Here is a 72,089-nt window from a genome sequence, read left to right as displayed (position 1 = left end):
ATTTAGTATTTTATTTTAAATTGGTTTTTATTTCATTTGTTTTCATTTGAGTTCGTGGAACTTTACCTCGGTTTCGTTATGATAAATTAATATATTTAGCTTGAAAGTGTTTTTTACCCTTTTCTTTAAATTATTTATTATTTTTTATTGGTGTTAAATTATTTTTAATATATTATATATTGTTAATTGATTTTAGTAAAGTTAATAGGAAATTTTTGTTCCTATATTATGTTTTCAAAACATATGCTTTTTCAAGCTCATTAACTAATTAATTAAGTTATCTCATCATTTGTTAATTAGTGGATTAATAATGTAATATAAAAAGTAAATTACTGTTAAAATTTGTCCAACTAGTACATAAGGGTCTTCTACAGGTCGTGCTCCGATTCATGTTAATAGAATTACAGTAACTACTATAATTCAAAATAAAATTTTATTTACAGGATAAAATTGGATCCCTCGGAAGTTTCTTAAATGATAAAATGGTAAAATTGCTAGGATTGCAATTGATAAAACTAATGCAATAACTCCTCCTAATTTATTGGGAATAGAACGTAAAATTGCATATGCAAATAGAAAATATCATTCGGGTTGAATGTGAACTGGTGTTACTAGAGGATTAGCAGGAATGAAATTATCAGGGTCTCCTAATAAATAAGGGTTAATTAAAGTTAATAATAGAAGTGCTATAATTATAATAATAAATCCTACAATATCCTTGTATGTAAAATATGGATGGAATGGAATTTTATCAATATTAGAATTTAATCCGATTGGATTATTAGATCCTGTTTGATGTAAAAATAATAAATGAATTAATGTTATTGCTAATACAATAAATGGTAAAATAAAATGAAATGTAAAGAATCGTGTAAGAGTGGCATTATCAACTGCAAATCCTCTTCAAACTCATTGAACTATATCAATTCCTAAGTAAGGAATTGCAGATAATAGATTTGTAATAACTGTGGCTCCTCAGAATGATATTTGTCCTCATGGTAAAACGTAACCTATGAATGCTGTTGCTATAACTAAAAATAGAATTAGGACTCCTACTAGTCATGTAGGTGTAAATAAATATGAACCATAATAAATTCCTCGACCAATATGTAGATAAATACAAATGAAGAAAAATGATGCACCATTAGCATGTAAAGTTCGTAATAATCAGCCATAATTTACATCTCGGCAGATATGATTAACACTATTGAAAGCTAAATTAATGTCTGCTGTGTAATGTATAGCTAAGAAAAGTCCTGTTAGAATTTGAATAATTAAACATAATCCTAATAGTGATCCGAAGTTTCATCATGCTGAAATATTAATTGGAGCTGGAAGATCTACTAGAGCATTATTTGCAATTTTGAATAATGGATGTTGGGTTCGTAAAGGTTTGTTCATTAGTTTAATTTATTAATCGGAGGGGTCCGTAGAATAATTTAGTAATTTTTACTAATGCAATTAATGTAATTAATAAGTAATTTATTAATAAAATAGTAATTAAATTTGTTGGATAGTTATATAATTTATGAAGATTTAGAGAATTTTCTTCTGTAAATATATTTAAATTAATTATAGTTTGTATTTCGTTATTTTGAATGAAGAATGAAATATATGATTTATCTACAAATCATCTTGTACTTATTAATAAAATGAAAATTAATATAAATGAATAGGTTGTTTTCATTGAAAGTGAAAATATTTCATTTGATGCTAGGGATGTAACGTAAATGAATAATACTAGTACTCCTCCTAGGAAAATTAAAAATAATACATATGAGAATCAGAATCTTTTAGCTATTAATCCAGTTAGAAGACAAATTTGTAATGTTTGAATTAATAATATTAATCCTATTGCTAATGGATGGTTTATTTGAATAAAAATAAGACTAGAAATCAATGTTGTTGAGTATAAAGTTAATATAATTGTATAATATCAGGAGGTAGTTTATTTAAAATATTAATTTTGGGGATTAATGATAAAGTTATTTCTTTTCTCTTGAAGTTTTAAAAGATTAATTCTTATTTTTGATTTACAAGACCAATGTTTTTGTTAAACTATTAAAACTAATGTTAATATTATTATATTGGGGATTACCTTGTTTTTTAATTTTAATAGGAGTATTTGTTTTTGTTTTTAATCGTAAACATTTATTGTCTATGCTTTTAAGATTAGAATATATTGTTTTAAGTTTATTTTTTCAATTATTTATTTATTTAAATTTAATAGATTTTAGAAGATATTTTAGTATAATATTTTTAACTTTTAGTGTTTGTGAAGGGGCTTTGGGTCTTTCAATTTTAGTATCTATAATTCGAACTCATGGAAATGATTATTTTCAATCATTTAATGTATTACAATGTTAAAGTTAATTTTTATAATAATTTTTATTATACCTTTTTGTTTTATTATAAATTCATTTTGAACGGTTCAAAATTTACTATTTTTGGTAAGTTTTATTCTTATTTTAATGAATTATTGTACAAATTATTTTGTAAATATTTCTTATTTTTTGGGATTTGATATTATTTCATATGGATTAATTTTATTAAGTTTTTGAATTTGTACACTTATAATTACTTCTAGTGAATCTATTAATAAGTATAGTAATTATGAAAATTTTTTTTAATTAATCTGTTAATTTTATTATTATGTTTAGTTTTAACTTTTGGTAGAATAAATTTATTTATGTTTTATTTATTTTTTGAAAGAAGATTGATTCCTACTTTATTTTTAATTTTGGGTTGAGGGTATCAACCTGAACGTTTACAAGCTGGTATTTATCTTTTATTTTATACTTTATTAGTTTCTTTACCTATATTAGTAGGAATCTTTTATTTATATAATACTTTAATAACATTGAATTATTATCTTTTGATAAATTATGTTAATTGTTATGATTTATTATATTTATCTTTAATTTTAGCTTTTTTAGTTAAGATACCTATATTTTTGGTTCATTTATGACTACCAAAAGCTCATGTAGAAGCTCCTGTTTCTGGTTTAATAATTTTAGCTGGAGTTATATTAAAGTTAGGTGGATATGGATTATTACGAGTTTTTTCTTTTTTACAAGTAAGTGGTATTAAATATAATTATATTTGAATTAGAATTAGATTAATTGGGGGTGTTTTAATTAGTTTAGTTTGTTTACGTCAAACTGATTTAAAAGCTTTAATTGCTTATTCTTCTGTTGCTCATATAGGAATTGTTTTAGGAGGTCTTATAACTTTAAGATATTTAGGGTTTTGTGGTTCTTATACATTAATAATTGCTCATGGACTTTGTTCTTCAGGACTTTTTTGTTTAGTTAATATTACATATGAACGGTTAGGTAGTCGAAGTTTATTGATTAATAAGGGTTTATTAAATTTTATACCTTCTATAACATTATGATGATTTTTGTTAAGAGCTTGTAATATAGCTGCACCTCCTTCTTTAAATTTATTAGGTGAAATTTGTTTATTAAATAGAATTGTTAGTTGATCTTGATTAACAATAATTTCTTTATCTTTATTATCTTTTTTTAGAGCTGCTTATACCCTATATTTATATGCTTATAGTCAGCATGGTAAATTATTTTCTGGAGTTTATTCGTTTAGAGGTGGTAAAATTCGGGAATATTATTTATTATTTTTACATTGATTTCCTTTAAATTTATTAATTTTAAAGAGTGATATTTGTATAATTTGACTTTAATTTTATTTAAATAGTTTATTTAAAATATTGATTTGTGGTGTCAATGATATGATTTTTGATCATTTTAAATCGTGAGAAAGTATTTATCTATTTGTAGAATTAGATTTTTGGTTTTAATTTTATTTAGAATTAATTTTTTTTATTTAGATTATTAATGTTAATTAAGGATTTTTGTATATTTATTGAATGAGAAGTAGTTAGATTTAATTCTTGCAGAATTGTTATAACTTTTTTATTTGATTGAATGAGTTTATTATTTATATCTTTTGTTTTACTAATTTCTTCTTTAGTTATTTATTACAGAAAGGAATATATGGGTGGAGATGTAAATATTAATCGTTTTATTATATTAGTTCTTATATTTGTTTTGTCTATAATATTATTAATTATTAGTCCTAATTTAATTAGAATTTTATTAGGATGAGATGGATTGGGATTAGTTTCTTATTGTTTAGTAATTTATTTTCAAAATGTAAAATCTTATAATGCTGGTATATTAACTGCTTTATCTAATCGAATTGGTGATGTTGCCTTTTTATTAGCTATTGCTTGAATATTAAATTATGGAAGTTGAAATGATATTTTTTATTTGGAAACAATAAAAAATAGAATTGAAATAGAAATTATTGGTGGATTAATTATATTAGCTGCTATAACTAAAAGAGCACAAATTCCTTTTTCATCTTGATTACCTGCTGCAATAGCAGCTCCTACTCCTGTTTCTGCATTAGTTCATTCTTCTACTCTTGTTACTGCTGGAATTTATTTATTAATTCGGTTTAATATTTTATTATGCAATTCTTGAATAGGTCAAGTTTTACTTTTATTATCTGGTTTGACTATATTTATAGCTGGATTAGGAGCTAATTTTGAATATGACTTAAAAAAAATTATTGCTTTATCTACTTTAAGTCAGTTGGGTTTAATAATAAGAATTTTATCAATAGGATTTTATAAATTGGCTTTTTTTCATTTATTGAGTCATGCTTTATTTAAAGCATTATTGTTTATATGTGCTGGGGCTATTATTCATAATATAAATAATTCACAAGATATTCGGTTGATAGGTGGATTAGGAATTTATATACCTTTAACTTCTGGTTGTTTTAATGTCGCTAATTTAGCTTTATGTGGTATGCCTTTTTTAGCTGGATTTTATTCTAAGGATTTGATTTTAGAAATTGTGTCTTTAAGTTATATTAATATATTTTCTTTTTTTCTTTATTTTTTTCTACTGGATTAACTGTATGTTATTCTTTTCGGTTGGTTTATTATTCTATAACTGGTGAATTAAATTGTGGTTCTTTGAATATATTAAGAGATGAGGGATGAATTATGCTGCGTGGTATAAGAGGACTATTAATTATAAGTATTATTGGTGGTAGTATACTTAGGTGATTAATTTTTCCTACTCCTTATATAATTTGTTTACCAATTTATTTGAAATTATTAACTTTATTTGTTTGTATTAGTGGGGGGTTATTAGGATATTTAATTTCAAATGTATCTTTATTTTATTTTAATAAATCTTTAAATAATTATTTAGTAAGATATTTTTCTGGTTCGATGTGATTTATACCTTACATTTCTACTTATGGTGTAATTAATCCTCCTTTAGTTTTAGGAAGAGTTGTTTATAAATCTTTTGATCAAGGATGATCTGAATTTATAGGAGGACAGAATTTGTATAATAAGTTGGTAGAATATTCTCAATTAATATAATTTATTTTTTACATAATAATAATTTAAAAATTTATCTTTTGTTATTTGTTTTATGAATTACTTTCCTTTTTAGATTTTTTTTTCTTATTTTATTCAAGTAGCTCAAATTGTAGAGTATAACACTGAAGATGTTAGGGTAATTATTTAATTCTTGAATGAAGTGAATAATTTTTAGTAAATTATATATTTATTAAAGGAAAATAACTTATTTGAAATGAAATAGGTTGTTTTCATTGAATTTTTAATTTATTTGATAAGTAATGGTTATTATAAATAATTTTATTATAGATTTATTTATCAAATAAATTTAAGTAATAAAATTTAGTAATTTATAAAAAAAATATTTTTAATTTTACAATGAAAATGTAATGTTTTTGTTAAACTATATAAATAGAAGTATAAATGGAATTTAACCATTAAAAGATAAAAGTTAGCAGCTTTTTCTTGAACATCTTACTTCCTTAATTGGAAATTAAATTTCAGTTCTATCATTAACAGTGATATGCCTCTTTTTGGCTTCAATTAAATTAATAATTAAGAATTTACTAAATAAATAGATTAAATTAAATTTTTAATTTTAGAATAAGGGTAGTAAATTACCTAAAATTAGGTCGAAACTAATTGCAATAAATCGCTTCATATTCGTTTTTATTTATTAAATTAATAATTAAGAATTTACTAAATAAATAGATTAATAAGATAGATTGAAAATTCAATACTTTTTGAATGCAAATCAAATGTTATAATTAACTACAATCCTATTTTATTTATATTATTGATAATGTTAATTAGATCAATTTAATATACCTTGATTTCATTCGTGATATAAACCAATAATTAAGATTATAATAAAAATAATTGATGTAGTTGTTCATATTATAATGTTTGATAAGTTAATAATTAAGATTATTGGTAAAATTAAAGCAATTTCTACATCAAAAATTAAAAAAATAATTGTAATTAGGAAGAATCGTATAGAGAATGGGAGACGTGATGATGATTTTGGGTCGAATCCACATTCAAATGGGGAACATTTTTCTCGATCTGCTATGCTTTTTTTTGATAAAATAGAAGCTAAAATTATTACAATACTTGTAATTGTTATTAGAGTTAGAGCTATAATAATAATTGAGAAAATTATCTATACTACTAATTAGTAGACTTTATGATTGGAAGTCAAATATACTTTATATATTATATAGATATTGTAAAAATATTAGTTATATTATTTTATTATCCTCCTCATCAATAAATTGAAATATATAAAAATAATCAAACAATATCAACGAAATGTCAGTATCAAGCGGCTGCTTCAAAACCGAAATGATGTGTTTTTGAAAAATGATTATTTAAATGTCGGATTAAACAGATTAATAAGAAAGTTGTTCCAATTAATACATGGATTCCATGAAATCCTGTAGCTATAAAAAATGTGGATCCGTAAACTGAGTCAGCGATTGTGAATGGTGCTTCAATGTATTCATATGCTTGTAAAATAGTAAACTATACTCCTAATAACACTGTGAAGAATAATCCTTGTGTACCTTGGGAATGATTACCTTCTATTAAACTATGATGAGCTCATGTTACAGTTACTCCTGAGGCTAATAAGATAGCTGTATTTAATAAAGGAATTTGAAATGGGTTGAAAGGTTTAATTCCGGTTGGTGGTCATGAAGCTCCTAATTCAATTGTTGGAGATAATCTTCTATGAAAAAAAGCTCAGAAAAATGATACAAAAAATAAAACTTCTGATAAAATAAATAAGATTATTCCTCATCGTAGACCTAATGTTACAGGTAGGGTATGTAATCCTTGGAAAGTTCCTTCACGAGAAACGTCTCGTCATCATTGATAGACAGTTAAAATAGTAATAATATTACCTAATAAGAATAATGAAATATCATATTGATGGAATCATTTAACTAAACCTGAAACTGATGTTATTGCTCCAATAGCTCCTGTTAAAGGTCATGGGCTATAATCTACTAAATGAAATGGATGATTAGCGTGTGTTGACATTATTTATAATTAATTTACTTCTCTAGAGTATAAAGTACTTAATACTGCGAATACATAGGATTGAATAATTGCTACAGCTGATTCAAGTACTAATAAAGCAATTTGAGCAATAATTAATAGCGAAATAATAGCATATGAAAGTGATGGACCTGTATTTCCTAGAAGAGTTAATAGTAAGTGACCTGCAATTATATTAGCTGCTAATCGTACTGCTAGAGTTCCTAGTCGAATTAAATTTCTAATTGTTTCAATACATACTATGAATGGTATTAAAATTGCTGGTGTTCCTTGAGGAACTAAATGAGCAAATATATGTTGGGTATGATTAATTCAGCCATAAATTATGAAACATAATCATAAAGGTAAAGCTAATGTTAAAGTTAACGTTAAATGGCTTGTGCTTGTGAAAATATAAGGGAATAATCCTATAAAATTATTGAATAAAATTAGTGAAAATAAAGAAACGAAAATAAAAGTTGATCCTGAATGTCCTGTAGCTCCTAATAAAGTTTTAAATTCTTTGTGTAAAGTTAATAAAATTGAATTCCAGAAAATATGGTATCGTGAAGGTATTAATCAATATGTTGAAGGGATTACTATTAATCCTAAAAGAGTTCTTATTCAATTAAGAGATAAATTAAAAATACTTGAGGTGGGATCAAAAACTGAGAATAGATTTGTTATCATTTTCAATTAAGAGATTGAGTTGAAGATTTTTTAGTTGAATCAGATTTAGGGGATTGAGGAATTACAGAATAGTAATTTATTATTCTAAAAAGTATAAATGTAATAGAAAAAATAATAAATAAACTTAATCAACCAATTGGGGCTATTTGTGGAATTAAAAAATATTAATAAGCTTAATAATTTTAGTTTGACAAACTAATGTTATATGTATTTAACTAATTTTTTTTTTATTATAAAATATAATTTATAAATCATTAGAAGTAAGTGCTAATTTACTATAGAATGGTTTAAGAGACCAGTACTTGCTTTCAGTCATCTAATGATGAATTTACTCTATTTGTAATTCATTTAATAAAATGGTTAACAGGAATGCTTTCAATGACAATAGGTATAAAACTATGATTAGCGCCACAAATTTCAGAACATTGACCGTAGAATAATCCCGGTCGATTTATTAAAAAATTAATTTGATTTAATCGTCCAGGAGTTCCATCTACTTTTACTCCAAGAGCGGGTACTGTTCATGAATGAATTACATCTGCAGCTGTTACTAAAATACGAATTTGAGAATTTATTGGTAAAATAACACGATTATCTACATCTAGTAATCGGAATCTATCTGCTGTTAATTCATTTGTTGGGATTATATATGAATCAAATTCTACATTTATAAAATCTGAATATTCATAACTTCAGTATCATTGGTGTCCAATAGCTTTTAGAGTTACTGAAGGTTCATTAATTTCGTCAATTAAATATAAAAGTCGTAAAGAAGGAAAAGCAATAAATAATAGAATAATAGCTGGCAGAATTGTTCAAATTACTTCAATAGTTTGCCCATGTAGAAGATTTCGATTTGTGTAGGAATTAAAAAATAATATAAATATTAAATAACCTACTAAAGTTGTGATTATTACTAAAATTATAAGGGTATGATCGTGAAAAAATGATAATTGTTCTATTAAGGGAGAGGCTCTATCTTGAAGGCCAAGGGCTGCTCATGTTGTCATTATATATTATATATACATATATATTAATAATTAAGAATTTACTAAATAAATAGATTAGTATTTTATATTTATGATTCTAATAAAAGTGAAATACTTTATATATGGAGCTTAAATCCATTGCACTAATCTGCCATATTAGAAATTAGTTAAAAGTGGTAATTCAGAATAACTATGTTCAGCAGGAGGGGTATTCTGAAGTCATTCAATTGATGAACTTAGTTGTATAGGGTAAATAACTTGTCGTTGGGAAATTATACTTTCTCAAATAATGAATAAGAAAAATAAAATACCTAATAATGAAATAGAAGATCCAATAGTTGAGATAATATTTCATGTTGTATATGCATCTGGATAATCTGAATATCGTCGAGGTATACCTGCTAGTCCTAAGAAATGTTGAGGAAAGAATGTTAAATTTACTCCAATAAATATAATAATAAATTGACTTTTTAGTCATCTAGGATTTATATTTAATCCAGTAAGTAAAGGATATCAGTGAATAAATCCAGCTATAATTGCGAATACTGCTCCTATAGATAATACATAGTGGAAGTGTGCTACTACATAATAAGTATCATGTAAAATAATATCTACAGAAAAATTAGCAAGTATTACTCCAGTTAATCCTCCTACTGTAAATAAGAAAGCAAATCCTAGAGCTCATAATATTGCTGGGGAATAATTTAATTGAGTTCCATGTAGTGTAGCTAATCAACTGAAAATTTTAATTCCTGTTGGTACTGCAATAATTATAGTAGCTGATGTAAAATATGCTCGTGTGTCTACGTCTATTCCAACAGTAAATATGTGTCCAATTATAATAGTCCAATTGCTATTATTGCATAAATTATCCCTAAAGAACCAAATGTTTCCTTTTTACCTGATTCTTGACTAATAATATGAGAAATTATTCCAAATCCAGGTAAAATTAGAATATAAACTTCTGGGTGGCCAAAAAATCAAAATAAATGTTGATATAAAATTGGATCTCCTCCTCCAGCAGGGTCAAAAAAAGATGTATTTAAGTTTCGGTCAGTTAATAATATAGTAATTGCACCAGCTAGTACTGGTAAAGATAAAAGTAATAATAGTGCTGTTAATACTACAGCTCATACAAATAAAGGTATTCGATCAAATGTTATACCAGTAGATCGTATATTAATTACTGTTGTAATAAAATTTACTGCTCCTAGGATTGATGAAATTCCAGCTAAATGTAATGAAAAAATAGCTAAATTTACTGAAGCTCCTCCATGAGCGATTAGAGATGATAATGGAGGATAAACAGTTCATCCTGTACCAGCCCCGTTTTCTACTATACTACTTACTAGTAATAGTGTAAGAGAAGGAGGTAATAATCAGAATCTTATATTATTTATTCGTGAGAATGCTATATCAGGTGCTCCTAATATTAAAGGTACTAATCAATTTCCAAATCCTCCAATTATAATAGGTATTACTATAAAAAAAATTATTACAAATGCGTGAGCTGTTACAATTACATTGTAAATTTGATCATCTCCAATTAAGGCTCCTGGATGTCCTAATTCAGTTCGAATTAGAATTCTAAGAGATGTTCCTACTATTCCAGCTCATGCTCCAAAAATAAAATATAATGTTCCAATATCTTTATGATTTGTTGAGAATAGCCATTGTTGCGATTAAGACAATTTAAATATTCTTTATTATTAAATAAGTATTAAATGATTAAATGGCTGAAGATTAGGCGATAGATTGTAAATCTATTTATAAGAATAAATTCTTTTTAATCAAAAATTCAGTGATTAAACTAAATTTTTTTATCACAAAATTTATTTGTAATTAAATTTTATAAATCAAGAAGAATTTACTAAATAAATAGATTAAACTAAATTTTAATTTCACAGATTTATAGTCAATAATGACATTAGACTGCAATTCTAAAGGAGTATAAATATAGTTTTACTAAGGCTTAAAAGATTTAACTTATATTTATAGCTTTGAAGGTTATTAGTTTATTTAACTTAAAGCCTTTGTTTTATAATAAATTAAAATTTTTATAAGATATAAAATTTTTGATTTAGTTTAAGCTAACTTACTATAAAGTTATAAAGATCATAGATACTAAAATTAATCTAAATGTGGAAATATATTAAATGATAAAATTATTATGCATTTAAATGAAATTTTGTTAATTTGCATATAGTTTGTTCAATTATTTTCATTATAGTTTAATATAAAAGCAGCAAAACACAAACGTAAATAAAAAAATAATGTAATTAAAGTTATTACTGTTATAATTGTTATAAGAGTATATTGATCATTTAAAACTAATAATTGAATAACCAATCATTTTGGTAGAAATCCAATAAATGGTGGAAGACCACCTAAGGATAATAAATTTAGAAATAACATAAATTTTAAAATTTTTGAGTTAAAAAATGAATTAAATAATTGATTAATATGATATATTTTGAAATTATTAAAGATAAATGTTAGACTAAAGGATAAAAATGTATAAAAACAGAAATAAATTATTCACATTGATTCACTAACTTGTATTGCAGCTAGTATTCATCCTAGATGATTAATTGATGAAAATGCTATTAATTTTCGTAAAGATGTTTGGTTTAATCCTCCTATTGATCCAATAATTGTTGATAGAATAATAATTGAAAAAATAAAAATATTTTGTTGAATTGTGATATATGAAATTAATATAATTGGGGCAATTTTTTGTCATGTTATTAATACTAAAACATTTATTCATGATAATCCCTCTATAACGTTAGGGAATCAAAAATGGAAAGGGGCTGCCCCACTTTTTAATAAAAGAGAAGAATAAATAATTATATCATTATATATTGAATTTGATTGTAATATAGGGAAATTATTAAGGTATATTATAATAATAGCAAATAATAAAACAGCAGATGCAATTGCTTGAGTTAAAAAATACTTAAGAGAGGCTTCTGTTGATATTAAATTATTATCTCTTATTAGGGGGATAAAAGATAATAAATTAATTTCTAAACCTATTCAAGCTCTTAATCAAGAATTAGATGATACTGTAATTAATGTTCCTATTATTAAAATAAAAAAAATATAATTTTGGCAGAATTATTGAAAATTAAAAAGAAAAGGATTAAAACCTTTATAAATGGGGTATGAACCCAGTAGCTTAATTAGCTTATCTTTTTACTAAATAAATAGATTAAACTATTTGTGATTTATTTTATTATTAGTTTTATTAATAATTATTTTATATTTTGGTGCATGATGCACAAAAGTTTTTGATACTTTTAGAAATAGTTTAATTCTATTAAATATAATGAATGTAAAGTTATTACATAATTTACCCTATCAAGGTAACCCTTTTTGTCAGGTAATTCATTAAAGGAAAATAACTTATTTGAAATGAAATAGGTTGTTTTCATTGAATTTTTTTTTTTTTTTTTTTTTTTTAATAGTTGATTTATTAAAAACGGGGTAAATATAATTAAATTAGTTTATTTTATTATATTAATTAAATATAGTAAATTAATTATTATAATATTTTATTTATCTAGATAATTAAAAATTCCAATATAGACATCTCCGAGAGGTAAAAGTACAACTCATAGATAAATATATAGATGAATATAAAAAATTTAATTTTTATTATTAATTTATACAAATGTCTAACGTTAGATCAAAGTATGTGCCTATAAATGTAATATACAATTCTGTATTTTCTAATTTAAAGGGGTTTTTTAACAAAATTAATAGGCATCTATTAATTAATTAAATATTTATATATATATAGATATTTATTGATCTAACTTAGTATACGTCTTATTATTATAAAATATATTATTTAAGAAAAAAAAATTTTTTTAAATTAAAAAATAAGAGGATTATTTATCAATAAATATTAAAATTTAATAAATATGAAAATGAAAAAAAAAAAAATTTAGTTTAATCTATTTATTTAGTAAATTCTTAATTATTAATTTAGTTATATTTTGTTATTTAAACTAAATTTTTTATGCTAAATAATTTAAATTAAATATAATTATTTTATAGTTATTAGTTCTATTATTTTATTTATATTATTTAAGTTTTATTAATTTATTATATTTTAATGAACTTATTTGAAATGAAATAGGTTGTTTTCATTGAATTTTTTTTGTAAATTTGATTAGGAATCTTTTTACTTTTAAGGAAAAAATATTAAAATGTTTTATTAAATTTTAAATTTAATTATAGATATTTTATACACAAATAATTGTTATTAAGAATTTACTAAATAAATAGATTAAACTAAATTTTTTAATTAATTTTAGTTATTATTAAGTTAATTAATTAATAATTTATATTTATTGTGTTGATTTTATATAAGCAGTTAAATTCAATGAAAACATTTGAAATGAAATAGGTTGTTTTCATTGAATTTTTTTTAATGAGAAACGGTAAATTTGATTAGGGGTCTTTTTACTTTTAAGGAGGAAGTACTAATTAAGTTTTATTTTATAAAAAAACTAATTTTATTTTTTTTTTACTTAATTTTTGTTAATAATTAAGAATTTACTAAATAAATTTTGTAGTTAAATTTATTTAATATTTATTGAAATAAATAACTAATTTATGTTACTAAATAAATAGATTAAACTAAATTTTTTATAATATTTTTAATTTATTTAATTATTAAAGTTTTATTTTGGCTTATGTTTTTGTTATTGATTTATTTTATATGTAAATTTTTGTGTGAAATTTTATTTATTTTAATAATAATTACTTTTTTTATTCTCAGTAATTAATTTTATAAATCAAAGAAATTTGGAATTAGTAATTTCATATAGTATTGGCTAAGTTTGTGCCAGCAGCCGCGGTTATACAAATAATACAAATAAAATATTTTTGGTAAAAGTTAAATTTTATATAAATAAAATATTTATAATTTTATTAGGTGAAATTTTAAAATTATTCATTTTTATTAAATTTTAATTGAAGCTTGTAAATTTTATAAATAAACTAGGATTAGATACCCTATTATTTAAAATGTAATTAATAAATACTAAGGTAGTAATAGTTATGTTCTTGAAACTTAAAAAATTTGGCGGTATTTTAGTCTATTCAGAGGAACCTGTCCTGTAATTGATAATCCACGATGTACCTTACTTAAATTTGTTTTTCAGTTTATATACCGTCGTTATTAGAATATCTTATTAGAGTAATAATTTTCAATAATTTTAATTAAAATTTATATCAGATCAAGGTGTAGCTTATATTTAAGTAGAGATGGGTTACAATAAATTTATTTAAATGGATTTAAATTTGAAATTTTTTTTTGAAAGTGGATTTCATAGTAAAATTTTAAAGATTAAAGGTTTGATTTTAGCTCTAAAATATGTACATATCGCCCGTCGCTCTAACTATTAAGATAAGATAAGTCGTAACATAGTAGATGTACCGGAAGGTGCCTCTAGAATGACAATTTAAAGCTTATTAAGCAAAGTATTTCATTTACATTGAAAAGATTTTTGTGCAAATCAATATAAATTGAATTTTAATATTTATTTATTAATTTTTTTTATTATTAATATAATTTATTAAAAATAATTATAAAAAATAGTGTTTTAGTAATTTTAATTGAAAAAATAATTTTAATAATAGTTTATTATGTATTGTGAAAGAATATTGAAATAAATTGAAAAATTTTTAATAAAAAAGAAAATTTAGTTTATTGTACCTTGTGTATCAGGGTTGATCTAATAATTAATAATTATTTATTAATCTCGATTTTATAAGAGTTAATAATTTATTAAAGTTAATGTGTCAAAATTATTTTAAATAAATTATTAGAAATGAAATGTTATTCGTTTATAAAGGTATCTAGTTTTTTTAGAAATAAATTTAATTTACAAATTTTTAATTTTTAATTTATTTTTTTTAATTTAAAAATTTATTAATTTGAATATTTTAAGGGATAAGCTTTAAAATAAAATATTAAAAATTATTGAATAATTTATTTAAAATGTATGCATAGAATTAGCAATCATTTATAAGTTTGTTATAAATTATTTTATGATTTATATTATTTAATGTTGTTTTCATTGAATTTATAAAAATTTTTTTATTAATTTCAGATAAAAAGTAATAATGATCGAATTAGTATATTTAATTATTATTGTTAAAATATTTTATATTGAAAAGTTTATATAAAGAACTCGGCAAATTTATTTATACTCGCCTGTTTAACAAAAACATGTCTTTTTGAATTATATTTAAAGTCTGACCTGCCCACTGAATAATTTTAAATGGCCGCAGTATTCTGACTGTGCAAAGGTAGCATAATCATTAGTCTTTTAATTGAAGGCTGGTATGAACGGTTGGACGAAGTATAAGCTGTTTCATATAAATTTATAATAGAATTTTATATTTTAGTTAAAAAGCTAAAATTTTATTAAAAGACGAGAAGACCCTATAAATCTTTATATTTAATATTAACTAAATTTTTTTGATTTATTTTATTTTTTTAATATTAATTATTTTGTTGGGGTGATATTAAAATTTAATGAACTTTTAATTTTTTTTAATCATTAATTTATGAATTATTGATCCATTAGTATTGATTATAAGATTAAGTTACTTTAGGGATAACAGCGTAATTTTTTTTGAGAGTTCATATCGACAAAAAAGTTTGCGACCTCGATGTTGGATTAAGGTATAATTTTGGGTGTAGCCGTTCAAAAATTAAGTCTGTTCAAAATTTTGAAAATCGGCTACGTACAACGAATGCTAATGCGATAACAAAAATTTTGAAAAAAAGAAAATTAAAATCGGTTCATTAGTCTTCGAGAAATCGTTGCCACCGTATCAAAAAAAGTAGTTTCGAGAAAAACGCGTTTGAAATAAAGCATCGTATCGTAAGCCGCTAAGTGCACATATAATCGGGAATAAAGCGAATTTCGCTTTAAAATTTTTTCCACATTTTCTTGTGGTACTACTTGTATTAAATTCGGTGATGAAATGCTACAATCTGCTAAAGAAATTAAAGATATAGGGTGGAAGATGCACGTTTAAATTGCTTAGTAATCTTCATCATTCTTGGTTCTATAAGAAGAAACAGCTCGAATTTGCAAGTCCTTATACATTATAATATGCCGTATTTATTTTAAGAGCTTCCCACTAATTCTCTATCGACAGATTTGACCAAGTTCAAAATTTTTTTCTTAAGTATGCTCTCTCCTCCCTAAATTTCTCTGAGCCTGTCCATCATATAAATCCTATAAAGTTCTAATCAATCTTAAACAGCTAGAAAGTAGAAGATCGACTTTGACACTGTATTTTTTGTTTAATATTATTAAGGGGGAAATTGACTGTTCCTCTCTCCTAGAAATGATTCACTTTCCGGTCCCTACAGGACTTTACGTAATAAATATCCGTTCCATTTGAATAGGTTCAGAACAAATATTAATTTATCTAAACTACGTTTTTCTGCTCAATTAAACTGTGTATTGTAATTTCCCTTTTTGATAACGATATTTTTGTAGTATGTAGTTAGTAAGAAGAATTAATTATTGATTTCAGAATAAATAAAAATAAAAAATACGTAATTTACCTCTGTATAATCCTCTAACGTTTGACACATTCAAGGGGGTATTCAATTAACAGGTGTTTATTTCGCGTGTGAACTTATTATATTTCGGGAAATTTGGGTTAGGTGATAGGAGAGGAACCCTACATTTTGCCCATCTACATTTTGGCCATTTGATGTCAGCATAAGGCAAAATAATGCAACATTAAATAAATAGAATAAATATTGTTGACGCTTGATAACGAATCGGTGGTACACCATATATGTATGTATGTGTTTTAACACTCTCATCAATAAGATGAATGTACCCTTCTGTTAGTGTCCGCATAATAGACGGAAAAGGGTATCCTGTGGCTTAAGTTAATTGCTGTGCATATAAGTTGTTGTTGCTGCTGCATTTAAAACCCATCTGCAGACTCTCATCCCTTTTTTTCTGAAAGAGGACACTGCTGACCAGTTATAACGCTTTGACACGGACACAAAAAGGTTACCATACACACATATGTGAGTATTTTTAGAGTTTTTGGGTACTCTTTGTTTCTGAGCAAACCAGTAGAAGCAAGGCACCTAACAAATGATGTGCGCGCCAATTTTGTAGTAGTGCGTAAATTACGCTCGCATTTTACTCTTAAGCCCGTTGTATTTTATAGAAAACAGCTTACATATTCGTATGTTTGTATGGAAGGAGCACAAAGTGCTTGATTTATGCAATCGCATTTATTATGAACCATCGCCAAAGAACACGGCATAGTCGGAAATGTGGAGGTAATAGGAAAGATACTAGCACCAGTATTTCAGCCTAGAAAATATCGAATTGCATTTATAGCAACTGTTAGAAAGAGTATGCAACTTCTTGACTCTATTTGCTGTTTTGCAAACTTCAGCTTAGCACTGGAAAACACTTCACATTTAAGAATTTTTCAATTTCATTACTTTTTGAGTTAACACTAACATTTTTATCGCAAAAACCTGAAGGATAATTGCATCCTTTGGCAAATACTTATGAATTGCTACACTTTTCGTATAGAAGCACGCCCACCCGATTCGTGTTTTCCTCTTATCGTGCCGCTCGGACAGCTGAAGAGGAACTAAGCGATTAGTGAATTAGGCACACCTTCTCCTCGGAATTTTTTGATGTGTGCCTTCGACATTCAATGATTACATATTTTCCTCAAACTTGTTCCCATTTACCCTTCTGTATGTAGTTCTATTAAGAGTATCAAGCGGGTTTTTGACGGCATGCCTTCAACCTGCCACTTCAGGATAATCGACAAAGTAGAGCAGAAAAAAGTGCTTAGTTGTCAGTAACTGGGACAATGAAAATTTTTATTGAAAATTGTTAGTTTAAAAACTACCAAAAAAAAAAGGAAACTTATCCAAGATAATTGAAGGCGCATGCAGAGTAGGTGTAATTTAATTATAGGTTGCTTAAACAGGTACAGATACAGGCGTGGCAGATATTAGTTTTATGATTTTTTACGAATGCGAAGCAAATATTTTAAGCGACGGTTAACGTGTGTTGCCGTCGAGCTAGTACAAGAAGTGAAAAACATATATTCAAGTATATTCAGATAATTCACGGTCGTCATCAATTCTCGTAATGTTAAATACAAATGTTGACTCAAAATTTGATTCACAAGTTAAATACTAAATACATATAAATAAATTTGATCATCGCTTAATATATGAGTAAATTAAAAAACGTATTAATCAAACTTCATGCAAGTGTGTATTTGCGTATATTCTAGACCTTATACACACATTACACCAGATATTGAAAGCCAACTTTATTTTCATTATGGGAAAGACTAGTGCAAAAAAAATTACTTTAGAAGGAATATAACCGTTGACTTAGACATTTGTGCTGATTTCTTCTATATTTTCATAAAACAATAATATCGTCAAGAAGATGTAATCTGAAATCATAAAAGTACGTACATACTTGTATTCTTACAAGAAAAGAAATTCGAGAAATGTAAAATACGTGCAAGCACAAGTTACACTCGCCACCTATTGAGTACCTATGGATGTATGGCTTTGTAGAACTGTACGGAGTGTCTGTCCATATATGTACATGTGCATATGGATGTGTATTTATGATCATCATGTTTGTTCGTTCTGCAACATAAATTCCAAATTAAACTGGGCATGCACATTAGTAAACGCTGCTGGACATTCCCTTTTGTTTCTCTGAACTGATTGAAAAGCGAAAGGATACAGACGACGTCGACACACTTTATTAAGACTGCAGGATATCAAAGGAGTAAAGCAGCTGCAGTAAATTCCGCAACTGGTTGAAAATTATACAATTTGGCTATATAAATGTTCCAGAGGGCGTGGTGGATCTGTAGGGCACTTGTGTTAGACATTTGTGAATATATGTACATATGTATGAAACTGTATGTGTATAACTATGTACATACATATATTATTGCTCAAACACAAAATTGCTCTTGAATCGTCTACTCATTACAGTAACCCAAAAGATTGGCAGTTCTTCTTATATGTAACAAAGTTGTGCAGTACGTACAGTCAAGTCAACTTCTTAACGAAAGGGTTTTACTACACATCTATCCCAGGAGCGCACACAACGGCTACTTTCTCTGTTCTAGGAAAACTGAATCTAGAGATTTTTATTTTATTTTCGCCTTTCTTCCTGCGAAATCTATTGTAATTTCCATCCCCTTTCGCTTGCTGCATTTTTCAATTTCTATTGACCATTATTACCATTTGGCAGGACATTCAGACAATTGTCAAAGTTGTGTAATTTATTGGTTATTTGTCTGTAGACGATCCTTTCTTTTTCGAGAATCCCACACAAAACACACAATGTATATACATAAAAATACTTATACATATATTGAGTGCAATGCAGTTCCTCCAGTTACCCTTTTTATGCCCTTTATTGCCCTGCTGCAGTTGCTGCTGATCGTAAAATATGTAATAATGATGCTTCGTGCAGATATCAGTATGTGACTTGACTTTTTATCTTTTATACTTGTTCTTTTTCTTTTGGTGCTCGGTGTTTCTTCTTCCACTAATTTCTATGAATTGTTATTGATATTAATCGAACATTTTACAGTTATTACTTGATACTTTTTTAGTTAAATGTCCAATTTTCCAAAAGTTTGTCGATTTAATTATTACTTAAATTAAATTGAAGAGTCAATGATAAAAAAGTTTGCTCTGCCATTTATGATAATAAATAAATACTAATACTATAAATCTGTTGCTTTTCCCGTTTCATGTTTGGCCATATTTCTTCTTTTATTTTTTATCTAAAAATATTTTTGAATTTAACTTAAAAATTAAATTAACCAATATATAGTAAAATGTGCCTTACAATTAATAATATAATATATAATAGTATTATTAAAATATAATATTGTTCAGCACACAGTTTAGATGCGTGCACATTTTGATATAATTTCCCCTTTTTTGTTTATAAAAGAAAATATCATACAAAATTTAAAAAAAATTACCGAACGTTAATTTGAAATTTCAAACAGATGAAAAAATTAACAAAAAGAAAACTGCATCATTAGGAATAAAAAGGTTAGTGGGATTTATTGGGTTCCGAAATGTTCAAATTCCGCGTTCATAGAGGTTGCAATATTAAAATATATCGCATTTATCGAGAATCGCAATTGACAAGGAGTTAGCGTAATTGTTTAGTAACTATGCAGCATTGACTAACCTAACCTGGCATTCAAGCCTGCCAAATGATCGTAGGGGACAGCTATTGGCAGAGCAGATAGACGATTCGACGTTCAGCACTGTAAACGACGACGCACCCACCAGGGTAGTGGGCAATTGCAGCAGCTCGCCTGACATAACAATTGCTAGCGCATGTCTGATAAATAGCATAACGTGGCGAACTATGCTATCGCTTGCATCAGACCACTTGCCCATTATCATCTCGATCGAGAGACCTGCCGACTTTGTTTCCGCGGATCACCGGTCATACGTCAACTTTAACAAAGCTGATTGGACCAGATTCGCGGAATTTACTGAGGACATCTTCGCAGCCCTACTCACTCCCACCGATGTGCGCGCAGGCGAACGCGCACTCCGCAAGGCGATCACAGCCGCCGCGGCTCGCTTCATACCCGCTGGACGGATCCGGGAATTACGTCCCAATTTCCCAGCCGAAGCAGCCGTTATAGCAAACGAGCGTGACCGTCTACTCCAGGCCGATCCCGGGGATCCTCGAATAAAGGATCTCAATTCGGAGATCCGGCAACTGGTCACCCAACATAAGCGGACCAAATGGATAGAGCATCTGAAGTCCTGTAACTTCACCTCTGGTGTGAGCAAGCTCTGGTCCCCCGTAAGGTCCCTGTCGAACCCGACGAAGCACAACGACAAGGTGGATATCACCTTCAACGGTCGTACTTCGTCGGACCCGAAGAGATGCGCGAGCTATTTTAGCCGGCAATTTATACTGCATCCTCCGGTCGACAGATCCAAACGTTGTGCCACCAGACGGTTGCACAAACTGCCCTACAACAGTGCACCGCTTACTTTCACCAGCGACGAGGTTCAGGGGGCCATCAAACTAATGAAACCATCAAAAGCCAATGGCCCCGACGGACTAAACATGCTTATGTTGAAAAAACTGGGTCCATTGGGAGTAGAATATCTCACTAAGGTCTTCAATCTGTCCATGGCCACTCTCATCATTCCTGATAAGTGGAAATTAGGGAGAGTGGTCCCACTACTGAAGCCTAGGAAACCCGCCAACCAAGGGGGGTCTTATCGTCCGATAACTCTCCTTTCCCCAGTAGTGAAGACACTTGAAGCCCTTCTACTCCCACTCCTCACACAACACCTGACCCCAGCCCTACACCAGCATGGTTTCCGTAGAGTGCACAGCACCACCACGGCACTCACCGTCATAAACACCCAGGTAAACCGCGGACTAAACCAAAACGCCCCTGCGAGAGGACTGTCCTAGTAGCGTTGGACTTACAAAAGGCTTTCGATGCAGTCAGCCACGCCACGCTACTAGATAACATTTTACAGTCGACACTCCCGCCAGGGCTGAAGAGGTGGACCGCGAACTACCTGAGTGGTTGTCACTCTTCGGTGATTTTTCGAGACCAAACCTCCAAACAGAGAAAAATAAAGCAAGGAGTACCGCAGGGTGGTGTCCTTTCACCCTTGCTTTTTAATTTCTATATTTCGAAACTCCCCCAGCCACCAGAGGGAGTCTCACTGGTCTCATACACCGACGACTGCACGATAATGGCGTCGGGCAATGACATTGATGGCCTATGCTCTAAGGTAAACGACTACCTTACCACCTTCTTAAGCTCCCGACCCCCGAATGCCGTTATCGGAGTCCAACCACCACCTATCGCAGATGAAGAGCTCCAGCTTCCCCGAGAGTCCCTCGTAATCTTAGCACAATTACGTTCTGGATACTGTAGCAGGTTAAACTCCTACCTATCCAGAATCGACCCCAACATACTAAACATATGTCCAGCATGTGAAGGCACCCCGCACGACACTAACCACCTTTTCACATGCCCCAACAAACCCACTCATCTAACACCCCTATCCCTCTGGACCCAACCCGTCGAAACAGCCAGTTTCCTGGGCCTACCGTTAGATGAGCTAGACAAAGACGACCGGTAATTACACTACACTGACAGGGCGAAGATACTGCTACAACAACAACAACAACCAAAAAAATCCGATACGTCTACATAAACATGGATTAAACGACAAAAATTAAGCGTCCAAAGATGATGGCATGGTCTTATAAGACAATAATAGTGTCAATGATTACCTGCGCCTCTTTGGGATGGTGGCCAAAAGTAGTCCAAATTAAGACTCTGATAACTCTTAACAAGGTATACAGAATAGCCTGTCTGAGCGTAACGGGAGCAACACAAAGTTGCTTCACAACGGCTTTAGGAATGGTCACTGAACTCATTCCACTCCACCTTGTAGCCAAAGGGTCGGCAGCTACTGCAACCCTAAGTATTCCTACTCTATTTCTTCTTAAACAAGGCAATCTTACAGGGGCTGTAAGAATTCTGGGTTCAGTCGTGAACTCTCCGTGCCTGACGGCCTATGGCGAGATGGAAAGAAAAAATAGAATTCTCCAAGAATTTCAAAGTGGTCATCAGTATCGCTGAGCGTGAAGGAATAATGAAAAATCTTTAAAACAGGGCGCGCAGGTGTGATTTACTGATGGTTTCAAAATGGAAGACGGCAGTACCGGAGCTGGAATTATCGGACTACATTTCAAGAAAGCAATTGCAGTGGGAAAAACGACTTCAACTTTTCAGGCGAAGGTCCACGAAAATTTCTCCGTAGAGCCAATATTTACCACTTCGTGGTGCCAATATTAACATTCTCTCTGGCAGTCAAGTAGCTCTAAAATCGCTAGATATCTTTTCATTCCAATCAAGGTTGATGTGGGAATATTTTAAAATGCTCGATACTCTAGCATCAAAAAACTTTGTTGCTCTGATTTAGAATATGGGAATGAAATTGTAGACACTTTAGCGAAAAATGGTGCAAACACTCCCTTCCTAGATCCTGAACGTTTCCGCAGGGTAAATAACAACGAGGCCTAATCAAGTACTGGAGTCCAAACGCGATTGTGACAATCTAAAACACTCATTGAACTGGATCGTACTAAGGTAGAGGCAATCCTAAGCCTCAACACAAGTGGCCAACAACTTTACACTGAACTATTAACGAGACATTGTAAACTGTAATTACCACATGAAAAAAATTGGTGCGGTAGAAAATGTTTCTTGTAGACTCTGTAAAGAGGCAGTTTTGCTTTGCAGTATACGATATACCACATCAGTCACTCTTACTGCAGTTGTAACACTTTATATTCGAACTGCTGAGTCGTAGCATTTCATGTAAGGACTCTCGTATTACTCTTCCAACAGTTTGCTCTTCAACTTCAACCCGATGGAATTTGTGCACTATACAAAATACACTGCTTCGGCAGACGTCCTGTTCGCTGATGTCGTAAAACATAATGTGAAATCTGTTTTCGAATTCACTTGAATTCGGTGACACCAATTTCTTTTTGTTGTAAATGTGAACGAGACTTAATTGCTAATTGCTAATTTCACCACACATTAGACGTGTTTCATATGTATATGTAAACAGCAGCCAACTTAGAGTGTTAGGATAAGTGTTTTATTTCGCTCTCATTTTTCCACTTATAAATCTTAAAACATCAGGTTATGGGCTAACGTTTTTGAGAGTCTAAAAGCGACATTATCCAAAACTTCGAAATTTCGATCTCGTACCACGGATACGATATTGGATATTTGTTGTTTTACGCACATCTCGCATAAAATTTCTTTTCGTCTGTATAGAGCGTGTCATCAGACTAAGCTGCACTAGAACCCTTGATAAAACATGTGAATTTATCGTTTTTGGGTTAATAATGAATTCTCATACAATTTCTTTTGAGAAGCTACGCGGTCGCGAAAATTATAACGCGTGGAAAAGAAATGTTAAATCGTACCTCGTTATCAAGGACTTGCGGTCTTGCACATACGAGGAACTTACGGCGACGTCATCAGCCGTAGAAAAAAGTCGAGACTTAAAATGTCTTTCCGAGATCATCTTGCTGATCGACATATTTTCGTATATCGATGGAAAGGAAACGGCGAAAGATGCATGGGATGCACTTGAAAAAAGTTTAAGTGAAACAGGTCTTAGCCGTAGAGTCGCATTGCTGAAACAATTCACTCACACCGTGCTCTCTGACTTCGTCAGCATGGAGCAGTATGTTCAAGAGTAAAAAGTGCCGGTTTGGCACTGAATGATGAGGTGATAGCCTCAATCATGCTTGCTGGTTTGCAAGCTGAATTTGATACTTTCGTTATGACCATCGAAAATACTCAAAAAACTCTAAAGCTAAATACACACCAGGCAACCGTTGCAGCAACACGGCCATGTTGAAGCAACCGTTGCCTCGTGTGTAGCTGTGTTGCCAATTGATTTTCGTGTTGCTGCAACCGTTGCCTGAAATATCAAATAAATTTGATTTTTGGGATAGGTTGCTGCAACCGTTGCTTCGTGTGTATCATTGTTTACTGCTTTTACTCGTTCAGTTCGTTGAAAACAAGCGAAGAAGAAGGTTCGTGCGGAGTAAAATAAAGTGAAAAAGGAAAAAATGGCAATTGAAAATTATGTTAATTTTATTAACGAATATAAAAATTTGAGAAAGCTGTGGGATATAAGTAGTGAAAAATATAAAAATAAAAATTTTAGAAAAAAAGCATACGAACAATTAAAAATGAATACAATAAAATTGATAAAAATTTCAAGTCCGCAAAAGAGTTTCCTGTTGCAAGATACCGCAAAGTTATTGCCAGTCTAATTTCTGCTGATATTGCCTCTCTCATTGTGGTATCTTGTTTCGTTATTTTGGCCTTTACGAAGTCCAACAATTTTCCATCCCATGTACTTTTTATAGTCCGCTGGTCATTTTCCTTCAGTTCTTTCAGCAGCCTATCGTTCGAAAATTCGATTTTTTTTAAAACCCAATTTTTGGACCAAATTTTCTTTCTCTTCTTTTGTTGCATCTCTTCTTCCTCATTTTCGTACAAAAGTTCGTCAATTATAATAATATAAGAGAAGTAATTTTACGTATTTCGTCGATCATTTAAAAAATTTAATTTAACGTATCTTCCGCTCGTACCTTTCCTGCACCACAGTTATACACAATACTGAGATTGAAGCAACGGTCGCAACGTGTTTCTTAAACAAAGGCAACACGTTGCTGCAACCGTTGCTTCAACGGTTGCCTGGTGTGTATTTAGCTTAACAATTCAGTATGTCAAAACTACGTTGTTGCAAGAATCTAGACTAGATCCAAAGAGAAGTACTTCGAAAAATAAAAAATTTGCGTGTCATTTCTGTAGGCAAATTGGGCATTTTGTGAAGGTCTGTCCAAAGAAGAAAAATAAACCGGTAAACAACAAACCTAGACGTGATAGTGTATTGTTTGCATCGCTTCTCGCGTGTAATGTAAATTCGAAAGACTGGTACGTCGATAGCGGTGCCACGTCCCATATGTCAATGGAGAGCTCGCTTTTCTCAAACAAACGCTCAGTTTTGGAAAAGAATGTTATTGTTGCTAACAATTCCAGTCTTAAGACGGAATGTATTGGTGACCGAGACAGGTTTCTCAATGTTGGCAAAGAGGAACGTCAATCTAAAGCAACAATTACTAATGTCACATGCGTTCCCCAATTGTGTGCTAACCTTTCATCAGTGAGTCAAATGGCAATCAAAAGGAATAAAATCGTCTTTGAAAAGACGAGTTGTGAAATTTATAATGCAAATTCTGAATTGATCGGTACAGCATCTCTTGTCAATGGGTTATATCGATTGAATTGTATACCTGTACACAACGTAGATAGCAGACACAAAGCGATGATTGCGAGTGATAACCATGAGTTATGGCATCGTCGCCCAGGTCATATTTGTGACAGCAATTTGATAAAGGTACAAAAGTCATCGCAAGGTCTAAAGCTATCGTCGAATAAGGGTGAACAATGCATTGTTTGCATGAAAGGTAAACAATCCCGGCTGCCATTCAAATATCTAGGTAAAAGAGCCAAACAACGTCTCGATTTGATACATTCAGATGTTTGTGGCCCATTCGAAGAAAGATCCCACTCTGGTAGGCGTTTTTTTGTTACTTTCGTCGACGATTTCAGCCGCAATGTTACCGTAGTGCCGATTGCTGCGAAATCAGATGTTTTTGATGAATTTAAAAAATATAAGTCGCTCGTGGAGAATCAATGTTCGAGGAAAATTAAGGTGTTTCGAACTGATAACGGCACTGAGTACTCAAGTCGTGAATTCCAAAAGTTCTTAACAGAGCATGGTATTAAACATGAAAAAACAGCTCCGTATACTCCAGAATAAGGTGGTGTCGCCGAAAGAATTAAGAGGAGCATTGTTGAACGTATACGATGCATGTTGATAGATGCACGTTTATGTAAGCAATTTTGGGCTGAGGCTTCTGTCACAGCAGCATATCTGTTAAACAAAATTCCATGCAGAGGCAATGACAAAACTCCTGAAGAGATCTGGACAAACGTGAAACTAGATTTGTCTTACTTAAGAGTATTTGGTTGTCGAGCAGTGGTCCACATACCAAAACAAAAACGACTCAAGCTGGATGAAAAATCAATTGAATGTGTGTTGATGGGTTACAGTAACGAGTCCAAAGCATACCGGCTGTACAATAAAACGACTAAGAAGATCGTAATCAGTCGAGATGTTGTTTTTTTTTTTGAAGACAAAATTGAGATTAATGAAACAAATATCAATGAAATGAAAAATCTTTTGCCATCAACAGTGTTACAAAGTAAGTGTAAAGTCGGTATAGGTTCTGAAGATGCCAATTCCAGAGGGGAAATTCTCACTGAAATTGGCGATCAGTTAACAAGCGAACGTGAACATGCTGATACTTTATCTGACGGACACGCACCGCAAGCGTCAACTGAAGAAGCGGCTACAACCCAATCACCTAGTCTACCTGAAGTGAGTTTATTGGACAGTTCCGGCGTTTACCCTGATGATTTACATGTCTCTTGCTATACTCCCGATGAGAACACTTCTACATTGGAGCGTATTCGTTTGTCTATTCGGCAATAAGGTAGGAATAAACCTAATTAAATTCGGCCGCCGTAGCCGAATGGGTTGGTGCGTGATTACCATTCGGAATTCACAGAGAGGTCGTTGGTTCGAGTCTCGGTGAAAGCAAAATTAATAAAAACATTTTTCTAATAGCGGTCGCCCCTCGGCAGGCAATGGCAAACCTCCGAGTGTATTTCTGCCATGAAAAAGCCGTTCGGAGTCATCTTGAAACTGTAGGTCCCTCCATTTGTGGAACAACATCGAGACGCACACCACAAATAGGAGGAGGAGCTCAGCCAATCACCTAACAGAAGTGTACGCGCCAATTATTATTATTATTATTTTTTTTTAACCTAATTACTTGCCACCTAAGTATAGCTTTATGGCAAGTGAAGAGCAAAAATGTGATCCATTGTCGCACAATGAGGCTATGTTTAGCGCTGAAGCCAGGCATTGGGAAGAAGCAATGAAAACTGAGCTTGATGCATTGAAGGCATGCGGAACATGGGAGTTAGTCAATCTTCCAAGCGGGAAACGGGTCATTGGCTCAAAATGGGTCTTCAAGGTAAAGCGCGATGCAGATGGTAACGTGTGTAAGTACAAGGCACGAGTTGTTGCGAAGGGGTACACGCAAATTGAAGGTATCGACTACAAGGAAACATACGCCCCCGTTGTGCGATACACCTCAATTCGCATACTCATTGCCATGGCTGCAAAGCTTAACCTGCGAATACGACAAATGGACGCGGTAATGGCATTCCTCAATGGTAAACTTGAAGAGGATGTTTACATGAAACAGCCAGAAGGATGTGACGACAGAACGAAGCGCGTTTGTAAATTAAAGCGGTCCTTATATGGACTAAATCAATCCAGTAGAGTCTATGGGTCTATGGTCTGATTCGTAGTGAAATCAATCAATGTGTGTACTTCTTTCCAAGTGAAAAGATAACTTTGATTGTCGCTATTTATGTCGACGACGTACTTATACTAAGCAACGACAGCGTCATGGAAGACAAGCTAAAATCTAATTTGTGCCACAATTTTCGAATGAAGGATTTGGGTGATGCCAACTCAATTCTGGGAATTAGAATAAGACGTAATAACGACCATAGCACTATCTCATTAAATCAAAAGCACTACTTGCTTGATGTATTGAAGCGGTTTAATATGTTAGACTGTAATCCAATCTCGACGCCACTGGACCCGAACCAAAAGTTGACGAAAAGTCAATGTCCAACGGAAACAGCTGATATTGAAGAAATGTCACAGAAGCCATATATGCAAGCAGTTGGTAATTTGCTGTTTGCTGCACAATTGACGAGGCCGGATATAGCATACGCTGTCAACATGTTGAGTCGTTTTGGAACCAACCCAGGCAAAGCGCATTGGGCAGCCGTGAAACGTGTGTTGCGATATGCAAAAGGAACCATTGATAGGAGATTAACTTATCAAAAGGAACATTCAGAGGTCGAAGGCTATTGCGATGCTGATCATGCTGGTAATTTAGACACAACTCAAACCACAACCGGCTATGTTTTCTTGCTTCAGGGTGGTGCAGTATCATGGGCTTCGAAGCTGCAGAAGCGTATTACTTTGTCAACTACTGAATCCGAATTCGTGGCAATGGTTGCTGCCTCCAAAGAAGCCACTTGGCTTAAGGGTCTACAACGTGAAATTTTTCCAGCAACTCCGAAACTAACCATTCTGTACTGCGACAACAAAGGAGCTGAGAATAAGGCCAACAACAATTCATACTCGGACGCTACAAAGCACGTACTCATCAAACTTAAGTATTTGCATCAGAGAATTAAAAATAAAGAATTAAAGTTAGTTCATGTATCTTCCGATGAAATGATCGCAGATGCTTTGACAAAAGGCTTGCCTAAAATCAAATTAGAATATTTTTCAAAGAAATTTGGACTTAATTGATTGCTTACAAACACATCTATAAATAGCAACCGTTTGCACTATATTTTTCATTTTTATACCTTGCCTTGTATTAAAATATGTAATTGAACATAAAAAAAAAATATTGAAGAACTATGTAACTATATACTATATTATAAGAGTATCTCGTTCAGAGGGGATGTTGTAAATGTGAACGAGACTTAATTGCTAATTGCTAATTTCACCACACATTAGACGTGTTTCATATGTATATGTAAACAGCAGCCAACTTAGAGTGTTAGGATAATAAACACGTCCTTCTTCTTTTGGATAGCTTGATGGGTAAACAAGTGTTTTATTTCGCTCTCATTTTTCCACTTATAAATCTTAAAACATCACTTTTGCTTGTTTCGTTCGTTTCTTATTTTATTGGTATGAAGCCTGACGTCAGACTTGTCAAATCGTGGAAAAAATAGGGTAACTGTTTCACCTTCAGTACAAAATTATATATATATATATGTATATATATAATTGGCGCGTACGGCTGATATTTTTATGAGGAGCCATTTGCCATTACCTGCCGAGGGGCGACCGCTATTAGAAAAATGTTTTTCTTATTTTTGGTGTTTCACCGAGATTCGAACCTACCTTCTCTCTGTGAATTCCGAATGGTAGTCACGCACCAACCCATTCGGCTACGGCGGCCGCCGTAGTATTTCTTTGTTTAAAATAAAAATAAAAAATCTTAAAATCGCAATGTTACCAAGTGTATGTTTGTATTCTAGTGTTTATAAGTCGTTCCATAAGCTTGTCCATTGAGTCAAGAAAACATAGAGGATAGTAGAATCCCGGTAGGCCTGGTAGCTTCCCTGGCTTCAAGAGCAGCACAAGTCTTTGTCTATGTTATTCTGATGTGGTTAGAAAGGAGCCATGGGGGAAAAAACTATCACCTAACCCAATTCCTTTCAGGGCACAGGGTATTTCGAAAATATCTCCATAGATTTGACCAAGGCAGTTCCCCAAACTGCCCAATCTGCAGGAGATGTTCATCACGTCTTCTTTCAATGCCCACGCTATGCTCCCAAAATCTTTTTCTCATTCTATGATAGAGCATGTGCTGAAGCAACTTCACTGGAAAACGTGTTAAGTCTATCTGGATGACGTAATCATTATGGGTAACAATTTTAGGGAACATCTGAAAAACTGGGAAGAAGTCCTCTAGCGCATGGCCACTGCGGGATTACGATTGTGGCCAAAGAACAAGCGAAAGCCTATGTTAGCGTATCCGATCGTAGGAAAAAAGATCTTTGTATATACAGACGATAGCGCATATGGAATATAAGGAGTACTGTTATAGATCATCAATGGGCAAAAAAAAGTGGCCACATACCATAGCAGAGTGCTCAAAAAGACGCAATTGAATTACTGCGTGACCAGACGCGAAATGATAGTTGTAGATGAGTGCGTAAAACGTTTCTACAAACACCTGTATTGACAACTATTCCATTTAAGAACTAACCACGAAGCATTGAAGTGGTTACTCCAGTGCAAGGATTCACTGGGTTGAAGGGCTGCAACATTACAAAATCGCGATCGAGCATCGTAAGGGAGGACAAAATGGCTCGGCTACCTTGTTCTATACAGTGTAAGCATTGTTCCAAAGACGAGAGATCCGAAGGAATAGTTGACTTGATGTCCGTGCCCGTGCGATGAGAAAAAGTCATTTGAATGATGCTGACCTGGGAAAGATCATGGAAGCGAAAGACGGTGTAGAGAGACCATCCCAAACTGGATGGCGATAGAAAATCCTATGGCTAAGGCATAAGGTTGCAGTGGAATAACCTCAAAATAATTGATGGAGTTCTGCATCGTGTATGGGAAAGCGAGGATGGAAATCATTCCCGTAATATTATCATAAGCTCCTAAATATAAAATGACAACCTTATTTGAGAAATTCCACAATGGGCCAAGTGGAGGTACCTGGGTATCACTAAAATGGAAAAGATCGAGCAGCGGTTTTACTAGGTAAACTACAGAGAATTTGTTGCCGAATGGATTAGAAATTGCGCGCAGTTTATGGCAGCGAAAGGTCAATTGAGAGAAATCGTGGGTTCACCATTTAAGCAAGTAGCCATGGATGTGGCGGGTTCGTTTCCAACTAGTGAGTCGGGCAACAAATATGTGCTTTTTATTATGGACTACATCGGTAAGTAGCCAGAATCGAAAGCTCTACCAAACAAAGAAGCCAAAATAAACATATTCAGGCCAAGGAAGAAACTTCGTATCCGCAGTATTTAAAGAGATGTGTTGCTTGATGGGAATTAAGAAAGCACGTGCAAACTCCTTGTGCCCACAATCAGATGAAATAGTCTAAAGACTTCACCGCACTCTGAAGTAGAACTTGCGAAAGGTAGTGGAACCAGCAAAATTGGGAAAAACACATCCAAGTGTTCATGTAGACCTATCGCTCAGCTATACATGAAACTATCGGCCAATCACCCGCAACGACTCTCCTTGAAAGCGACTTAAAACTTTCGAGGGATTTAGCTTTCAAAATAAGTTCCGATCAATGGATGAAGGTAGTCGTTGGGAAAAACTGCGGGGTGACATGGATGAATTAAAACATCTTGTGAGGCAACATACCTAACTATTGAGTAATAAGATGAAGAATCGATTTGACTTCTTTATAATCCACAAAGAAACAAAGGGACTTCTTCAAGACGACAAGATTCCTGGGAAGGTCCATACAAGGTAATTAAATGGTTGAATGATGTAGTGTATCGTATACAGCAATGTAAAACTGGACAAGGGTTAGGTGAAATAGTTCACCTGGAGAGATTGGGTCTGTTTGAATCGGGGAATTTTGCGTCTAGTTCGACATTCGCGAAACCGAACGAACGAGATACTAAAACAAAAACATGAATGCTAGGTAACAAGACAGAAGATGCCAGAAAGTACGAGTTGCCACATTTATTAATTAGGACAGTTGTTAAGCACATGTACATATGCAGAAATGCATCCACACAAAGTAATCAGTCTTAAGTTGAGCATGTGAACGTAAATTAAAGTGATAAAGTGACTCAAATAAAACAAGCATGTTGTGCTGCCATTAGTGGCTTTTATTTTGCAATCCAGAGATCAAACTCAAAGGAATTATAAATAGACGTTGTATTTGGAGAAAATCGTGACAATAATATATTAAATACATACTGTAGAAGCGTTGCATTTTTCTTCTTCCATTCTCATATGAAATACGCAACATTTTGGCAGGGAGTATGGCAATATTACCGTAATATCGGAATATAATTAAGGGACATTTTCTTTTTTGAGAAAAACAAACTCTAGGCATCGTCGATTTGCCAGTTATCTGCTCGCTTTGTTCGGGCTCTCCTCGCTTGACAAAAAATTTGCATGTGAAAGCAAATAGTGACTACATGAAGCAAGATGCATAAATAAAGATGTGTTGGCAGCACTGTTAAAGAGCTACCAAATATTACATTTGTTTATAAGGACTTAAAAAGTATTAGTAAGAATGCATTCATATAGGGAAACTATTGTTGTTTAAACCCTGCGAATCCTTTTTTCATGTTGCCCGTCATGTTCACACACGGCAACTACAAAATTGCTCGAATAACTCGATGCTATCTCTTTTCCTCACTTTCCTGTCTTCCACAAGTTACAAAGTGAAATAATAAAAGTTGGCCTATATGAACATGGTCTAATGCAACTTTTCTAATATCATAAAAGATATTCCTTTTGCTTGTTTATTCATAGGCTCTTACGACACAGCGAATTAGGAAGGCGCAATTATGTATGCTATCATTCTTGAGTTGCTTCATCTATTCGCCACTTACTCAATTCGCCTTGCGCTTGGTAACGCTTGGCGAAAAGAAGAGGCCTAAATGTAATTTTATGCAACGCTGCCAAGACTTGCTTACTTATGCCCAAGGTGGATTTAATAAGGTGACAGCATTCACCCAGCTGAATTTTTCGCCGTAGGTATGGCTTACGTCAAAATGATATGCTTTGTTTGTATGTATTGGTATGTTTACATTCGTATGTTTACATTTGCTTGCTGATTTTGACATGATGCTTGCACCAAACGCAACAACAAATACATGTAGGGTTTTACTTATATGTGTTTGCTGTCACCTGTAATAAATTCGCCTTGCTTATGCCAGTTGCTTATCTATTCGCCACATGCTAACGTTTGGCGAAACGGCCATTATGTAGTACTACTTAGCACTTGAAAAGAGCTGCCAAGTCAAACATTTGTTTGGAAGAACTAAATAAATATTAGCAAATTTGGTGGAAACGTTTATTACTTCAACTCCTTACTTGTGATGCCCATGCTTGCTCAACATCCTTTGTGCTCTTGTTGTTCTCAATGTTGGGGTTGACTGTAGATTCAAAACTAACAATTGCAAGGTGTGAACACTACGGGTACATCGAGGGAGAATTCGCAAAGTTTAAGCACCAAAAGTTTCCCTGTATGAACGCGGTCTAATAAAATTCCCACATATCAAGAAAGAGACTGGCAGCATTGGAAATAGTGAGTTGCACCAAGGCGAATTGATTACTAATGGTAAGGCCTTAACAAAACAGTTATTTAATTTTTTGCGATTCTGACAAGTATGGCGTCAGACCCCTTACCAATACAAAACAAACACGACATATTATATAGGTAGGTAGCATGATGGAAAGAATAATGAGGTGGCGCCTATCGTGGTCCCGTTACTTTGCGCTCAGCGAATTTGACAACAAGTTACGTGATTTTAGCTCCAGTATGGCCAGATTACCATTTTCGTAACTCGATTTATCATTTTTTTTTTGTTATTTTTATTATTTTGTGTCTCGGAGTTTTAGTTATTTCTTCATGACATATTTCTAGTTGTTCTAATTAAAATGTCATGTTTATAATTTTGTGAAATATACATTTTTTAATAATTATTTAAATAATTCACTCAGTTTTGTTTAGCTTTACTTTTTTTTAACATCTGGTGGCATTGCCCGCGATTGCAGGTGTTGTTGGTGTTCTTCTGCTTTCGGCATTCAAATCTCTCTCTCGCTACTGCAGTGTTGCCTAGCTTTGGATATAAAAACGCACTAAAATGCCCATTCAAAGAAAATAACCCAACAAATTTTTATTGAATCACTTAACGAACTTTGTATGCGTGACAAATTGTCTTTAAAATGTGCGTTTTCTTAAATAAATGTGTTATGCTTATGTATAATTAATTTATGAGTTTTTTTTTAAGCGAGACTCTTTTGTTAAGGGACGACTTTTTTGCTATATTTGAAGTTATGTAACTAGATAAGGTACTCTTTTTGTAAAAATGTCAGTATGGTTTCTTTAGTATTTTCTGGTATTTTTTTGTTTATTTTTACAATGAATATAACTCTTAATGTCCTATGTCTCACTAAGGGTTGATGACTGGAAGAAACGATTACACCTCTATGGTTTTAATTCGCATTCAATAAATTCAAAGGCTTTTTAAAATGTGCAAAAAGGTTTTCAATCTTAAGAAGAGTTGAGAAAGGGGCATTTAATATTTTTGCATAACCTTAAATGGAGCCAAAAATTAAATTCACACTTTCAAAATATCAAATTTTATAAAAACCAACTAATTTTCATTATCACTAAAATCTTCTCAGAGTGACCTTTTTTAACCTTTTTTGCTTTAATAATATAGTTTGTTTTTTAACCTAAAGTTTCGGTAGCTTTAAATTAAAAAAAAAAGAAACAAACGTGAAACTTCAAAATTTTCGCATTTTCGATATAAAAAAGCACTAAATTTATTGCGAAGAGCAAGTGGTTGGCAATACTGCACAACTCAGCAAACGTGACGTCACGTACGCTCTGATGGGCGCAATCTTCTTTCTATCATTCTTGGGTAGGTAGGTATAGTGGTTGTCGGTTAACACATCTAGGCCTGCTGTAGGCCCATTGTGACACCCTCTCCTCACTCTACATTGTCCTCACTGAACCAACCTGTGGCTTTAATATACATATGTAACAAGACATATTATTTTTATATTGGCTACTTCTGCCAAGTTATTCAGGGAATTTTTTCCTAAAATATTGAACCTTCTTCTATCCAGAGCCATGCACCCGCATAGAAAGTGTTCTATAGTCTCTTAATGTAGTACCCAATCTCGCTAGTTCATCTGCTTTGCAGTTGCCTTCTATGTCTCTATGACCCGGCACCCAGAGCAGGTTTATTACAAAGTACTGTAATAGTTCTGTCAGAACGTCGATACATTATTTTACTGTATACGAGTTAATATTAGGCGATTTTAAAGCTTTCAGGGCCGATTGGCTATCTGAATATATGTATGACATTCATCGCTGCCATGGGCGTAGTCTTTAGTGCCCCGCTTATACAGAGACTAGCACCCCTTTGAATACTTTCTAGGCGTTTTACTGTAGTTCTTTTCTCAAGTGTTGGCCACCAGACTAAGACACCGTATGTCATGATAGGCCGTACCCCTGCTCTATATAGCCAGTGTACTATTTTTGGGGTTAGACCCGATTTTGCCCCCACAATTCTTTTGCATGTGTAGAGTGCTGTGGCTGCTGTTTTTACTCTATCATTAATCGTTTGTTTCCACGAGAGCTTCCTATCTAATACTAGTCCTAGGTAGCCCGCCTCTTCCCCAATTGACAGTGTGATTCCCTCAAGGGTAGAGGGGTTTAGAACAGGTATCCTGTATTTCCTGGTGAACCTGATTAGTTCTGTTTTGTTGGGATTTACCCCAAGACCACTCGATGCAGCCCACCGGATTACATCGTTCAAAGCATTTTGCATTATGTTGCAGAGGGTATCTGGGAATTTCCCTCTTATTAATATTGCTTGCGTAGGCCACCACGTGTATCTTCCTTTCCTCTAGATTCTTCAACACCTGATTCATTACCAGAATCCACAGCAGAGGAGAAAGTACACCGCCCTGAGTGGTGCCCCTCTTGACGGATCTGCGTATCGTGAGGGGCCCAACGTCGAAATTACGAGCATGCTAACTAACTTACGAACTACAAACTAACAAACAAACACTACAAACTAAGGTTTCATATCATGCTTTTTGTGTTGTTAGATATGTATCGACAATTTTTTAAATAGATATTACATTTCCAAAGAAAGCGATAATTTGTTTGTTGTTTCGTTTTAACCAATATGCTTAAGTTTTCTTTAAATTTTTATTACAGCCCTAATTAGCTACTTTGCGTACTTTTTTACTATCTTTATCGATAAGGCGAAAACGTTTTTCCTTTTTTCTGCATCCTTGGCAAATGCAACCCAATATAATGAGGTGTCAAAGCGCCCTTGTCAATTGAATCATTACCAAGCAAGTCATTAAATTTTCACAGATATGTAATCTCTTCTCTTTTTTTTTTTTTGTTTTTTTCTTATATTATTATATTATTTTTTGTTATATTGAAAAACAAATTACGGTTTTGGGAAGACGCCACCTCCTGTATCCAATTCGCCGTGATGATTTCACGTAGCAGCTGATTTCACGATACACAAACGAGAGACGACGGAGCCATCTCTTCGCCGAGAGGAAAAGGTGAAATGTAGCAGCAGCAGCGCAGTTTAATCGAATAATATGAAATAGGAACCAACGTGGAAAATATGTTAAAAACTTTATTTTTGTTTGTGTCTGAGAACTCAGAAAACATTAGTCGTGCATAAAAATCAAATTGAGACTGGACTCAGTGCCACTCAAAAAAGTGGATATTTTGATTAGGAAAAGCAATAGAGCAGCATCGGGCAGCCGGAAAGCAGAAAACTGCATTGTCGGATACGCCGCCGGGGACGGACGAAGGTGACAGTGGCGCGCTTTAGTGCAACCAAAAAAGGAAGGCAAGAGGTGCCTTTGCGTAATTAACTGTAGTTGTGCATGCGATTCCTCGAAAACTTGACGCTGTTGTGAACACGTGATTAAAAATTTGAAAAACAGCATTTGAATATCCTCGGCGTAAAATGTCTAGCTTTCGAAAACGACATGTTCAAAAGCCAATACCGGGTACGCGCACCAGTCCACAAACAGGGCAAGTAATTACGTCTAGTGGCAATCCATCGCTTGATGTTATTCTAGGTATGTTTATAAAACCAACGCTATCAAAGGGCAACAATAGGCCTGATGATGTACTAATTTTTCTTATCATTTAGGTGGTGGTTTGCCCGTTGGTTCAATATGTCTAATTGGTAAGTGTTATTCATGTAATTAAGAGGCAAGCAATAGTAAATCGCAAGATGTCATTTTACCACTACAGAGGAAGATAAATACGTCACATTTTCAAAGGTTTTAGCCAAGTACTTCATCGCCGAAGGTGTACTTTCGGCTCAATCGGTTTTATTGGGTAGCTTAGACGATGATCCACAGGAAATAATGCTGAAATTGCCGAAACCACTCAATGAATTCGAACTGGAGATGGAGAAGGCTACCGAACAAGAAAAAGGAGACCCACTCAAAAATGGTCTACGGATTGCCTGGCGTTACAATGATCTACCACCTGTAAATTCAGAACAAATACCCAAGAAAATAGGCCATCATTTTAATTTGATGGAACACATGGAAAAAAATGTGGTGGACTTTGTTGACAAACTGCTTTGGAATGGAAAGCCGTATGTTAGTTCGGATGAAGGATACGATGAGGATAAACTGGGTAATGTGGAAAATATTTCCTTCGGCAATCAGTCAAATGCGCCGCCAAAGAATGACGGTGACCAAAACATAACCAGCAGCATTAGTTGCAAAGAAATGGACTTGGAGCACGAACAAATTAATATTGCTGCTGGTGTATTGTCCAGCCCTACCGATGAATCTACCAGCAAACAATTTTCAAATAGTGTTCAAATTCATGATCAACAAACGTCCACAAACTCAGAATTGGATAATCAACAAACATCAGCACATACTATACAACCGGAGAGTGTTCAAATTTTCAGCAATTCTAAATATCAGTCTATCCTGAAATTAATACAATCATTCGCTGGAGAAGAAAAATTCGCAACAGGTGCATTGACGTATCGCAGTCTTTGTAGAATTTGTATAACATCACTGGGTTCACCGCTTTGGTTCGATGAAGATTTTTCAAAAAATATTCTAAAATTGTTAACAGTTCTAAGAGGAATAGTTCGCAACTCTATGACTGTATGTTTCATAACTATGCCCATGAATTTAATTGGCAAGTGTGTAAGTATAAAAAAATAGTAATATTTATTATTGAAATGAAAAGTTATTTGTTCTGTTGGGTTCCATAACATTCGCATTCAGGATGGGACGCTTGTGCCGAAAATACGCAATCTGGTGGACTACGCCATAGAATTAGAATCTTTTACAGGATCAGAACGCGAAACCCATAACGCTTTCAAAGAATACAATGGCCTTTTACATGTGCACAAAATTACAGCTGTGAATACTCTTACAGCTTATATGCCGGAGACTTCCGATTTGGCGTTCAAATTACGTCGAAAGAAGTTCGTCATTGAAAAGCTCCATTTGCCTCCAGGTACACTTTAGCTTTCGATAAGTTCGACTCAAATTAAAGATTTCTGTTTTCAGAATTACAAGAAGACGTTCCTGAAAATAAGCCCACTCTTAGTTGTGGTGCGGGCGTTCAACCAAGAACTGCCTCATTGAATTTTTGAGTGCCACTATTTATTGTCTTACGAAAATACTGCTGGGATGCAATTGTAAAAGATTGTTCGCTATTTATATAGTGTAATTACCACGTATTGCAAGATATCCCTTTTCAACGCAATTAACATAATTATATTCGATTTCACCAACAAAAATAATATTTTAATTGATCACAAGATTGACCTGAACAAAATAGACAGAGTTGGTGGACTCCACTCATTAAAAACAAATACCTTTTTTCAGTTGACTAAAGTTTGAACAAAGTTTTATTCAACATTATTGAAATATTTCTTTCATGCTTTATAAATAATGGTTTTCAAAAGTCTTCTTTTAATCATTCAAATTGTGAATGCAAAGGAAGAGAATAAATATAAGTTAAAAATGAAAATTGTAACGGATTTAAGTATAAAGTAATTTAATAAAAAATAAAACAATTTTTTACGATAGTTTATGTAGGGGATTTCAAGGTCGAGTTTGTTGTTATTGTAGAGGTTCATCAAGCCATCCCGGAACGGTGTAAACACCTTGCCAATCTCATATAACGGTAGCTCTAAGAAACATGCTGTTTCGACGGGGTGGATCCAAAGAGAGAGTGGGTTTGAGAGGCGACGGGGTAGCCGTTTAGGGGCGATTCTACTACAACAAAATGGCGCGGGTCTCACGCAGGATCTCTTCGTTTCCCATGCATTGTGGGTTGGACTCTCATAACGGCATTCGGAGGGCGAGAGTTTAAAAAGGTGGTAAGAGATTGCCGATGAACACCGTTTGAAACTTGTCTACAAATTTTTGGGTCCAGTAGGTTTGAATAGTCCTGGATCTCGTCAGTATAATAAAAAAGATTCTTAACTGGAATGGTATCGGTGTGAAGATGTTGCTAAAGAGACGTCAGGGGAATGTTTATGCTGCTACAATGGGTGCTGCATAATTTGTGAAGACTATTATGGCCCCTATTATGAGTTAGATTCGATATTCGTTGGTTGTCGAAGATCGAAAATCGAATGTCAGGCCCTTATTATGAGCAACATTCGATCTTCGACTGTAGTCGAAAGTGCTGATCGAACGAATTTTCATTTGGTATTATGGTGCTCATTCGTTGAAGAATAGGGCTATTGTGAATTTCGATCGCTCGACGCATTTACAATAGATAATTTTTCCCAGCTGATACAGCAAATCAAAATAAAAGAAAACCCGATTGTGTTGAAATTCTTTGCTAACAACATTTTTTAAAGTTAAAAAAAGTATTTTTTGTGAAAATGAGTACAACGGAGTTTTGGTTCGACGATTCATCGGACTATGAAAGATTAGTGAACTAGCTAGAAGTAGAAAACAGTTGAGGGGCGCATCCAACCCCCTAGAAATGGCTTCCACTGAGTAAGTTTAGAATTTTCAAAATGTGTTGACGTACTTAATGGCCCTTATTATGAGCAACATTCGATCTTCGACTATAGTCGAAAGTGCTGATCGAACGAATTTTCATTTGGTATTATGGTGCTCATTCGTTGAAGAATAGGACTATTGTGAATTTCGATCGCTCGACGCATTTACAATAGATAATTTCTTCTCAGCTGATACAGCAAATCAAAATAAAAGAAAACCCGATTGTGTTGAAATTCTTTGCTAACAACAATTTTAAAAGTTAAAAAAAAGTATTTTTTGTGAAAATGAGTACAACGGAGTTGTGGTTCGACGATTCATCGCTCGATGATATTACAGAAATTTCCTTACAGTTTTTTAAAGAACTTTGGATTATCTAAAGAGGCGTTTATGAACCTACTGTCCAGTACAGAAAACCAGTTGCAGCAGTGCACCCGAGCCAAGAGCTCTTCACTATAATCCAAAAAAAAGCAACACAAATTATTAATGTGTGTGCAGCTTTGCACAACATTTGCTTGTTTTATAATGTCCAACTTCCGGATGAAGAGTTATCCGATGAGACCCTCAACGATGATGCTGAAGATATTGAAGTGCAGCCAAATAACGGAGAAGCAGAAAACATAAGAAATGAAATTCTTGGAATATTATAGAAAAATCTAAAAAGTATTAAATAGAAACCTTTACGCCACAGTTTCTGTTTTATTTTTGTTATAAATTTTCTTTATTCAATTATTCGTCATTCGAAAAAAATATGTATTTCAGTTCCTCTACGTATTTAAGCCCATACCTGCCAAGGGAAAATAAAAATGTATTTCTATAAACATCAAAAAACCACCAAAAAAACCATTATTAACCTTAATCCATTTTGCTGCCGTTCTAACTGGTGGTCCCAAGCAATTCAGCTCCGTTGTAAATTCCTCCCATTTTTTTGCTGCTTGTACTTTGGTGGAAATCCATTTTGCGAATTGTGGATTCTCTTCCATTAATGCAACTAGCCTTTCTAATTGCTGTTTGGTACTCACGACTTTCGACCTGCATAAAATTAACAAAATTAGTATATATTTATTATTTGGTTACTATAAAACCATAAATAATCGCAAACAACTTACATTTTAACAAGTTTTCCCACAATACGCTACACAATCGAAAGCAAAATTGCATTCGACTCTAAATTCGGTATACAACGAAAATTTCGACAGCGTTGCACCGCTCATAATACCAAATTGACATTCGATTTTCGATCTTCGACAACCAACGAATATCGAAGATCGAATGTAACTCATAATAGGGGCCAATATTACAGAAATTTCCTTACAGATTTTTAAAGAACTTTAGATTATCTAAAGAGGCGTTTATGAACCTACAGACAACCAGTTGCAACCAGAGAACAATTGGAGTCCTGAAAAATCGGTTTAGATGTTTGTTGCAGGCAAGAGCTCTTCACTATTCTCCAAATAAAGCAACACAAATTATTAATGTGTATGCAGCTTTGCACAACATTTGCTTGTTTTATAATGTTCAACTTCCGGATGAAGAGTTACCCGATGAGACCCTCAACGATGATGCTGAAGATATTGAAGTGGAGTCGAATAACGGAGAAGTAGAAAACATAAGAAATGAAATTCTTAGAATATTATAGAAAAATCTAAAAAGTATTAAATAGAAACCTTTACGCCACAGTTTCAGTTTTATTTTTGTTCTAAATTTTCTTTATTCAATTATTCGTCATTCGAAAAAAATATGTATTTCAGTTACTCTACGTATTTCAGCCCATACCTGCCAAGGGAAAATAAAAATGTATTTCTATAAACATGACAAATAAAAACCATTATTAACCTTAATCCATTTTGCTGCCGTTCTCACTGGTGGTCCCAAGCAATTCAGCTCCGTTGTAAATTCCTCCCATTTTTTTGCTGATTGAACTTTGGTGCAAATCCCTTTTGCGAATTGTGGATTCGCCTTTCTAATTGCTGTTTGGTACTCACGACTTTCGACCTGCATAAAATTAACAAAATTAGTATATATTTATTATTTGGTTACTATAAAACCATAAATAATCGCAAACAACTTACATTTTAACAAGTTTTCCCACAATACGCTACACAATCGAAAGCAAAATTGCATTGGACTCTAAATTCGGTAAACAACGAAAATTTCGACAGGGCTGCACCGCTCATAATACCAAATTGACATTCGATCTTCGACAACCAACGAATATCGAAGATCGAATCTAACTCATAATAGGGGCCATATACTAATTTTGTTAATTTTATGCAGGTCGAAAGTTGTGAGTACCAAACAGCAATTAGAAAGCCTAGTTGCATTAATGGAAGAGAATCCACAATTCGCAAAAGGGATTTGCACCAAAGTTCAATCAGCAAAAAAATGGGAGGAATTTACAACGGAGCTGAATTGCTTGGGACCACCAGTTAGAACGACAGCAAAATGGATTAAGGTTAATAATGGTTTTTTTTGTGATGTTTATAGAAATACATTTTTATTTTCCCTTGGCAGGTATGGGCTGAAATACGTAGAGTAACTGAAATACATATTTTTTTCGAATGACGAATAATTGAATAAAGAAAATGTATAACAAAAATAAAACAGAAACTGTGGCGTAAAGATTTTTATTTAATACTTTTTAGATTTTTCTATAATCTAAGAATTTCATTTCTTATGTTTTCTGCTTCTCCGTTATTTGACTCCACTTCAATATGTTCAGCATCGTCGTACACAGTGGGTTGAGCAAGTCCTAGCATACCTTCATTACCAATACTCAATTGGTACGATTCCTGAGCACAAAATCGCAGAACTGTGGCTAGCTTTAACATATTTGGAATGGATTTGGCTCGGGTGCACTGCTGCAACTGGTTTTCTGTACTGGACAGTAGGTTCATAAACGCCTCTTTAGATAATCTAAAGTTCTATAAAAATCTGTAAGAAAATTTCTGTAATATTAAGTACGTCAACACATTTTGAAAATTCTAAACTTACTCCACTTACTTACTTCCACTAGCCATTTCTAGGGGGTTGGATGCACCCCTCAACGGTTTTCTACTTTTAGCTAGTTCCACTAATCTTTCATCGTCCGATGAATCGTCGAACCGCAGCTCCGTTTTACTCATTTTCATAAAAAATACTTTTTTTAACTTTTAAAAATTTTGTTAACAAAGAATTTCAACATAACCGATTTTTCTTTTATTTTGATTTGCTGTATCAGCTGAGAAAAAATTATCTATTGTAAATGCGTCTAGCGATCGAAATTCACAATAGTCCTATTCTTCAACGAATGAGCACCATAATACCAAATGAAAATTCGTTCGATCAGCACTTTCGACTACAGTCGAAGATCGAATGTTGCTCATAATAAGGGCCTATATTTCTGAAAATTATGAAAGAACCCGAAATCAAAAAGTTCATCGAAAAAATTTAGTTCACTTATTCGATACAATACATAAAAACAGACAACATACTGCTGCATAGAAGAGGAACATAATGTTATTGGAAATTCTCTTACCGTAAACGAATTGCTAAAATCGTTTATAACCCACAGTGCCTTATCTTAACGCTTCATAATTTTATCATACCATTTACGATCGAACCGACCCCGACTCATGATTACTGGTCGAAAAGCCAATCGCAATCCTCTATGAGAATTTCAGGATGTTCTCAACAATCGCTCGATCTGCGGAGAAAGCTTAATATTTTCTGGGGTAGCTGCCGATTATCGAGTTTCCCTGGAACAGGATTAGTCTGAGTATGTTTTCGTGGACTCTTTCTCCCTGTGCTGGAAGGCGTGTTTATAGGAATGGTGCAAACGCATATATGTATAATGTTCTTTATGGCTCGGTTGTATGAAGATTTGACGATGTTTAAAGTAGCCTTTGGACTATTTGCGTATAGTCCATTTTGCACATCAACAGTGCCTTTACCACATATATGTATAAGTGAGTTGCTATGCGCATAGCTTCTTCCTGCTAAATACCGGATTAAGCTTATTGTAGGTATTGGAGACTTTTTCAGGTGTAAAACGAGGTTGTTCTATTGAAGTTTTTGCTGAAAAATGTGCCGAACTTTTTCATTTTATCTACGTGTGTGATTCGACTGTAGTTTATTCCATAGATAATAACATAGATGACGTTTATTCTATCCACGCTCAATATAAATTTAGACAGTGGCCCCTATTATGAGTTACATTCGATCTTCGATATTCGTTGGTTGTCGAAGATCGAAAATCGAATGTCAATTTGGTATTATAAGCGGTGCAACCCTATCGAAATTTTCGTTGTTTACCGAATTTAGAGTCGAATGCAATTTTGCTTTCGATCGTGTAGCGTATTGTGGGAAAACTTGTTAAAGTGTAAGTTGTTTGCGATTATTTATGGTTTTATAGTAACCAAATAATAAATATATACTAATTTTGTTAATTTTATGCAGGTCGAAAGTCGTGAGTACCAAACAACAATTAGAAAGGCGAATCCACAATTCGCAAAAGGGATTTGCACCAAAGTTCAATCAGCAAAAAAATGGGAGGAATTTACAACGGAGCTGAATTGCTTGGGACCACCAGTGAGAACGGCAGCAAAATGGATTAAGCTTAATAATGGTTTTTATTTGTCATGTTTATAGAAATACATTTTTATTTTCCCTTGGTAGGTATGGGCTGAAATACGTAGAGGAACTGAAATACATATTTTTTTCGAATGACGAATAATTGAATAAAGAAAATTTAGAACAAAAATAAAACTGAAACTGTGGCGTAAAGGTTTCTATTTAATACTTTTTAGATTTTTTTTCTATAATCTCAAAATTTCATTTCTTATGTTTTCTACTTCTCCGTTATTTGACTCCACTTCAATGTCTTCAGCATCATCGTACACAGTGGGTTGAGCAAGTCCTAGCATACCTTCATTGAAAATTCTAAACTTACTCAGTGGAAGCCATTTCTAGGGAGCTGGATGCGCCCCTTAACTGTTTTCTACTTCTAACTAGTTCACTAATCTTTCATCGTCCGATGAATCGTCGAACCACAACTCCGTTGTACTCATTTTCACAAAAAATACTTTTTTTAACTTTTAAAAATGTTGTTAACAAAGAATTTCAACAAAATCGGTATTTCTTTTATTTTGATTTGCTGTATCAGCTGAGAAAAATTATCTATTGTAAATGCGTCGAGCGATCGAAATTCACAATAGTCCTATTCTTCAACGAATGAGCACCATAATACCAAATGAAAATTCGTTCGATCAGCACTTTCGACTACAGTCGAAGATCGAATGTTGCTCATAATAAGGGCCAGTAAACCGCTTATTTTTTCGTGTTTTCTTATAGAAATTTCTCGAACAATTGTGCAATGTATATACATATGTATATTAGAGAACTGCAAGCGGTTCTATTTTTCTGACTTGCGATCCACTCACAAAAAAGCGGTATCAATATGTACGACCCACGCAAACTAAGCGGTGTTTGCGCTGAGCAGAACCGCAACAGAGCAGTAAATGTTCTATGTATATCGTTTGTACATCCGAGTCTTTCTTTGTTCAGTCTTTGATTCGTTTATAACTACCGCTTGTGCGATCACTTCGGCTATGCGGTGCTACATATGACCGCTACTGAATGACAAAAATACTGAAAACACCGCCTGCACAAATAAATCATAACACACAAGCAAAAGAGTACCGCTTAAAAATATCTATGCCATCGCGCGTTCACTCAATACATAAATGATTAGCACTCGAAGGAGTCCACTTTCTTATTTATGTTTTTTTATCTTTGGTTTCGTCGGCAGTGCATTAACAAAGGGCACGAATCAGTCTACTGGCAGATATGTATGTATATTAATGTGTGCATGTGATTATATGTTTATTTTTAAAAGATTTATAATGGCGGAGAATTCAAATTTTATTGCTGAGAAAATTTCTTTATATCTTTATACATAAGCATCTTTAGAAGTAAGTTAAAAGAAAAATTATTATTTGTTTTTGTACGATAAGTAATTTGTAAAAGAATGAATTTGGATTTCAATTTTTATTTTAAAGTTCATTTTATTTTCTGTCATAATTAATATGTAGTAATATACAATAATATAATAAAATAATACCACTGCTTCAATAAAGAAAAAACTTTTCATTTAAAAATACTGCTACATATGTATGTATGTATAAAAATCCTTTTTCTCCGTGCGCTGCTATGAATTATACCTGCAGACAATCTCACTATTTGCAAGGGATGACGACGCGGTGTTTTCCTCATTTGAAAAATTTCACACGTCACACCGCTTAGCCGAAGTTGAATATACGATTGCTTTCAAATCTAACACCCGAGTATACGAGATATTCATACACTCAACAATCGCGGTAATAGCGGTATTGATCAGGACACACACCGCTCTTTTGCTTTCCGCTCAAATGCGTGCAGTTTTTCTGAAAATGTACTGTGAAGATCGAACAAAAAGAGAGCAGGTTTTGCATTTGACCGTCATGGAAATGAATGCTTGAGCTCAAATCACTTGGCGTTTGAGTATGAGTAGTGGTCTTGAAATTTTATTTGTGCAATTTTTGCGTTTCAGTTATAGAAAAACAGAGTATTGAAGCGGTGTGCAAGCAGTAACATTTCACCGCTGCAGTTCTCTGATGTAATAGGTCTATGAATAAGTTCGTGCGGTTTTTTTTCGAAATTTGAATTTCGGATCATTCCCATGGCTTTTAAACGTTTGGAAATGGTTGATTGATCAACTCCCAAAGTTTTTGCAACCTCTTCTTGCGTTTGAGCCGGATCTTGATCGAGCAATTCCTCCAATTCGGTATCCATGAACTTTGGCGGCGCGGCCAAAATCACCACTTTTAAAGCGTGCAAACCACTTCTGGCACGTTCGCTCAGCTAGAGCATGCTCACCATAAACTTCCACCAAGATACGATGACTTTCGGCTGCTTTTTTCTTCATATTAAAGAATTCCCCGCAAAAACACATTATTTGGCACGAAATTCGACATTTTCAAGTGTGGTAAAAATATTGTTGTTTACGCTTCAAATAAAAAACTTATACTGACGATACTGACGTTTGTGCCTTACGACAGTAGCTCTCCAATGAATGTTTGGAAATGTGGATCGATGGAATAATAATCAAGTTACGCCATTATATATGGTTTTCACATTTCCCGCACCCGATTTAATTTTAAAAATAATCTTAATCGTTTGAAATTGCAGCAGAAATTCCAGATTTTCGCATCATCCTCTCCAACAATTCTCATGTGTGCTCTGTAGGATTATGACGGATATATAAAGATCATTCGTGAAGTAGAAAATGCTTCTCTTTAGGGTCATTGCCTGGCTAAAAATTGAAGCCAATACTACTAGACCCAGTTATGGCACACTTGGACGCAAATTTTGTCTGACAAGGCACCGGCAAACCATTGTTGCCACCAACATGCTGCACCGTGGGCATTTGAAAATACCCCATATGACACTATCAGTTTCGCTTCATCCCAGCTGGAAGTTATAAGGACATCCGTCTTCATTTCCCAGCCGAAGCAGCCAGTTTAGCAAACGAGCGTGACCACCTACGCGAGGCCGATCCCGGGGATCCCCGCATAAGGGATCTCAATTTGGAGATCCGGCAACTGGTAAATCAGCACAAGCGGACTAAATGGGTTGAGCACCTGAAGACCTGTAACCTCACCTCTGGGGTGAGTAAGCTCTGGTCCACCGTTAGGTCGAACCCGACGAAGCACAACGACAAGGTGGCAATCACCTTCAACGGTTATACTTCGTTGGACCAGAAGAGATCCTGATGGATTAAACGCGCTGATGTGAAGCATCTGGGACCCCTGGGAGTAGGATTCTTCACAAGGGTCTTCAATTTGTCCCTGGCCACTCTCATCATCCCTGACAAGTGGAAATCAGGGAGAGTGGCCCCACTACTGAAACCTGGGAAACCCGCCAACCAAGGGGGGTCTTATCGTCCGATAACTCTCCTTTCCCCAGTAGTGAAGACACTTGAAGCCCTCCTACTCCCACTCTACACGACACACCTGGCCCCAGCCCCACATCAGCACGGATTCCGAGGAGTGCACAGCACCACCACTGCACTCACCGCCATAAACGCCCATATAAATCGAGGGCTTAACCAAACTCGCCCCTGCGAGAGGACTGTCCTAGTAGCGTTGGACCCAAAGAAGGCTTTCGATACAGTCAGCCATTCCACGCTACTAGATGATATTTATCAGTCGACACTCCCGCCAGGGCTGAAGAGGTGGTCCGCGAACTACCTGAGCGATCGGCACTCGTCAGTGATTTTTCGAGATCAAATATCAAAGCAGAGGAAGATTAAGCAAGGTGTACCGCAGGGTGGTGTCCTTTCTCCCTTGCTTTTTAACTTCTACATCTCGAAGCTCCCCCAACCACCAGCGGGAGTTTCCCTGATCTCATACGCTGACGACTGCACGATAATGGCGTCGGGCAATGACATCGATGGCCTGTGTTCCAAAGTGAACAACTACCTCACCGACCTTTCTCGCTTTTTTACTGCGAGGAATCTCCAACTCTCCCCCCACCCCCCCAAGTCCACGGCGACCCTTTTCACCACCTGGACAAAGGAGGTCAAGCTGTCCCTTAAGGTAAAAGTCGACGACACACCAATTACGACTGTAAATAACCCCAAAATTTTGGGAGTAACCTTTGACAGCTTGCTCTCCTTCTCTGCGCATACAACCGCAATTACCACTAAAGTCCAAAATCGCAACAAGGTCCTCAAATCGCTGGCCGGCAGCACTTGGGGCAAAGACAAAGAACTGTTGCTTTCGACATTTAAGGCAATTGGCCGGCCGGTTCTAAACTATGCTGCGCCTGTCTGGTCGCCTGCTCCCAGGCACGACAGGAGACACCTCCTAGACTACGCTGACGAAATCCAGGACAAAACTAACCGAAACCTACTGGACCGGACAGTATTTAGACAGTCAATAAACGACATTCACCGGGAGACCGTTACCACCTTCATGAACTCCCGTCCTGTGAATGCCGTAATCGGAGTCCAATCACCACCTATCGCAGATGAAGAGCTCCAGCTTCCCCGTGAGACTCGTGTAACATTGGCACAATTACGTTCTGGATACTGTAGCAGATTAAACTCCTATATATCCAGAATAGGACCTTGCGACGTCTACTACAGCTGCCATGTAAAGGAGCGCAAATTCGGTGTCGGATTTGTTGTGGGAGAGAGACTTCGTCGCCAAGTACTGTCGTTCACTCCGGTGGACGAGCGTCTCGCAACAATCCGCATCAAAGCACGTTTTTTTAACATCTCGCTAATTTGCGCCCACGCCCCGACGGAAGAGAAGGACGATGCGACCAAAGATTCTTTCTATGAGCGCCTGGAACGTTCCTATGAGCGCTGCCCCCGTCACGACATAAAAATCGTGCTTGGCGACTTCAACGCCAGGGTGGGCAAGGAGGGAATTTTTGGTCCCACAGTCGGAAAATTCAGCCTGCACAACGAAACATCCGGTAACGGACAGAGGCTGATCGACTTCGCCGGGGCCCGAAACATGGTAGTCTGTAGCACCAGATTCCAGCATAAGAAGATTCACCAAGCCACCTGGCTGTCTCCTGATCGAAAAACACGAAACCAGATCGATCATGTTGTGATAGATGGAAGACACGCTTCTAGTGTATTAGATGTACGTACGATCCGAGGACCCAACATTGACTCGGATCACTACCTTGTTGCAGCCAAACTGCGCACCCGCCTCTGTGCAGCAAAAAACGTGCATCTACCTTCGCAAAGAATGTTCGACATCGAAAAGCTGCAATCACAACAGACAGCCAGAAGATTCGCCACTCGACTCTCACTCCTGCTCTCGGAGAGCACTGCCCAACAAACCGGCATCCACGAACAATGGAGCAACATTTCTCGTTCTCTACGTACCGCCGCCGAAGAAGAAATCGGATTCCGGCGAGCCCGAAAAAACAATTGGTACGACGAGGAATGTCATGCTGCCGCAGAAAGAAAGGATGCCGCCTATAGAGCCACGCTGCGATCGGGCGCAACGCGAGCCATGTGGGATCGCTACAGAGAGCTGAGAAAGGAAGAGAGACGTATTATCCGAAAGAAGAAACGAGAGGCCGAAATACGTGAGTGCGAAGAGCTTCAGATGCTGGCCAACAGGAACAACGCCCGAAAATTCTACCAGAAAGTTCGGCGACTTACAGAAGGTTTCAAGACCGGGGCGTTTTCCTGTAAGAACAAAGACGGCGAACTGGTGACTGACGTACAGAGCAATCTTAAATTATGGAGGGAACACTTCTCGAACCTATTGAACAGTGACAGCTGCGCATGTCACCGAGAAAGTGAAGATCCCGATACCCCAATCGTTGACGACGGAATTGTCGTTCCGCTACCCGATCATGACGAGGTGAGAATTGCGATAATGCGGCTAAAGAACAACAAAGCCGCGGGCGCCGACGGACTACCGGGTGAGCTATTCAAACATGGCGGCGAGGAGCTGGTAAGGTGCATGCATCAGCTTCTATGCAAAATATGGTCGGATGAAAGCATGCCTGCCGATTGGAATTTAAGTGTGCTCTGCCCAATCCATAAGAAGGGCGATCCTGCAATTTGTGCCAATTACCGCGGGATTAGTCTTCTAAATATCGCCTATAAGGTTCTAGCGAGCGTATTGTGTGAAAGGCTGAAGCCCACCGTCAACCAACTGATTGGACCTTATCAGTGTGGCTTCAGACCTGGAAAGTCTACCATCGACCAAATATTCGCAATACGCCAAATCTTGGAAAAGACCCATGAAAGGAGAATCGACACACACCACCTTTTCGTCGACTTCAAAGCTGCATTCGACAGTACGGAAAGGAGTTACCTGTATGCCGCGATGTCTGAATTTGGTATCCCCGCAAAACTAATACGGCTATGTAAGATGACGTTGCTCAACACCAGTAGCGCCGTCAGAATTAGGAAGGACCTCTCCGAGCCGTTTGATACCAAACGAGGTTTCAGACAGGGTGACTCGCTGTCGTGTGACTTCTTTAACCTGATGTTGGAGAGCATCGTACGAGCCGCAGAACTTAATCGCTCAGGCACAATTTTTTATAAGAGCGTACAATTGTTGGCGTATGCCGATGATATTGACATCATCGGCCTTAACAACCGCGCTGTTAGTTCTGCCTTCTCCAAACTGGATAAAGAGGCAAAGCGAATGGGTTTGGTGGTGAACGAGGACAAAACGAAGTACCTCCTGTCTTCAAACAAACAGTCGGCGCACTCGCGTATCGGCACCCACGTCACTGTAGACAGTTATAATTTCGAGGTTGTAAAAGACTTCGTCTATTTAGGAACCAGCATTAACACCGATAACAATGTCGGCCTTGAAATCCAACGTAGAATCTCTCTTGCCAACAAGTGCTACTTTGGACTAAGTAGGCAATTAAGTAGTAAAGTCCTCTCTCGACGAACAAAACTAACGCTCTACAAGACTCTCATCATGCCCGTCCTAACGTATGGCGCAGAAGCTTGGACGATGACAACATCCGATGAAGCGACGCTTGGAGTGTTCGAGAGAAAGATTCTGCGTAAGATTTTTGGACCTTTGCACGTTGGCAACGGCGAATATCGCAGACGATGGAACGATGAGCTGTATGAGCTTTACGACGACATAGACATAGCGCAGCGAATAAAGATCCAGCGGCTACGTTGGCTGGGTCATGTCGTCCGAATGGATACAAACGCTCCGGCTTTGAAAGTATTCGATGCGGTACCAGCTGGTGGTAGCAGAGGAAGAGGGCGGCCTCCACTGCGTTGGAAAGATCAGGTGGAGAAGGACTTGGCTTCACTTGGTGTGTCCAACTGGCGCCGGTTAGCACGAGAAAGAAACGACTGGCGCGCTTTGTTAAACTCGGTCAAAATCGCGTAAGCGGTTATAGCGCCAATTAAGAAGAAGATATCCAGAATCGACCCCGACATACCAAACACATGTCCGGCATGTGAAGGTACCCCGCATGACACTAACCACCTCTTCACATGCCCCCTCAAACCGACTCATCTAACCCCCCTCTCCGTCTGGACCCAACCTGTCGAAACAGCATGTTTCCTGGGCCTACCACTAGATGAGCTAGACGAAGGCGACCGATGATATACTAACACAGACAGGGCTACCTATGCTGTTAAAATAACAACAACAACACCATCAGTTTTTCATATGCCCACTCATGCCCAATGCCCCTACCATGCCGAACCAGTCTGTTTCCTGGCCCCATCGTTAGAGGGCCTGTAACTTCACTGCACCTCTCAGAGTTTTGAGTCACCTCCACACCTCGCTTGTTCCGACTGAATACAATATTCTGCCAAAATGAGTTCGATTTATCTTGGCGTTCTTTAGCAAAATCTAACTTTATTTACTGTTCTCCTTTAATATAATAATAATACGCCACCTTTACTACTGAAACATACGGATTACGTTTGTGGCAACACAGATTGAACAGACGACCCGATGGCAACCGTGACAATAACAGGACAAGAGAAGAACGCCATTGAACGAAGAGTTTTGAGTTTCATCTAACCGCCGGCGAAGACGGACGTATATACCAACCCGCACATACGACATTAATATTATACAAATTTATTTTTAATGAAGTTAATTCTTATAATTGTATTTCTTACATACTAGTGTAAATAAATAGATAAAAACGAAACAATTGCCTACTATACCCACAGTGGTGACCCCGTAAAAAAGGTGATAGTGAGCAAAAAAGTGACGAAAAAATTTGGTGCAGAGCGTAACTGCACATAAAGCGAAACAAAAAGTGACGAAAAAATTCAGTTAAGTCGGTGCAGAGCGTACTGCACATAAAACGGTACAAAAAGTGACAAAAAAATTTCGGTTAAATCAGTGCAGAGCGTAACTGTACATAAAACGGTAAAAAAAAAGTGACGAAAAAATTCAGTTAAATCGGTGCAGAGCGTACTGCACATAAAACGGTACAAAAAGTGACAAAAAAAATTTCGGTTAAATCAGTGCAGAGCGTAACTGTACATAAAACGGTAAAAAAAAGCGACGAAAAAATTCAATTAAATCGGTGCAGAGCGTACTGCACATAAAACGGTACAAAAAGTGACAAATAAAAATTCAGTCAAATCGGTGCAGAGCGTAACTGCACATAAAACGGTAAAAAAGCGACGGAAAATTACGTGAAATCGGTGCATAGCGTAACTGTACATAAAGCGGGACAAAAAGTGACGCTAGTTTTAGGTAACCTAAAAGTGCATGTGCGGTGTAAGAGTGACGCCAGCAAAAATTCCTCGACCGTTACAGAAGCCAACTATCATAACGGCACACGAAGTAACGGTTCCTTCACAGCTACGTGACCCAACAACATGAACGTTAATGCAGAAGAAAACGACGATAGCAACGCAGCAGGTAACGAGGGTGCAGACGCCGACGCAGACATCGACAGTGGCAGACCGCAAATCAACGCAGTGTTTGGAAAATTACCGTTTCCGAAACTGAACTCGAAGTATAACATCGAATCATGGTTTATCAAGGTAGATGCATGGTTTGAACTACATGGCTTTGGCGTACGTAAGGAAAAGGATAAATATACCGCCATCATTGCGCATGCTGATGATTATATCCTCGACCAAGTTTTTGAGCTTGTACGCAAGCCACCAACAATGTCACCTTATTCCACGCTAAAAAAGGCCATCATCGAAAAATTTAGTGATTCAGCTATGGCACGACTCGACAAACTAACGGGAATTCAGTTAGGTGACGGTAAACCCAGTCATTTGCTGAGCCAAATGCAGCGAACAAACGCGACGAACGATGAATCCGTCATACAACAATATTGGCTGAAACAACTGCCTGAAGCTGCACGCGCCGTTATCGCCGGGATGCTGCAAGCCCAGCCAAGCACACCGTTACACCAACTCGCCATCACCGCCGATGCAGTACTCGACGCACTAAGTCGTGATTCCAACTCAGCCCCACCGGTTCCAGCAGCAGCCGTCAGCGCTATCGAAACTCCTACAATTCCTACAAATCAATTCACCGTACTCCAAAGGCAAATCGAAATACAAGACATCGCCATTGAAAAATTAAGCAACAAATTAAGTATGCTTATGTCACAAAACCGCAGCCGACAACGTGAACGTTCACGGAGCAAGGCCAAACGGCCGAATACACCACATCGCAGTACCAATATCGAACAATTACCGACCTGTTGGTACCATCGTGAGTACGGAACTCAGGCCCGTAAATGCCGAAATCCATGCGATTTCCCTGCTAAAATCAAAACTTCAACAAAAAACTTAAATCTGCCGTAAGGATAGAGCTCGACAGTCCTGGCAGGGTAACATCGTCGAGCAACAAATCACAATGCGAACTAGAGGTAAAATATTCCGAATTCACCAAATCTAAACGTTTTTTCATTCCTGACAGAAAATCTACTCAATTACTACTGTGTCCAAAAAATAAGGTGACATTGTATTTATTTTGAAAATTCTTTATTTATTCTTCCAAATCAATTTCATCCCCTTCAAAGTAATCCCCTCCCGACACAATGCACTTATGCCAACGTTTTTTCCAATTTTCGAAACACTGGTTGTAGTCACTTTCCGGGATGGCCTTCAGTTCCGTCTTCGTTGCGGCTTGAATCTCCTCTATCGTGTCAAAACGGTGTCCCCGGAGCGGTCTTTTGAGCCTGCTGAACAGCCAGAAGTCGCACAGTGCCAGATCAGGTGAATACGGTGGTTGCGGAACGATATGGGTTGAGTTTTTGATGAAATGATCACGAATTACGAGTCCAAAAAATTCAATGTTTTCGGTACCAGTCGAGATTTGACGCGCTTGAGGCCCAAAACATCCTTCAAAATGGTATTGACTGAGCCTTTCGATATGCCAACATCATCAGCAAGGTCTCTAATCGTTAATCGACGGTTTTTCAACACCAAATCTTTGATTTGTTGGACGTGAGCTTCGTCAGTTGAGGTTGATGGTCGCCCAGGACGCTCTTCGTCTTCGACACGTTCACGACCGGCTTGGAACTCACTATACCACTTGTAAACATTTTTTTAGACATAGCCTCATCACCAAAGGCTTTCTGCACCATCCTCAACGTATCCGAAAATTGATTCCGCAAACAAAATTTAATGCAAATTCTTTGCTCAACAAATTTCGACATTGCAAAAAACGAGAAACTCACTTTTAGCAGCTCACAAAACGACGCGTATCTCAAACAGTAAATGAATATTTCACATGAAATTTGACATAGATGTCTCTCACAGTACTACCAACCTAAAAAAAAAAAGAATTCTCCTAATCCTTCAAAGCGCGCAGTTTAAAATCAAATGTCACCTTATTTTTTGGACACAGTAGTATTTTTGATCGACACCGGCGCAGAAGTATCGGTCATCCCAGCAACTCGTGCGTGTCGCTTGTCAAAATCTAACGGTTCCACGCTTTACGCAGCAAACGGTACAGCCATCAAAACGTATGGCATGATACGTCGCACACTTGACTTCGGCCTTCAGCACAAACTTACTTGGGATTTCGTCATCGCAGAAACGAAATACGCAATCATCGGTGCGAATTTCCTCCGCCATTTCAATTTAATCGTCGACATCAAAAATTTTACACTAACTGTCAGCACTACAGCACCAAGGCGCGCGAACATATGCACCTTCGGAAAAACAACAAGCTTCGAAACACAAGGGTACAACACTGAAATCGCAAACCTACTTCTCGAGTTCACTGAGATCTGTAATCCAAACGCATTAGCTCCATCAGCATCACAGACCGGAGTAACGCATTCCATCGAAACAAAAGGCCCGCCTGTTTTCGCACGACCAAGACGCCTTCCCGCAGATAAACTTAACGCGGTTAAGGAAGAATTTAAATTTTTAAGCAGACTCGGTATTTGCCGCCCGTCGAAAAGCTCCCCATTGCACTGGTCAAGAAAGCAAATGGTGAGTGGCGTCCTTGTGGCGACTATCGAGCCCTAAACGCGCAGACCATCCCAGATCGTTACCCTTTACCACACATACAAGATTTCACACAATTTTTTTACCAAAAAAACTTTTTCAGTAAAATCGATCTCAATCGAGCCTACCACCAAATTCCAATCGAGCCCAATGACATTCCAAAGACGGCAAGAGCAACGCCGTTCGGATTATTCGAATTTACGCATATGACATTCGGCTTGTGCAATGCTGCACAAACCTTCCAGCGTTTATGCACGAAGTTTTCCGTGGACTCGAATATGTGTTCGTGTACATTGACGATGTGTGTGTCGCCTCAGAAGGTATCGAGCAACATAAAGCGCACTTAAGACAAGTTTTCGAACGACTTAAACAATTTCACCTGACGATCAACCTTAATAAATGCAAATTCGCTCAAAAACAAATTTCATTTCTTGGTCATATCGTCACAGCAAAAGGTATTAAGCCATTGCCGGAAAAAGTTAAAGCAATTTCCAATTTCCCTCTGCCAAAGATCGCCAAGGAATTGCGAAGATTTTTGGCAATGATTAATTTTTACCGACGCTTCCTACCTAACGCAGTAGATCATCAAATACCACTGGTCAAATTGATACCCGGAAATCGAAAGAACGACAAGACCATAATCAAGTGGACCGACGACTCAGTCATTCATTTCAACGAGTGTAAGAAACAACTAGCAAATGCTACACTCCTAGTTCATCCAGCACCAAACGCCCAAATATCGTTGAGCACCGACGCCAGCGATACCGCTATTGGCGCTGCACTTCACCAAATCGTCCACAACGAGTTTCAACCGTTAGCATTTTTTAGCCAAAAACTCACTGAAGCACAAAAAAGGTACAGCACCTACGACAGAGAGTTACTCGCAGTATATCTGGCAATAAAACATTTTCGCTGCATGTTAGAAGGAAGACCGTTCGAGGTAAGAACTGACCATAAACCACTTATTTACGCATTTCATCAAAAGCTTGATAAAGCATCACCACGACAGCTGCGCCAGCTGAACTTCATCGGTCAATTCACCACGGATATTGTCCACGTTGCCGGCACTGCAAATACGGCAGCCGACACACTTTCACGCATAGAGGCAATCGAACCAAATTTTGTCGACTACAAGCACATCGCCGAAGATCAAAAACAATGCCCAGAGCTGAAAAAACTCATCGACGGCAATACATCCTTGCAACTGAAGTGGATAAGCATACCCAACTCCGATTTTAAAATATGCTGTGATGTAGCTACATCAGAAGTACGACCGTTCATTCCACAATCGCACCGTAGGAACATCATCGAGAGAATGCATAAAATTTCGCATGGGGGTGTGCGCGCAACAACGAAATTTATCAAAACACGTTTCGTTTGGCCGAACATGGGAAAACAAATAGCTAACGTAGTCCAACGCTGTCTAAGCTGCCAACGTACCAAGATCAGTAGACACATGCGATCCCCACTACAACCAATTTCGTTACCATCGAGTAGATTCGAACACATTAATATCGACATTATCGGACCGCTACCACCATCAGACGAATACCAATACTGTCTTACCATCATAGACAGATACACGCGTTGGCCTAAAGCAATCCCAATTAGAAATATTACTGCAGAAACAATCGCTAAAAAACTAGTCAGCGTTTGGTTCTCACGATTTGGTATACCCGCACGTATCACTACCGATCAAGGTAGACAATTCGAATCACAGTTATTCAACGAGTTATCACGCATGCTAGGCATATCACACTTACGCACAACGGCATACCATCCACAAGCAAATGGAATCATCGAACGTTGGCACCGCTCTTTGAAAACAGCAATTACCTGTGATGAACGAGATGATTGGATTAATCGCCTACCTATAATCCTACTTGGTCTTCGAACAGCATTCAAGCCTGACATCGGAGCAACAGCTGCACAACTCGTATATGGTGCTAATCTCCGGTTGCCAGGACAATTTTTTCACGATCGCCATATAAATCAGCCACAATCGGATTTTGCCAAACAGCTCATTGACGTTATGATAAAAATACGACCAACCCAAACCGCAAATCACGACGACACAAAAACCTTTGTATTCAGCAAACTGGCAGAAGCAACGCACGTATTTGTGCGCAACGAAAAAGCACGACCTGCGTTCGTACCAACATACGACGGACCATATCAAGTTATCTCCAGACACCCGAAATACTTCACCATCAAAATCAACAACCACAACAAAAGTAACATTTCCATAGACCGACTAAAACCAGCCTTTATCGAAACACTGCAATCGGATATCCAACCATCGAAAACGTCAACGCAACAAAATCCAGACCAATCGCAAACAACAACATCACCATCGAACCAGATATCTACAAGCAATCCGCCTACAAACCGTATCGGACGAGAAATAAGACTTCCCGTACGTTTCAGAACGTGAAGTCTGGGGGGACCTATGTGGCAACACAGATTGAACAGACGACCCGATGGCAACCCTGACAATAACAGGACAAGAGAAGAACGCCATTGAACGAAGAGTTTTGAGTTTCATCTAACCGCCGGCGAAGACGGACGTATATACCAACCCGCACATACGACATTAATATTATACAAATTTATTTTTAATGAAGTTAATTCTTATAATTGTATTTCTTACATACTAGTGTAAATAAATAGATAAAAACGAAACAATTGCCTACTATACCCACAACGTTCCTTTCAAAGCGTAAAAGCTTTATCGTTGTTTATGTTCAATTTTGTAAGTTTATGTACACTAGAATTATCCCGACTATATGGCCGATTTCCCGCAAAGTTTTATATAATAAATACGGTTTTTATTAGTTTATCACTTCGAACAAAATTTCTAAGCCGCGAAACATTGAAAAACAATTTTTTCATTAATGTTCGTTAATTATTATATTATAAATGTGTCAGTGAATTTGCCAAATGCCATAAAAATATACCAGGTACCCAACGCCTAAGGACGGAAAAACTAAATACGTTCGTGGACGCTGCGAAACATTTTTGTATGCAGTACGATAATATTTATCGAATAAAAGACGTTGTAGGGTTTGCAATTATTTTTTAATACTTATATTTATATTTGTACAATGGCGATTTTAAGAGTTGTTTCTATTTCTTATTTAAAGCAAAGTAGAGAGAAAACCATCAAATTTTTAATTAATTTTTTAGTTTAAAAAATATATATCTACATATGAAATGCACTGAATATGCGTTTTTAAATTACAGTGAGTGCCACTCAAAATGGCCCACATGTAAAAAGTTTACAAAACGTGGTATAATTCCAAAAACTTACATTTTCTTTTTCAACTTTTTTATTTTTCTTAAACTATAGATAATAGCCAACAAAAAAACGTAAACATATTTCATTAATAAAATAAAGTTTTCAAAATTTACGAGAAAGGAACAAAACACATGAAAAATGACGCGCCACTCAAAATGACCCACTCATTTAAAGCAACTCATATAACGGTATTTCACGAAACCTGTTTGTAAATTTTTGTCTGTTTAGTTGGTTTGAATACATTGTTCATGTGATCAACTTATTAGTTGCGTGTGCGAATTTAAGAGTTTGAGATATTGCGTATTTTCCTAAAATGGCTCCTCAAACCACAATAGAAATACGAAATTTGATAATACAGCATTATAAAAGTGGTAAAAGCCAAAGAGAAGTAGCTGTTATGGTTAATAGGTCACGCAGTACTATAAAAAATATAATAAAACGTTATAATGACGAAAAACAAATCGCAAACAAGCCAAAACATCCTGGTAAGAAAGTGCTGACTGAACGTGAAGAGCGTTGGATTCTACAAAAAGTCAAAGTAAATCCACGATTAAGTGCTCCAATTCTTCGAGATATGTTAGCAGAAGCATTTAATATAAAATGCAGTGCAACAACCGTCAGAAGGGTTCTTCATAGAGCTGGTTTACATGGAAGAATTGCCCGGAAAAAACCATTTGTAAGTGAAAAAAATAGGAAAAATCGTTTGGAATACGCTCACACCTACTACATGAAAGATTTCGAATTCTGGAAAAACGTAATTTTTGTTGACGAATCCAAATTCAACTTATTCGGATCAGACGGGAGGGTAAACGTATGGCGAAAACCGAATGAAGAGCTGGATCCAAAACATCTTCGACCTACAGTAAAACATGGTGGTGGGAACGTGATGGTGTGGGCTGCTTGTTCGGCTTCAGGTGTTGGAAATTTGTGCTTCGTGCAGGGTAATATGGATAAATTTCAATATTTGCAAATTTTGCGAGAAAATCTAAAACAAAGTGCACAAAAGCTGCGAATAGAGAATACATTTCACTTGTATCAAGATAACGACCCAAAGCATTCCGCCCACATCGTCAAAGAATGGTTATTGTATAATTGCCCTAAAGTCTTAAAAACACCTCCACAGTCTCCAGATTTAAATATAATAGAGAATTTATGGCAAAAATTGGAAGTTGAAATTTGGAAGTGAGCAATATCAAATATAAACGACCTCAAGACTGCCCTAATGGAGGAGTGGGAGAAAATATCTCCAGACTTTACAAAAAAATTGGTGGAATCCATCCCTAATAGGTTGAAATCGGTAATAAATCAAAGAGGTTATCCGACAAAATACTAGTTTTAAGGAAATTTATGATTTTTTTTATGTATATAACTAAATTTAAATGAGTGGGTCATTTTGAGTGGCGCGTCATTTTTCATGTGTTTTGTTCCTTTCTCGTAAATTTTGAAAACTTTATTTTATTAATGAAATATGTTTACGTTTTTTTGTTGGCTATTATCTATAGTTTAAGAAAAATAAAAAAGTTGAAAAAGAAAATGTAAGTTTTTGGAATTATACCACGTTTTGTAAACTTTTTACATGTGGGCCATTTTGAGTGGCACTCACTGTATATTCAACTCTAATTTCATTAACGTAATCAACAAACACAAGAAAATTCTTTAATTGTAGTTGTTTTTTATATATGCTCCTATCTTCCAGGTCATTGACGGTATGGCAAAAAATTAACTCATTGTCGCCGGGCTTTTTCAACTCAGAACATTTAAAAATTCATTCCTCGCTTTATTGTAAGCAAAACATAAAAAAATGGTAGCTTTCAAAATGCAAAGCATCCGTGCTTGTTTAACACGTTCGCGGATGTTAATGCTATAGCATTCATTTTTATAGTGATGCGAAATGACATGAATGCTACAGCATTCAAATTTTAAAGCCAAGGTTTGTTCATATAATTTCATGGATATCACATTCATTGGATATTACAACTAGTTTCAAAAATAATTGCCTGTCTATTTTTGCAGCTCCCTGAAATTTTTAGTGTCCGCGAACGTGTTAATTAAATTATTGTTGCACCTAAACCATCTATTGATATGGATATCCATGGTTTGGGCACTTCATTTTTTACGATTTTCTGATTAGTGTAACATTATTGTGGAACATTAAATTGCCATTACTAACCAAGAACATACATACCTATGCATATGTTAAGTACAGCAAGTAAAAAAAGTTTTGGTACCGTAAGTTCTTTACAACATTCGCATTGTCTCATGCCATTTTTTCCTCTATTTTGCATAAAAATATAGTTAATACCACAAAAAAGCCACATTTCTAAACTTAATATAACATAAAAAATAGCCAAATTTTCAAAAAAATTTCGAACTCTTATTTCGGTTTATTTATTTCTGGGGCAACAAAGTGCAAGTTTGAAGTTGTCGAAATTTTCCGTTGATTTTTAATTTTTTTGCTGATCGAAGAAAATGCAGAGACCCTCGCCGAAAAATTTATTGAAAATCAAGGGAAATTCTCAACAATTCATATTTGCACTTTGTTACACTTGTAAAAAATTTAAAAATTCTGTTTGTTGAAGTCACTGTAACAAACATCGCTTTATTGTGATGGCACAACCTAATGTAAGTTTCCTTACGCTTATATGTATGTATATTAATATAAATTCATGTGATATGTACACATATGTATGTGTGTGTTTGTTGCAGTGACATGCAAAATGAACAAGACTAATTGCTTTGGTTAAAACGAGATAGCTTGTATTATTAATACATAGTAGGCCTTGATTTTATTACATAAATACCTAATTCCTAAGACTCTTTATGTATACATATATGTATATGAATTATAGCGGGACTTATGTTCTTATTTCTTTGTCTTGAATTTGATTTTGTCGGTTAAGACGCGTTCAATTTTGTATATGATTTTCTGCGGTGACGGGTCGTAAAAGAAGAAAAGAATTGAAATAAAAATTGATGAAATATAAAAACGTGGTGGTTTTTTTTAAGAATTGGAAGCGGTTAAATTTAATTAAATATTTAAATTAAATAAATTTATTTTAAATTTAAATTTAAATTAAATTAAATTTAATTAAATATTTTAACAGGTTATGGGCCCAGACACAAATTGTGGTCGTATCTTGTGTCTGGCTTAATTAAAGAAAGTGTTGCGTTCGGTTGAAGAAATAAATAAATAAAAGTGGTATTAACTGTGGGCAAAAGCCGAAAGAACTGCCAAAAGTATTACAATATAATTCAATTTTTAAGCGATTCGTTTTTAAGTTTTGCTAGTGCAGAGTGTACCGCAAGAGACATTTTTTTTTAATTTGGACAAAATATACGAGCGTAAAAGTGTTGCATCTCAATTGTCCGTAAGAAAACAATTACTTTCGTTAAAACTAAAGCCAAATTTAAATTTAATGAATCATTTCAATGTGTTTGATGACTTGGTCACAGAATTAATTATTTCGGGTGCAAAAGTTGATGAAATGGACAAAGTATCACATTTGTTACTAACTCTTCCCTCGTCATATGATGGGATCATAACAGCAGTCGAAACTCTGTCTGAACAAAATTTAACTTTGGCATTTGTTAAAACCAGGCTGCTGGATCATGAAATAAAATTGAAATTGGCACAAAAAGATACGAGCTTAAAAGTTCTGCAAGCTGTTGGAAATTGTGAACCTAGTGAATACAAAGCAAATAATAAATTTAAAGCAAATAAAAAGGTTAACTTAAAATGTCACCATTGTAAGAAAATCGGGCATATTAAAAGAGACTGCTTTATATACAAAAGGCAACAGAACAATCAAAATAAAGATAAAGCTAAGCAAGTGCAGACGGCTGCTGTCCAATCTAATACCGGTTTCGCGTTCATGTTAAAAACTGTAATCAACTACGAAAATAAAAATTCGAAAAATATATTTTTTATTTTGGACTCAGGCGCATCCGACCATATGGTATATGATAAAAGTTTACTGCTAAACGGTACTGAGTTGGAACAGCCAATTAAAATTGCAATTGCCAAGAGTGAGGAATATACATACGCAACAGCTATGGGCACGATGAAGATGAAAAACTCCTGGCAGTCAAATGTAACGCTTAAAAAAGTCTTATACTGTGAGAATATTCCACAAAACTTACTATCGGTAAATAAAATGACGGATGCCGGCATGAAGGTTGTATTTTCGACAGGAGGTGTGGAATTATCAAAAGGTGGTGAGGTACTTTTTAAAGGTATGTGTTCTATTAATATTCCAGTTAAAGGTATGTGTTCTATTAATATTCCTGTTAAAGGTATGTGTTCTATTAATATTCCTGAAGTTTGTTGTAGAGCATTTATAACAGAAAAAATCAGTAAAAGCTCATACAAGTTGTGGCATGAACGATTAGGTCATATTAGTAAAGGGAAATTAATAGAAATGAAACGAAATAAAATGTGTGAGGATACAGAGTTATTAGATACTATTAAAATTGATAATGATGTCTGTGAGGCTTGTATAAAAAGGAAACAAGCACGATTGCCATTTTCAAAGTTTAAAGATAAGGATGTATGTGGTCCGATTACGCCTCCTACAGTTGATGGTAGAAATTACTACGTAATTTTTGTTGATCAATATACACATTATTATGTAACATACTTGATAGCCCATAAGTCAGATGTGTTTGCTCATTTTAAAGACTTTGTTGCAAAAAGTGAAAATCATTTTAATCTAAAATTAGTAAATTTGTATGTCGATAATGGTAGGGAATGTTTATCAAATGAGATGAGAGAGTATTGTGTTGAAAAGGGTATAAGCTACCATTTAACAATTCCGCATACACCACAATTGAATGGTGTATCTGAGCGTATGATAAGAACTATAACTGAAAAGGCACAAGCTATGATAAATAGAACAAAATTAGATAAATGTTTTTGGGGAGAAGCTGTGTTGACAGCTACTTATTTAATAAACCGAATCTCAAGTAATCCTCTATATGATAAGAAAAAAACTCCTTTTGAGATGTGGCATAGTCGAAAGCCAAACTTAAAATATTCGAAAGTTTTTGGCTCTACAGTTTATATGCACAACAAAACAAGAAAGAGAAAATTTGATGAAAAATCTTTAAAATGTATACTTGTTGGTTACGAAACAAATGGTTATAAGTTATGGGTGTTAGAGGAAAATAAGTTTGTTGTAGCCAGAGATGTAGTTGTAGATGAAATTAATTTGACTAACACAGAGATTTTGGAAGTTGAAAGCCCTGAAAGTGGTTGGGCTATCCAGAATGATAGTATGGATCAGCAAAATGAATCACAGCATGAAAGTAATGAAAATATGAAAATTAATGTCCCGAATGAGAGTAGGGAAAATAGAATATTCCAGAATGAAAGTAAGGAAGATGAACAGGGTTACTTTCAAAATGATAATTTCCTGAAAGAAAGTAAGGAAGAAGATGAGCCTAAATCCCAGAATGAAAGTATGGAGGAAAATATTGAAGTGAGACGAAGTGATAGGCTGAGAGATAAACCACCAAAATCTTACAGATTTTTGGATTTGGATAGTTGCCTACTATACTCACAAATGTTTTTTTCTGATGTACTAAACAATTATGATGAGATAAAATACAGGCATGACAGATTAATATGGGAAAAGGCAATTAAAGCAGAACTAGATTCTCATATATTGAACTAGCAAACCCGGCCCCCTTCGCTGGGCACACTAAAATAGAATAGATATGGTTTAGAACAGAAAATATATGGTTTTCATATTATTTATTTCTTTATTCTTTATTCAAGCGCTTTGGCATAAACAATATTTTTTGTTTTTCTATTTGTTTTTGAGTAAATATAAAATATAAATTAAAAATCAGGAAAAAAGAAGATTGTTTTTAAATTTCAAATCAACGCATATGAGTAAACAATCGTCTTTTTTCCTGATCATCCATGAATTTTTCGTTTCAATTTATAAGTTTTATTAAGCATTGGAGCTTTTTTAACTATTATCCATTTATATTTTTCAAAAAAAAAAACGAAAAAAAAATTTTTTTCCACGAACACATAATTTCATTCGGATTTCACATTAAATTCTCAAATTTCGTGAGGAATTATTCACTGTTCCAAAATCCACTCCAAAAAAATTCACAAACAATTTTTACATGTTGCACTTACGTTTTTTCCTTATGGCATCCAAATCAGAAAGAAATATTGACACATTGTAACTCACACTGTCAATTTGACAGTTCAGTTCCGCCCCAAGCGTTAAAAAAGTAAGCGACATTATGGCTGGCTCAAAAGAACGCTGTACCCGTTGCCACTGCTCCGAATTACAACCAAACTTTACGAAACCCATTTTCAATACTTACTTAACAATGTGCATAAGTTTGGTTTAATTCGGTGCAAATACACGGCGGCTCCACGTTTTGGCATATATTTCGAGACCCTAGTCATCAATAGGTATGAAAATTACCCCGTATTAAAGCACTTATCAACAGCTTTCATTTGATACCCATATTGTACATACACAACCAAAGGTTACCCGGGTCCACGTTTTGACCTATATCTCGAGACCCTAGTCACGGAGCGGCATGAAAAATACTCTGTACTAAAGCATTCACCAACAGCTTCAATTTGATATCCATATTGTATAAACACATTCTAGGGTCCACGTTTTGGTCTCTATCTCGAGACCCTAGTCACGGAGCGGCATGAAAAATACTCTGGACTAAAGCATTCACCAACAGCTTTCATTTGATACCCATATTGTACATACACGTCCGAAGGTTACCCGGGTCCACGTTTTGACCTATATCTCGAGACCCTATCTACCAATAGGTATTCAAACTATACGGAAACCATCTTCAATACCTCCTTAGCAATGTGTGTAAGTTTGGTTTAATTCGGTGCAAAGACACGGCGGGTCCACGTTTTGGCATATATTTCGAGACCCTAGTCATCAATAGGTATGAAAATTACCCCGTATTAAAGCACTTATCAACAGCTTTCATTTGATATCCATATTGTACAAACACATTCTAGGGTCCACGTTTTGGTCTCTATCTCGAGACCCTAGTCACGGAGCGGATGGAAATACTCTGAACTAAAGCATTCACCAACAGCTTCCATTTGATACCCATATTGTACATATACATCCGAAGGTTACCCGGGTCCACGTTTTGACCTATATCTCGAGACCCTATCTACCAATAGGTATCCAAACTATACGGAAACCATCTTCAATACCTCCTTAACAATGTGTGTAAGTTTGGTTTAATTCGGTGCAAAGACACGGCGGGTCCACGTTTTGGCATATATTTCCAGACCCTAGTCATCAATAGATATGAAAATTACCCCGTATTAAAGCACTTATCAACAGCTTTCATTTGATACCCATATTGTACATACACAACCAAAGGTTACCCGGGTCCACGTTTTGACCTATATCTCGAGACCCTAGTCACGGAGCGGCATGAAAAATACTCTGTACTAAAGCATTCACCAACAGCTTCAATTTGATATCCATATTGTATAAACACATTCTAGGGTCCACGTTTTGGTCTCTATCTCGAGACCCTAGTCACGGAGCGGCATGAAAAATACTCTGAACTAAAGCATTCACCAACAGCTTCCATTTGATACCCATATTGTACATACACATCCGAAGGTTACCCGGGTCCACGTTTTGACCTATATCTCGAGCCCTATCCTTCAGTAGGTATTCAAACTATACGGAAACCATCTTCAATACCTTCTTAGCAATGTGTGTAAGTTTGGTTTAATTCGGTGCAGACACGGCCGGTTAGCGAACACACACAAAAAGTTGACTTTATTTTATATATAAGATTTTTTTCAGTTTGTGTCCGAAAAATCCAAATATCTTACGGAACCCTATTTTTTCCAAAATAAAATGTAATCCATGTTACTCGTGGATAATGTAGTTTTCGAATGGTGAAAGAATTTTTAAAATCGGTCCAGTAGTTTTTGAGCCTATTCGTTACAAACAAACAAAGTTTTCCTCTTTATAATATTAGTATAGATATTTACTCAAAAACAAATAGAAAAACAAAAAATATTGTTTATGCCAAAGCGCTTGAATAAAGAAAAAAGAAATAAATAATATGAAAACCATATATTTTCTGTTCTAAACCATATCTATTCTATTTTAGTGTGCCCAGCGAAGGGGGCCGGGTTTGCTAGTGTTATCATATTTGTATGTTTCCATATAACTTCTGTTTCTTGTTAATTTTGAGGAGGTGTGTTGAAGTCACTGTAAAAAACATCGCTTTATTGTGATGGCACAACCTAATGTAAGTTTCCTTACGCTTATAAATATATATGTAAATATAAATTCATGTGATATGCACACATATGTATGTGTGTGTTTGTTGCAGTGACATGTAAAATGAACAAGACTAGTTGCTTTGGTTAAAACGAGATATGGCCTCTGGCAACGCTCCAGCATGCTTGTCCAGCAGGCTTATATGTGTGCGTGTCGGGTGCTTGACGCTAATATCTAAAATTTTTGATTTTCATCATGCAAAAGCCGACAACAAGTATGTGTGACACGAAGCAAGTACGAGTGTCACCCGACACGCACACATATAAGCCTGCTTGACAAGCATGCTGGAGCGTGATCAGAGGCCAATAGGTTGTATTAATACATAGTAGGCTTTGATTTTATTACATAAATACCTAATTCCTAAGACTCTTTATGTATACATATATATGAATTATAGCGGGACTTATGTTCTTATTTCTTTGTCTTGAATTTGATTTTGTCGGTTAAGACGCGTTCAATTTTGTATATGATTTTCTGCGGTGACGGGTCGTAAAAGAAGAAAAGAATTGAAATAAAAATTGATGAAATATAAAAACGTGGTGGTTTTTTTTAAGAATTGGAAGCGGTTAAATTTATTTTAATATATATATATATATATATAATATATTTTAACACTGTTTAAAACTTTGTTTCATGAGGCTTTTAATTAAACTAGAAACTATACTAAAATTAACGAAGTGGAGCATTGTAAACGAAAAACTTTTCTGACTGACTGTATGAATGTATATACATACATGTTTTGGTTTGTTTACTCTAGAATTTACAGCATATACATAGTTGGTTATTGTTCTGAAATCTCTACTTGTATGCATTTGAAACAATGTTCACTTTTATCATTTTTTTAAACCCTTTATGACTCTCCCAAATGCTCCATATCGCAACGCAAGCGCAGAAAACTCAAAAATACCATTATGAGAGAAATGTCAGTGGCGGAAGAGAGCATTAAGAGAGCGTTAAGATACATATTATAGTGGGTCATTTGGAGAAAACAGAACCTGCAAGCATATTTGTAAGTTTGTAGGCCACCAATAATAACTCTTGGCTAGAGCGAAGGTACGTGCTCCCAGCTATGTATGTATGTACATTTGTAGCTGATCTATGAAGCTTATCCAAACAGTTGTTGCGCGTTGTGTGTACTTGCCACCAGTCAAACTACACTCGCCAAATCAGTTTTATTTAGTAGACGCACTACGACGGATCGGCTTTTTTAGATGTGATTAACGTTGATTGTGCAAGGGTTGGATTTAATTGAAAACGCAATTAAATAAACTAACGATAAATAGCACTCGGAAATAATTAAAGAACAAATGGTTGGTTCATGCCAATATATTGAAGATAAGATTCTATAGCTTTGAACTCAACATTGCGTGCACAATTTTACTGGCGAAGCAGGGTCGATTCTTTAATTGAACTCTTTTAATTCGAATCAACAAATTTAATGCGCCGCGGCATTGTAGCAACCGCCGCCACCGACACTATTATCATTGCCATTATTAGAACTATCATTATTGGGATTAGAAATTACCATTTGAAGTGGCAAATGGCTCAATGTTATTGAGAAAGGAAGTGTAAGCAAAGCCATCGACATACATATATAAACATTATTGACTACCTCAATTTTACTATTTACGAGATCCACCAAAAAGTAAATAAAACAAATAGTGAACAATGACACGCTTGTTCAAACACAAAGTTTTGCTCAATTGCTGCAATCTTCTTTTTTTGGTAAGCCTAATTTTTTTTATTTCAAAATATTTACTCGTATTTATACATAAATCTATAATTTTTTTTAATTTTGCATACATTAAAATTTATCTACATATACAAATGTACATACATATTTGATTTGGTCTATGACGTACTAGATTTGGATAAAGTTTGTTTGTTTTCACAGCAGTGGTTCAAAAAATGAAGGACTCTAAAAAAATATTTCTGTTTCCGTAGCATTCAAATATTTGTTTATTTTGGGTGGTTGTTGTTGTTGTAGCAGCATAAACATTCCCCATAAATGCACGGGAGGGCTACTAGAGTGACAGTCCTTGGCCTGATATAAATCCCGACCGTTCCGGTAACGTAGAGCCGACTGTCATGGGCAGTAATTGCTTTCGCTTAATCAAACAACTTGATCAAGTAAACTATGTTTATATATTGCAACCAGAAGTTATTTCATCTTGTGTTAGCATTTTTAATGAGCAAAATTAGTCCATACATATATTTAAAAAAAACCCACGGTGCATCTGCTAGTCCAAACGATTTTCGGTGTTGTACGTTATGCTTCGTTGCTTATATAAAACAAATTTTTTGTTTCCTTTGTTGATGGTGGATTTGGCGTTAGGTTTATTTTCGAGTTTTTATCTACCTTTAATGAAAATATTTTTTACTAACAGTTACACTTTTGAACTTTCTATGTTGCTACGCTCATACCACCAAGGCAAAATAAAAACAAAGCACATCTGCATTCTTATTGAACAATTGATGGTTTCACATTGGCCACAGCGAGATTGTAATCAAAAATTTGTTTGAGTGCATTCCGCGATATTAGTAATATAATAAATGTCATTAAACATAATTTAATTTTTTTACAATTTTGAAAAATTAATCCTAAATAAAGTTTAATCAATTGCATTTATTTTTCTTTTTTTTTTTGTTGCAGCTCTGTGGAATGACGCTCATCGTTTCCGGTTTCTATTTGTTCACCGATTCCAAGCGCATCCTACTTTCTCGCTTGTTGGCTGCCACTAGTGAGAAACTCAACAACTTACCTCAGCCCTTGTTCTACTACATCTCGGTTGGTCTGGCTGTGGCCGGCTTGGTGGCAGTGCTCGCCGCTATAACCGGCTTTTGGGCGTCCTGTCTACACACTTACTGTTGTCTCAGTTTATATTTCTTCGCTGTGGTCGTCTTGCTCTTAGCCGAGTCGATGGTCTGCCTGGCCATCACTTTGTGGCCCCACTGCCTGGGCATCAGCTTGGATGAGTCTAAAATGGTAAAGACCCTGCAGGGCAACTATGGTGTTCCCGGTAAAGAACAGTTCACCATTGCCATGGACTTGGCACAAGCACGTTTCGGTTGCTGCGGAATGAATAGCGACATCAATTATGATACCTCTCTCTGGAAGTTGCAACGTTATGGTCAACGTGAGTGGGTAGTACCACTCACCTGTTGCATCTTGACAAATGCCAATGAGAAGATGTCCTACTTGGATCCAAAGCCAGTGAATGAATCACAGTGTCAAATGTTACAGAAATCTGATTTTGCGGAACATCGCCATACAGCGCCTTGCCTCACTTATTTGGACAACTGGTATCGTGAGCAGTATGTGCTGTTTTTGTGCGCCAGTCTTATTGTTGCCATTGTGGAATTTTGTGTATTGCTATCTATAATTGTGAATTGCACAAAAATAGGTAGCAAACATTTTATGGTAGAGAAATCAGCAGAGATGCGAAATGTGCGCGATAAAAGGCGCCAAACCTTGGTGGAGAATATTTACAAGAAGGATATGGAGTTGCGGACGGTAAATGCCACTTTCGGAGGCAATGAGGATAGCATATTTTCTGAAGATTTAAAAGAGATATATATACAACCACGTAATCTGTACAAACAACGGCACAGCACCACCTTCAAACCAATTGCCAGTGACAGCAGTTCCCCGAAACGAAGTTACTTAATATAGGAAACAACCGCAAACATTTGACTGTTCATCCGCTATGCCTCCCGGCACTGTGTGTGAGGCTGCAATATTTATAAATTAAAATCTCTCGTACTTTGTATAGTTGTTTTTTTACTACTCGTACCGTAAACAATAAAATAATACCAAAGTGTATACAAGTACACATACATATAATATATGTTACCATGACACATGTTCACATAATCACTACATATTATAAAACAAAGCCGCTTTTTCTGTCCCTATGTCCACGTAATCGCTTAAATCTTTAAAACTACGCAACGGATTTTTATGCGGTTTTTTTTTAAAGATAGATTGATTGAAGAGGAAGGTTTATATCTATATAATGTGAAGAAATATATAAAGGGGGCGTGGCAATCGGTCAAAATGTGGCAAAATAACATAATTTTTTTGTTTTCACGGCCATAAATCATAAACGAATCAACCAATTAAAATGAAACTTTCTTAGAGTTTAACTTTGAAATATTTACTTTCGTTATGCATCAAACAAAACATTGATATATTTGTTATTTAACCAAAATTGTTTAAACAAAAGCAGCTCTTTTTCCAAAAAAAGC

At 35.1% G+C, this 72,089-nt stretch overlaps 2 protein-coding genes and 5 pseudogenes across 8 annotated transcripts; 3 read left to right on the top strand and 4 right to left on the bottom strand.

The window, feature by feature from the left end:
- Window positions 1-298: 298 nt before the first annotated feature.
- On the bottom strand, window positions 299-1,401 carry LOC129245362 (cytochrome b-like; annotated as a pseudogene).
- A 4-nt stretch (window positions 1,402-1,405) lies between these two features.
- LOC129245361 (NADH-ubiquinone oxidoreductase chain 6-like) lies at window positions 1,406-1,909 on the bottom strand (annotated as a pseudogene).
- Window positions 1,910-4,388: 2,479 nt separating this feature from the next.
- Window positions 4,389-5,209, top strand: LOC129244422 (NADH-ubiquinone oxidoreductase chain 5-like; annotated as a pseudogene).
- A 4,067-nt stretch (window positions 5,210-9,276) lies between these two features.
- LOC129244421 (cytochrome c oxidase subunit 1-like) lies at window positions 9,277-10,802 on the bottom strand (annotated as a pseudogene).
- A 529-nt stretch (window positions 10,803-11,331) lies between these two features.
- Window positions 11,332-12,210, bottom strand: LOC129246125 (NADH-ubiquinone oxidoreductase chain 2-like; annotated as a pseudogene).
- A 24,552-nt stretch (window positions 12,211-36,762) lies between these two features.
- Window positions 36,763-39,311, top strand: LOC129245501 (elongator complex protein 4). The gene is made up of 5 exons (XM_054883695.1): window positions 36,763-37,324; window positions 37,399-37,434; window positions 37,503-38,425; window positions 38,507-38,741; window positions 38,795-39,311. The coding sequence occupies exons 1-5, from the start codon at window positions 37,210-37,212 to the stop codon at window positions 38,878-38,880; spliced, it is 1,395 nt and encodes a 464-aa protein (XP_054739670.1). The 5' UTR covers window positions 36,763-37,209; the 3' UTR covers window positions 38,881-39,311.
- A 6,123-nt stretch (window positions 39,312-45,434) lies between these two features.
- Window positions 45,435-71,679, top strand: LOC129245691 (tetraspanin-11). Of its 7 annotated transcripts, XM_054884028.1 has the most exons (4): window positions 57,876-58,980; window positions 61,223-61,308; window positions 62,631-63,759; window positions 70,495-71,679. In XM_054884028.1, exon 4 carries the CDS (start codon window positions 70,504-70,506, stop codon window positions 71,512-71,514), a length of 1,011 nt encoding a protein of 336 aa, XP_054740003.1. In that variant the 5' UTR covers window positions 57,876-58,980; window positions 61,223-61,308; window positions 62,631-63,759; window positions 70,495-70,503; the 3' UTR covers window positions 71,515-71,679. The 7 variants fall into 7 exon arrangements, with proteins under 7 accessions (XP_054740000.1, XP_054740003.1, XP_054740005.1 ...); XM_054884030.1 differs by lacking the exon at window positions 61,223-61,308; XM_054884029.1 differs by lacking the exon at window positions 62,631-63,759.
- Window positions 71,680-72,089: the final 410 nt, after the last annotated feature.

Source organism: Anastrepha obliqua, chromosome 4, assembly GCF_027943255.1.
Source record: "Anastrepha obliqua isolate idAnaObli1 chromosome 4, idAnaObli1_1.0, whole genome shotgun sequence".
Lineage (NCBI taxonomy): Eukaryota > Metazoa > Arthropoda > Insecta > Diptera > Tephritidae > Anastrepha > Anastrepha obliqua.
Note: the sequence above shows the minus strand (reverse complement) of the source record. Positions and strands in the feature narration are given on the sequence as shown.

Bases quoted from the DNA above. Each gene is read 5' to 3' on its own strand.
- LOC129245691 (XM_054884025.1), top strand. From the start codon at position 45,970: ATGATTAGCACTCGAAGGAGTCCACTTTCTTATTTATGTTTTTTTATC. The intron at 46,075-70,494 runs GTATGTATATTA...TTTTTGTTGCAG, and splicing joins ATCAGTCTACTGGCAGATAT to CTCTGTGGAATGACGCTCAT.
- LOC129245501 (XM_054883695.1), top strand. From the start codon at position 37,210: ATGTCTAGCTTTCGAAAACGACATGTTCAAAAGCCAATACCGGGTACG. The intron at 37,325-37,398 runs GTATGTTTATAA...CTTATCATTTAG, and splicing joins ATCGCTTGATGTTATTCTAG to GTGGTGGTTTGCCCGTTGGT. The intron at 38,742-38,794 runs GTACACTTTAGC...TTCTGTTTTCAG, and splicing joins AAAGCTCCATTTGCCTCCAG to AATTACAAGAAGACGTTCCT.